The sequence below is a fragment of the Schistocerca americana genome, chromosome 6 (genome assembly GCF_021461395.2).
Source record: "Schistocerca americana isolate TAMUIC-IGC-003095 chromosome 6, iqSchAmer2.1, whole genome shotgun sequence".
Lineage (NCBI taxonomy): Eukaryota > Metazoa > Arthropoda > Insecta > Orthoptera > Acrididae > Schistocerca > Schistocerca americana.
Window position 1 is genome coordinate 350365813 of NC_060124.1, and position 72089 is coordinate 350437901.

Genomic DNA, 72089 nt, shown 5'->3' on the forward strand with positions numbered 1-72089 from the left:
CAACTGACCACAGTAGTCACGGAAGGTAGTGCAGAACCGCGATTCGTCGATGAAAACAATACGACGCCACTCAGGAGCAGTTCATGCTTCCTGGTCAATGCACCAATGCAATCACAGTCTTCTTGCTGTGGTGTTAACGGTAGACTAGGCATGATACGATAATTCCCTTGCCCAACTGTTCGCTGTCTCCGACTAATCATGTGGGACTACACAGAATGTTGGAATGTTGTAGGGAGTCCATTACTTGGCAGGTGCAGATGTGAAATGGTTGCGATGTACTTGGGGCACAACAGGGAGACACTCCCCTGTGGTGGTGAGACGTGTTCGACCGAACCTTGACGACGAGTATGCTTTCCCTCACGTTCCCAAACATTCCAGCATTGGGCCACAGTTACACTACTGGCCATTAAAATTGATACACCACGAAGATGACGTGCTTCAGACACGAAATTTAACCGACAGGAAGCAGATGCTGTGATATGCAGATGATTAGCTTTTCAGAGCATTCACACAAGGTGGGCGCCGGTGGCGACACCTACAACGTGCTGACATGAGGAACAAAAATGGTTCAAATGGCTCTGAGCACTATGGGACTTAACATCTGAGGTCATCAGTCCCCTACAACTTAGAACTACTTAAACCTAACTAACCTAAGGACATCACACACATGAATGCCCGAGGCAGGATTCGAACCTGCGCCCGTAGCGATCGCGCAGTTCCAGACTGAAGCGCCTAGAACCGCTCGGCCACAACGGCCGGCTGACATGAGGAACGTTTCCAATCGATTTCTCATACACAAACAGCAGGTGACCGGCGTTGCCCGGTGAAACGTTGTTGTGTTGCCTCTTGTAAGGAGGAGCAATGCGTACCATTACGTTTCCGACTTTGATAAAGGGCGGATTGTAGCCTATCGCGATTGCGGTTTATCGTATCGCGACATTGCTGCTCGCGTTGGTCGAGATCCAATGACTGTTAGCAGAATACGGAATCTGTGGCTTCAGGATGGTAATGCGGAATGCCGTGCTGGATCCCAAGGGCCTCGTATCACTAGCAGTCGAGATGACAGGCATCTTATCCACATGGCTGTAACGGATCGTGCAGCCACGTCTCGGTCCCTGAGTCAACAGATGGGGACGTCTGCAAGACAACAACCATCTGCACGAACAGTTCGACGGCGTTTGCAGCAGAATGGGCTATGAGCTCGGAGACCATGGCTGCGGTTAACCTTGACGCTGCATCACAGACAGGAGCGCCTGTGATTGTGTACTCAACGACGAATCCGGGTGCACGAATGGCAAAACGCCATTTTTTCGGATGAATCCAAGCTCTGTTTACAGCATCATGATGGTCGCATCCGTGTTTGGCGACATCGTGGTGAACGCACATTGGAAGCGTGTATTTGTCATCGCCATACTGGCGCATCACCCGGCTTGATGGTATAGGGTGCCATTGGTTACACGTCTCGGTCACCTCTTGTTCGCATTGACGGCACTTTGAACAGTGGACGTTACATTTCAGATGTGTTACGACCCATGACTCTACCCATCATCCAATCCCTGCGAAACCCTACATTTCAGCAGGATAATGCACGACCGCATGTTGCAGGTCCTGTATGGGCCTTTCTGGATACAGAAAATGTTCGACTGCTGCCCTGGCCAGCACGTTCTCCAGATCTCTCACCAATTGAAAACGGCTGGTCAATGGTGGCCGAGCAACTGGCTCGTCAAAATACGCCAGTCACTACTCTTGATGAGCTGTGGTATCGTGTTGAAGCTGCATGGGCAGCTGTACCTGTACACGCCTTCCAAGCTCTGTTTGACTCAATGCCCAGGCATATCAAGGCCGTTATTACGGCCAGAGGTGGTTGTTCTGGGTACTGATTTCTCAGGATCTATGCACCCAAATTGCGTGAAAATGTAATCACATTTCAGTTCTAGTATAATATATTTGTCCAATGAATACCCGTTTATGATCTGTATTTCCTCTTGGTGTAGCAGTTTTAATGGTCAGTAGTGTACTTCTGAATGGCAGACCAATTTGGATATTACAAAAGTTGACACACCGAGTAAGGAGGACATTTTCAATGTTTGTCAGTTACTAATATGCCAGTCTCACCCGAGTATATGCAATCTCCGTGGCCTTCACAGTGATCATTCAGCATCTGATGGTATTCATGCCCCTTATACAGGGTGTTCCAAAAAGGTACGGCCAAACTTTCAGGAAACATTCCTCACACGCAAAGAAAGAAAATGTGTTATGTGGACATGTGTCCGGAAACGCTTACTTTCCATGTTAGAGCTCATTTATTACTTCTCTTCAGATCACATTAATCATGGAATGGAAACACACAGCAACAGAACGTACCAGCGTGACTTCAAACACTTTGTTACAGGAAATGTTCAAAATGTCCTCCGTTAGCGAGGATACATGCATCTACCCTCCGTCGCATGGAATCGCTGATGCGCTGATGCAGCCCTGGAGAATGGCGTATTGTATCGCAGCCGTCCACAATACGAGCACGAAGAGTCTCTACATTTGGTACCGGGGTTACGTAGACAAGAGCTTTCAAATGCTTCCATAAATGAATGTCAAGAGGGTTGAAGTTAATGGAATTGGTTAATGGAATTGGTCCGCCACTACCAATCCATTGGTCACTGAATCTGTAGTTGAGAACCGTACGAACACTTCGACTGAAATGTGCAGGAGATCCATCGTGCATGAACCACATGTTGTGTCGTACTTGTAAAGGCACATGTTCTAGCAGCAGAGGTAGAGTATCCCGTATGAAATCATGATAACGTGCTCTATTGAGCGTAGGTGGATGAAACTAAAATGAGCTCTAACATGGAAATTAAGCGTTTTCGGACACATGTCCACATAACATCTTTTTTTATATGTGTGTGAGGAATGTTTCCTGAAAGTTTGGCCTTACCTTTCTGTAACACCCTGTATACCCTACCAGAACTGGTAGCAACACTAAATACGAACAGTACTTACGCACTATGGTGGCCGTTATGATTGTCACAGAGACATGCAACTTACATCATTTACATACCCTCCAGTGGTACTTGATGACTGACATCCGACATTCTGGGTGTTCGATTTTTTTTGGCTGATTACTGCAATCGAATGAAACTATATGGCTCCAGAGACCATTTCAAGTCTCATTTGGGTTTCCATGTCGCTTCAATGACGGACAAAATTGTCCCCCCAGTAGTCCAGACCTCAATCCATGTGACTTGTTTCCTTGGGGGTACCTAAAGGAAAAAAATTTCCTGAAACATCTACTTGATTTAATGGAGCTCAGAAGACTTATTCTTCAAGCTTGCAGTGAAATTACGCAAGACATGTGCCGTAGGGTAATCACTAACTTCACTGTTCGTTTGAAGGAAGTTAGGAAACGAAATGGTGGACATATTGAGCATGTGCTGAGTTAGAACAAATCTCCATGATGGCTCTTCATTGTAGTATATGTTCCTTTCAGATTGTATTGACAATAAAGTTTATACTCAAAAACACAACGGTAACACATTTCGTGCGCCAACCTGTATACAGGGTGTTACAAAAAGGTACGGCCAAACTTTCAGGAAACATTCTTCACACACAAATAAAGAAAAGATGTTATGTGGACATGTGTCCCGAATCGCTTAATTTCCATGTTAAAGCTCATTTTAGTTTCGTCAGTATGTACTGTACTTTTTCTATTCACCGCCATGATTTCATACGTGATACTCTACCTGTTATGGTAGGATTGGGGAGAAGAGAAGTTTGTGGCACAACTTGACCAGAAGAAGGGATCGGTTGGTAGGACATGTTCTGAGGCATCAAGGGATCACCAATTTAGCATTGGAGGGCAGCGTGGAGGGTAAAAATCGTAGAGGGAGACCAAGAGATCAATACACTAAGCAGATTCAGAAGGATGTAGGTTGCAGTAGGTACTGGGAGATGAAGAGGCTTGCACAGGATAGAGTAGCACGGAGAGGTGCATCAAACCAGTCTCAGGACTGAAGACCACAACAACAACTCTACCTGTGTTGCTAGAACATGTGCCTTTACAAGTACGACACAACATGTGGTTCATGCACGATGGAGCTCCTGCACATTTCAGTCGAAGTGTTCGTACGCTTCTCAACAACAGATTCGGTGACCAATGGATTGGTAGAGGCGGACCAATTCCATGGCCTCCGCGCTCTCCTGACCTCAACCCTCTTGACTTTCATTTATGGGGGCATTTGAAAGCTCTTGTCTACGCAACCCCGGTACCAAATGTAGAGACTCTTCGTGCTCGTGTTGTGGACGGCTGTGATACAATTCTCCAGGGCTGCATCAGCGCATCACGGATTCCATGCGACGCTAACGGAGGACATTTTGAACATTTCCTGTAACAAAGTGTTTGAAGTCACGCTGGTACGTTCTGTTGCTGTGTGTTTCCATTCCATGATTAATGTGATTTGAAGAGAAGTAATAAAATGAGCTCTAACATGGAAAGTAAGCGTTTCCGGACACATGTCCACATAACATATTTTCTTTCTTTGTGTGTGAGGAATGTTTCCTGAAAGTTTGGCCGCACCTTTTTGTAACACCCTGTATACACCATACTTCATTACAAAGTCGTAAATTACGCAACTCGACTGTTGACGAGCAGAGAAAGGACCGCTGCACGCTACCCCCCAATAGTAGCATGTAAGCTATTGTTTCAAATAATAGGTCAATCGTAATCCGCATGTGGCTTGAGGACTAATTCGAGATGTTAGTGCCGAATACCGGATGTTTCGTGGGAACTGGACAAGTGCCAAATACGCCCGATAGCCGAGTGTCGGGTCGCAGCAACCTAGTAAACCCGACCCTGCGGTGTGTATAATTAGGTCGGTATCGCCGGGAGCCAGACTCGCAGCACTAGCCGGCAGGCGTCGCTAATGAATACCCGGCGAATATTAGCGCCGCTGATTTATGACATCACGTGGCAGCTCCGCCAAATGAATTCGGTGGTGTAGGGCAGCGCAGGCGGCGCGCTAAATTCGGCTTATTGGCACGGAAGCGCCGCTCCGGCCTGATTGCGTCGGGGATTTGCGCGCGCCGGATGTGATTTAGCGCGCGCCTTGTGAAGGGCGACGAGTGCGGCGCTAATGCGCGGCCGCTCTGCTTCCTGTCCGCGAGCCGCGCGATAGACTCGCGGGCACGGCGGACGTCCGCTCGCCGTCTTCTATTCAGTAGGAGCACCCAGTCAGTCGTGTAGCGCGCTGCCTCGCCGCTACCTCGCATCACAGGATCTCTTGTTCGGTGGGACGTCGCAGTTTACCAACCTTTCGATTCTTTCTCCAAATATCGACAACTGTAATTAATCTTCTGGTAAACCTTCCGGGATGTAAGGTCGTGGTCCATGAAACTCTTCAGCTCCTAACGTTTCGTCCAGAGCTGCGCTGGACATCTTCAGAGGGGTGTTTCTCCTCCGGTGAGTCTCACCGGAGGAGAAACACCCCTCTGAAGATGTCCAGCGCAGCTCTGGACGAAACGTTAGGAGCTGAAGAGTTTCATGGACCACGACCTTACATCCCGGAAGGTTTACCAGAAGATATGTCATCCGGTCGTGAAAGCTTTCATACTATGAACTGTAATTAAGGTTTTGCGTGCCTCAATCCGTAAAAACAGAAGCCTCACATGATAACGTTGTCCGTCTATCTGTCTGTTCGACTGTTTAAAATCCATTTTTATAAAGAACGTGTAAGGCGTGTATATTTCTATTGTCTATTGTCAAACCACAATTTATGAAAGATGTTTATATTTTGTTAATAGGATTAAGTAGGAATAATTAATATTTGTCATGTTGGAAATAATTGTGGTAGCAGGGAATGTCTGCACCAAAGTGGCCGGCCGCAGTGGCCGAGCGGCTCTAGGCGCTGCAATCTGGAACTGCGAGACCGCTACGGTCGCAGGTTCGGATCCTGCCTCGGGCATGGATGTGTGTGTTGTCCTTAGGTTAGTTATGTTTAAGTAGTTCTAAGTTCTAGGGGACTGATGACCTCAGGAGTTAAGTCCCATAGTGCTCAGGGCCATTTGAACCGTTTTGCACCAAAGTATTGTTGGCAGGAGAGACCGCACATTGATATAATTTTAAAAAGGGCAGGAGAGACTGCGTATGGATACATTTTAAGAAAGCCGGCCGCGGTAGCCGAGCGGTTCTAGGCGCTTCAGCCCGGGACAGCGCGACTGCTACGGTCGCAGGTTCGAATCATGCCGCGGGCATGGGTGTGTGCGATGTCCTTAGGTTAGTTAGGTTTAAGTACTAAATTCTAGGGGACTGATGACCTCAGATGTTAAGTCCAATAGCGCTCAGAGCCATTTGAACCATTTTAAGGAAAGTGCGTGAAAGACCGCGCATTGATACATTTTGTAATGGTAGCAGGGACTGTCTGCACCAGAAAGCATTGTTGGCAGGAGAGACCGCACTTTAGCGTTCGTCGGAAGTCAGTAGTAAGCGAGAAGTGAAGCGAGTCGGTAGCAGATCTGAAGCGAGAGGTTGAGAGGAGCGGTGTGCCTGCCATCCACCAGCTATGATTTACAAGAGATTGTAAACTGATGTACAGACACATCAGCTAGCTATTATCATAAGAGGAACTAATATTACTGAATTATTTTTTTTGAGAAACTCAAGACTACTGCAGGTATGTTTTCACAATGCTAGTTGTAAGATTATTGTAAAAAGTAAGTCCTATTTGAACGTTTGTAAAATCATTTCATTCAGAATATAATTAATTTTTGCCAGCAATACTGAATTACTGATTATATTCCATCCCAAAAACCATCAACGTAAAACTTTGCAAAATTTTATTGTTGTCAAGAAAAAGTTTAACTATGCATTACGTAACGTCGGTCAAATTAATTAAAAAATAACGTCAGCTTTGCTATTAAAGAATAACGTCAGCTTTGGTAATAAATACAGCCACTTATTATGACAGCACACCAGCAGCTAATAAAGTATAGTAAAACAGAGTAAGTATATTCATGTCACAGTTCGATGTAGCAGTCAGATGGCGATCCAGTAACAATAAAAAAAGGTGAGGAACAGTTTTGGATTACAGTTAACGACTGAGGGCCACGACGACGACACATTCTATGCTTCGTCGAAATAATCAGAAAATCACTTTTAATAAGCAGCATTTCAATTTGTATGCGAAGATTGAGAAAGAGAATTAATTTCAAAGGGAAGATTTCATTTGTTATTACTAAGCAAGAGATAAAAATCCTAAGGGAAGGCTTCATAGGTTATTGTAAAAGGGAAGGTTGTGTAACAAAAGAGATATAGAGGAGACGGGAAGGTTTCAAACGTAAAGTATCAAGTTGAAATTTATAGAAAAAAAGAAAAAAGAAATTGAAGCTTGTAAGTCATTGCAGTCGAAAGGTACTACCATTAGTGGCACATAATTTCATAATCGCAAAATCATTCATCAAAGCCTAAAAGGTACTTTCTGTTGGCCTAGAATCACGAAATTTGGCAGGATGCAAGGTTTCCCGGTATAACCACGGGAAAATCCTAAACTTGTTCGTCTGTATTCGTATCACAAGAAGAAAATATTTCTTTTTCTCCTTGTTGTCCGAATGTTTTTCTGTGTCCGTCTGAGATCCCTTTTTCTTAGTAATGGAGAGATGTATCAAGTTGAAATTTATGTCACATACTTACGTCTATCGTTCCTCAGTGGTGTTAAAAATTAAGCTTCTAAGTCAGTGCAATCAGAACATACGGCAATTTACGTCACATGATGTGATACTTGCCGACTCACTCATTATAACCTATAGGGTATTTCCCCTTGACCCGACCCACCCCATGCTATTCCAATGCAGCATGCACATCCGGTCCTCCCTCCTTTTACCTTGGCATACAGACCCTCGAACGCCATGCACTCCGCCAAGCCTTACCGATCCACGTATCCTCCCCCACCCACATAATGTAATAACTTATAAAAGTCCCCACCCTACTCTTCCATTTTGAATACCCGAAGGTATATCCAATATTACCCATAAAATCGACACCACCCACCGGTTAGTTTCCCACCGACTCACTGATCCTTGTACTCTGCAACTGGTTTAATCAGTCAACATGTCGGCTTTTTACTTTTAACTAGTGCAGCTGTCTATTCATTTTTATGTACTCGAGTGCAATACTTATTTTTCGTTCATTTGTTTTATATTTTAACTAACCAACAAAAAAATGGTTCAAATGGCTCTGAGCACTATGGGACTTAACTGCTGAGGTCATCAGTTCCCTAGAACTTAGAACTACTTAAACCTAACTAACCTAAGGACAATACACACATCCATGCCCATGGCAGGATTCGAACCTGCGATGTTAGGGGTCGCGCGGTTCCAGACTGTAGCGCCTAGAACCGCTCGGCCACTCCGGCCGGCTAATTAACCAACAGGTCAGCCTGTTATGCAGGGCACTGCAGTCATGGACAGTGCGGCTGGTCCCGGCGGAGGTTCGAGTCCTCCCTCGGGCATGGGTATGTGTGTTTGTCCTTAGGATAATTTGGGTTAAGTACTGTGTAAGCTTAGGGACTGATGACCTTAGCAGTTAAGTCCCATAAGATTTCACACACATTTTGAACATTTTTTTGTTATGCAGGGTGTCCATAAAGTCCCTTTACATCTGCAAAATTTTATTACAACGGCAGTTGTTGAAATATTTTAACAACATTTCTTTTATTGTGATTAGTGTGTATAAAAGTTCTTTTGACAGTGTTTAGTAGACTTGTATATGGGCACATTTACTGGCACTAAGCACATCAAGACGGTACTCGATTTCTTGCCATGTTCGTTGAAGCATAGCGTCATCAATGGTGGCAATGGTCTTACGAATCCTTTGCTTCAAGTCAGCAATGTTCCGTATCTGTGTTTGATACACGATATCTTTTACATACCCCCATAAAAAAAGTCCAAGGGAGTGATATCTGGCGAACGCGTTGGCCAAGGAATTGGTCCATCCCTCCAAACCCATCTTCCTGGAAATGTTTCATGGAGGAATCAACCTGGAATCAAACTGCAGTCCGCAGTGTGGTGGTGCACCATCTTGCTGGAAAATGATAGTTGGATGTAAGTCAATCAATTGTGGCGCTACATATTCGATCAGAAGGTCGTGGTAAACATCTGCAGCACTTGTCGGCTCGTTGAAGAAAAATTGCCCAATTATTCGGTTACACATGATTACACACCAGACATTCACTTTTGCACTATCCCGGTGATGCTCCCTAGTCACATGGGGGTGTACAGATCTCCAGATTCTCACATTGTGTCTGTTTAATGTCCCAGAAACATGAGAAATTGCCTCGTCACTGAAACAAACTTGCCTGAGGAATGCTTCATCTTCCGAGAGGCGTTCCAGCATGTTGAATGCAACCTCTGTCCGTTTTGGCTTGTCATTTGGCTCAAGTGTCGATAACAGTTGCACTTTGTAAGCGTACAGCCGTAAGTTCTTGTGGAGAACCTCATGCACAGTTGAACGTGGTAGTTGCAACTGTCTGGCAGCAGTGCGGATGGATCTTGGTAGGTGAACGAGTGAAGACATTTAAAACGCAATCAATGTTTTCCTTGTATGTTCTTGGTTGCCCGCTCGTCCCTTTGTCCAACAATGTCCCTGTCTCCATAAATTTTTGTGCCATGCATTGACTGAAGGGCGCGATGGTGGATCTCTTCCATTCTTCGTTCTGAAGTTTCGTTGAGTCTCAGCATCCGAGTTTGTCTCAATAAACCAGGACACACGTTGTGCCTTCTCTTGAGGAGCTGCCATTTTATAGAAGTTCAGTTCCTTCCATCAAGAGAGTATCTGAAACACAAAATTTTAGTATATGTAAGAACTTTTAGTAAACAGTGATTACAGAAAAGAAATTCTGTTAAATTATTCCAACAACTGCCGTTGTAATGAAATTTTGAAGTTGTAAAGGGACTTTATCGACACCCTGTATTTTAACTTATTCAACTGATGAACTCTTTTTTTATTGTGCAAAACATTCATTTTTGTCAACCGCCATGTAAAAATTTTAAACTATGTTCTAAAATTTTCAGACTCACATGGCTGAACAACAAATTGTATCCACCGACAGCCAGCCCCGCCCCTCCACCCACCACATCCATATGGGCGAGGGAAAAGAAATAAGGATAAAGAAAACAGGTGGTTATCTGTAGAGAACCAATAACAAAAGGATGGATCGGTCAGGGAAGCTCAGTGACTTCGAACGGGAACTAGTTGTATGACATCATCTGAATAACAAATACTGTACGAACATGTCCACTCTTCGAAAGCTTTCCCAGTCGACTGTTCATGATGTGGCTGTGAAGTGTGAATGCGAAGAAACAACCGTAGCTAACTGATGGACAGGGACTGTTCATCATTGTGGAAGCGTGTGTTCAGGTAACATTTTCTCAGGTATATGCACTGCCGGAAAAAAAGGACAACTGGAAAAACGACGTCCGATGAGGTCGTCCACCAACAGATAGTGCAGTTGCTTAGCTATCAAAGTGCCATCTGTTTTTACCATTTAACTTTGGCTGCTCACATCCAAAAGGCTCAGTATGGTGCAAGTGTATGAAGCAAGTGAAGCAAGCAGATAACTATGCCACAGAGACGCACTGTACTTCCTACAGCCAACTGAGCGAGGCTGAAAGGGATCAACTTGTGGCCTTCCGAATGGCGGGATGGTTCTTTCGCAGACTAGCACTTTAACGCTAGTGGAGAGGTTGGTGTGAGCCACCGTACTATGCTAGTGGGGGCTATGCTTTTGGTAGGGCGATCCATGCTGGACTGATCAGTTGGTGACACTCCATACGTAGTAGCTCTAAGGGGCTCCCTTCTTGGAAGTATGTGGGTGGTAATCACATGGGCCCTTAGCGGAGTCTCAGAGTACTTCCACTTCCTTGTGTTAGGCTTCTTGTGATTTCTTTCCTATCAGCCTTCCTTGGCTAACTCTTGTTTTTTCGACCCCAGCGGTATTACATTTCGAGGACAGAGGATGTCGTTCATTTTCCTTTTCACTACTTACTTGTACAGGAGGTGGGGCTCTTCGAGCTGTAGTGAAGACATCCCTCCTAGGGGAAGGAGATTCCGAAGGAAAAACCTCTGGTCGTCCATGATGGGGGCTGCTGGGTGAGGTTATCATCATGATTGTGGGAGAAAAATTCTGAGGCAGCTCACAAAAATAATAGAAAGCCTCAGAATAGGACGGGTAAAATAATCAAGACCATGCCTCAGAAAATGACAAAGAATCGTAAAATAATTTAATTAAGAGTTGACACATGGAATGTAGCACAGTGAACTAATAAACTGAAGAGCATGAAATAAACGTATGTGTAGTGATTGATGTCAAAAGAAAAGAGAAAGGTTCAATCACAAGAGGATGTTACACATTGCTATACTGTGCTGTTGGTAAACATCTACAACTACATGCAGGAGTGGGGATCATAATTAGCAAGAAATTTAGTAATAACGTTACTGATGTTATCGATGTCAACGGAAGGATGATCAAGATGACAATAGAGATAGATGAATATATACTTCACATACTTTCTGTATACACACCTGATGCGGGAAGTCCGAAACAAGAAAGACAAATGTTATATAATAATCTTCAAGCTGTAATTAACACTGTTCCCATACAGAACTATATTATTCATGTAAGATCTCAGTGGGTGTGTTGGCGTTTCGATTATTCCAGGTATTAAACAAAGATGAAATAAAATAGAAGTAAATGAATGTCGAGAAGACATAATTCATTTTTGTGCATTGAACGCCCTCCATATTCATAGTTCGTACTTCGACTATAAGCCGCAGGATAAATACACCTGGAGTAAAACAAGAGATTAGTGCTCGATTATTGATTACATCACAGAAAACGGAACCGTTCATACAAGTTAAATAATAATTGTGAGAACGTTAACATCAGCCAATGTCGAATCGTATCATGGGCTGTTGATGTGTAAATTGAACCTGAAACTCAAGACAGAAAAAAAAACTGCAGCTAACAGAAGAAAGATTTAAAACTGAAGTCATGAGAGTGCTAAGGTGCTGTATTAAACTAGATTACAGGAGAAAATACTTAACAATCGTGTCTAGACGAACAAGATATAGAAGCCAGATGGACTACTCACAGACCGAATACACAAGAGGCAGGAGGAGAAGCTTTAGGCACGAATGTGGTGAGTGCTATATGATTTAGTGCTCCACACAAAGCACCGTGGTTTAAGCAAGATGTTACAGAATTATCTACTTAGAAGAAGAAAGCGATCCTTAAATATGAAGCCAGTCAAACTAAAGACGATTACATGGAGTATAAGATCATTCGTAATAAGGTAAAATCGGATATTCGGAATACAAAAGATGTTTATTGGGAGGGATATACAAGAGCTATGGAACGAGGCCTTTACGGGTCACAAAAAAAAGTACAGTAGATGCTCCAAATGAAAAAGGATATTAATGAACACATTTAGATACACAATGCTAGCAAAATTCAGTGGATAAATTGTTTTAAATTACAGTATAAGTATACAGCAAAGATGGAAATTGAAATTAGCACAGGAATAGTTTTCTCATTGAAGGAAGTATGAACTGCAATCAAAAGTCATAAAAATAGAAAATCTCCAGGGCTACATGACACGCATAATAAATTAATAAAATACAGGGGCAGGCATTATATCAATATCTTCGTATTTTGATAGTATGATGAAGGAATGCAGGATACCAAGAGCATGGAAAGAAAGTAGTACCATTCGAACGTATAAAGTAGGAGATGAACAACTATTAGATAGTTGCTGGGGAATTACCCTGCTTGATATCTTAAAACTGTTAACATCAATAATTAGAGACAGAATGCAGAATTATATAGAAACAGCAGAAGAACAGCATGGATTCGGGAAAATAGGACCACAATAGATGCTATTTTCTATTTAAGACCTGTGCTTAAGCCTAACTGTGCTTCGTTGACTTGTCAAAAACCTTTGATAGGATTAGAAAAAAGGATATAATTCAAACGTTAACTGACGAGAGAGTACCAATGGATTTAGTGAAAATCATAGAAGATATATGTACAGGTAATAAAACGAGAATTAAAACACACGAAGGATTCACAGATGAAATTATGCTAGATAAAAGAACTACACAAGGAAACTCATTAAGCCCGCTTCTGTTCAACTTAATGATGGACCATATCACTGATGACGTAAGAAAGAAACTGGGTTTTAAAATGGGAAATAAAGTGGTACATATTATATGTTTTGCTAATGGTGCTATACTGATAGCAAATAAAGAGGAAAAATTACAAAGGTTACTTCACCAATTTAATAAATCAGGTAAGCAATGTAACACAGATATCTCACCTACAGAAAGTAACAGTATGGCAATATCAAAGCGCCTGTACATTATTAATTAGAAGTAGATCGTACATGAACATGTAATGAGATTTAATTTTCTAGGGACTATTATCATCAGCTGTAAAGTTAACAATGAAAGTGAAAAAACAAGTGACAATGGCAGCAGATGTAGCCGGATGTGTGCAAAATACTGTATGGAGAAACAAACTTATGACAGCAGAGGGGAAGTTATAAATGTATAAAACAATGGTGCGTCCTTTATTGACTTATGCAGCAGAAGCTAGAACAGAAAAGAAAATGACAAAAAAATTAACGGCAGTGGAATGAAGATGCTAAGGCAGATCCAACCAGTTACTATGTGGGACAATGAACAAATGTGGCGTTAAGGGAACAGTGTGGAGTACAAAATATAAATAAATGAATGAAGACAAGAAAAAGAAATTGGAAAGATCATGTAAAAGCATGGATCCTTCAAGACTATCTAAACTTTCTGAATATGGACAACTGCAAGGGAAATGACTACCTGGTCAATAACCCAAGAGATGAAACAGCAGAAGGTCCAGTACATCCCCAGAATGAGGCGAACAAACACGGAGAACCATGGTCGCCAGAAGAAGACGAAGAAGCCATACAAGTTCGACGTGCTGTGTCATTTGTGCATCTATGCCGGTATCATTGGTCACGTGAACATTCTCAGACCGGCAGACTTGGTTCTGGACACCCACGCAGAACAGACACCCGTCTAGATCGTCGTTTTGTAAGGGCAGAAGTGACAGATTTCTCAGCCACTACAGCACACATAAGAGGGCTTGTGAGCCCAGATATGTCAACACGAACTGTTACGAGCCAGTTATTAGTCGTGGGACTAAGAGCACGCACACCTCTAGCCCGTCTTCCATTCATGCCACAGCATCGATGTGCACGGCTCGACTGGTGCCGTCAAAGGATCACTTGGAAGACTGAATGACGCGCAATGGTCCCCAGTGGTGAAAGCAGATTCTGCTGGGACTTAAGTGCTGATCGTGTCCGTGTACGACGTAGACTCCGTGAGCGCTGTCGAGTAGAGTGCCCAGGCCTCAAGGTCTGGAGCACGAGAAGCTACAACTCTCGTTCACTCTTGACCTTTCTGGAGGGGATGCTAACCAGTGCACAGCAGTGTAGAACGTTGTCAGACCTATTCTTTTGCTGTTCTTACAACAGGAAGGTGATGTGTTGTTCCAGCAGAATAATCCTCGCCCACACACTGCCTTGAAACTCAGCGCGCTCTCCATCTCCCCCTTTGTCAGCAAGATTGGCTGCAATCGAGGACGAATGGGATGTATTGTGACGAGAAATGATTTGTGCCACTCGTGAACCCACAACTTTCACAGAACAGCGCAAACACGTTGAGCAGTCGTGGAATAACGTAACCCAGGGCAGTATTCGCCATCTGTACGATCGACTGGATGCCAGAGACATCTCGTGCATTGGCGTCCGTGCAGGCTACACCATGCACCAATATGGGTGTTTCAGCGTGGGTTGATACCTAGTACCTCAGGATCGCTTGTGCTTATGATACATAAATGTAATCATTTCATGTACTCGACATGCACTGTAGTAACAAAGAACTTTAGTGAGTAGGAAACACGAAATGTACTAATTTTTTCCCCGGCAGTGTATTTTCACTCGAATTTCTTTCGTGAGCAGTGTGTTTTTGACCCCTATGAAATGCAGATAATTTCTTGCAGCACACTACTGGAATATAAGTTAAGTAAAATGTTTTAAATTAAGGAAGGTAAACATGAAACAGCAGTAAAAATGAGTTTCATTTTGTTTTTCAAGACGCAAACAATGGAGAGAGCGACAGAGGCGATATGGGATGGACGCGAGCTACCATATGTTAAGATTAAGGAGTACTGCATAGAGAGGCAATGAGCTGTAGACGAGAGTAACATCTATGAGCGAGTGAGAAAACCTGAACAGCGCCAACGAGGTTTTAAAGTCAGTGTCATAAATGTAACTATTAATTTGTTTTCTGCCATTTGCAATGTATTAATTTCTTATTCTTAAGAATGCTCTCTTTTTCTTGGATGAGAAATTAAATGTGCTGTGTTCTGTGAGATCATGGAGACGAAAAAGGTCTTGTAGAAAAACTTCAGAAGGGAAGAGCATTGGGCACTGAAAACCGTACGAGAAAATGCAAATAACATATGTATCCTTATTAACCGCAATGATAAAACGGAAAATAAATAAACTTTACTCAGAGTTCATTAATCAGATTCCAGACGGTTTCCCTTCCTGTAAAACCTAAATTACAGCCTTTTACTTTTAAACGAAAATCAGTTAAAGAGAGTTTGGCTGGTGACTCAAGTAAGCTACAGTGAAACGGAATCCCATTGCGCACACGTGGGAGCGACTGCGACTTTATTTTCAGATAGAAGCGCAGTATGTGACTTTCCAGTAGGTAATCTCAAAAAGTCATTACACAAGAGTAATTCATGTTGAAGCAGTTGGCGTAACGTTTTTCTTGTATGGTTACAACAGCGAGAGAATGTATTAGATGTACGTGTCTGATTAGAAAATGGCTCAAATGGCTCTGAGCACTATGGGACTTAACTTCTGAGGTCATCAGTCGCCTAGAACTTAGAACTAATTAAACCTAACTAACCTACGGACATCACACACATCCATGCCCGAGGCAGGATTCGAACCTGCGACCGCAGCGGTCGTGCGGGTCCAGACTGAAGCGCCTAGAACCGCTCGGCCACTCCGGCCGGCTGTCTGATTAGACCTGTTCAGTTTCGCTTTCGTTTAGAGATAGTAACTTTAGCCTCCCAGCGAATAACGTGGGAAGTGCAACAACATTTTATCAATTGGGAAATATGTATTAATCTGATATCAATGGATTGTAGCCTATCGTACTACAAAGCTGCCACTGCAAAAATGAAAACGAAATACCATTCATCCAATGAAATTCGAGTCCTAACTTTCCCTCACATTACGTTACAATAGCAAACACTCTTTATTTACCTTGCATACAGATCTTGGTGCAGTAACCTGGCGATAGAATTTAAACATACAATACTCGAAATACTTGATTCGCCTCATGGACCAAGTCCGAAGCGCGCGGTCATTCTGTGCTCTAGCAACGGGTTGTAAAAAATAGCGTGAAATATGCGGAAGGAAATACTCCTGAGTTCCACAGTGTTGCAAGAAGTCCAACTAGCTCAATGAGTTTACATAGAGAGTTAAAAAGAATGGGGTACAACGGTCGATCAGCGCATCATAATCCCTTTATTTCTGTGGTGTTTACTAAGCGACGCTTGTGGCGGAGTAAAGAGCGACGACGTTGGGGACAGCTGATAGCTGTAAACGAATGACTGCGGGGTAGTGAATTACTCCATACCCTGTGGCAACCAGGTGGAAGTGTATGAATTTCCCAGATGTCTGGAGAACATTACCTGACATCACGTATGACGCCAAAAGTGACGAATGGAAGATGGGCTCTGAGCACTATGGGACTCAACTTCTGAGGTCATTAGTCCCCTAGAACTTAGAACTAGTTAAACCTAACTAACCTAAGGACATCACACACACCCATGCCCGAGGCAGGATTCGAACCTGCGACCGTAGCGGCCTCGCGGCTCCAGACTGCAGCGCCTATAACCGCACGACCACTTCGGCCGGCACTTATGGAAGAGATGTGTTTACGGTACGGCACTGTTTGTCGTTGTTACGGTTTGGTCCCCTTATTGGACTTAAGAAAATGCTAAATGCAGAAGGATTTGAACAATTTTACAGCAGTATGTGCTGCATACAGTAGAGGAATCATGATTACTGCATTTGTTTCTGCATCACAATGCACTTTGTTATACAGTAGCTGCTGACCGTTGTGGCCAAACGGTTCTAGGCCCTTCAGTCTGAAACCACGCTGCTGCTATGGTCGCAGGTTCGAATCCTGTCTCGGGCATGGATGTGTGTGTTGTCCTTAGGTTAGTTAGGTTGTAAGGTGGCACAATAAATGCGCAGATTCGCACCTTACATGAGATCTTTACAAATCGCAATGAGAAGGTGAAGATGACACCTACCGTAAATCGACAGTTATGACAACATTTGCTATCAATATGTAATGCAAAAAGGGATGATGGTCAATCGACGGTAATTAACACACCATTCCTATACAATGCATGTATTTGAGAGGAAGGTAGAACAGGGAATGCGAGTCGAGTCGCTTTTGAGTTTGAAAAGCCAGCTCCACGACATCATAACATATATGTAGGAGCAATTTTGTAAAGAAACATCCAATTAAACTTTAGGATTAATTTAAAGAAACTTCCAATTTTGTGTATAAACGTATTTCACTTTTTGATGTTGGCAAGATGCGTTATCCACTGCGCTGTTTTCATGTTGGCGAGTTGAAAACTGTGTGAAAAGCTGTAATGTGGTGAGAAATATTGCAACATTAAACTTGTCATTTCACCTCACACAGTTGTTCTCAATTCAAGAATAAGCTAAAACTAAACCCCTACCCTTACAAGGTTTAAGTAGTTCTAAGTCTAGGGGACTGATGACCTCAAACGTTAAGTCCCATAGTGCTTAGAGCCATTTGAAGCATTTTTTAGACAGCAGCTTCTGCAGGGCAATAGGTTATGGACAAAAACGTTCTTTAAGTTGGTTGACCTATCCCGAGCCTCGAAGCGAACCCACTGTGCAGTGTCCCAATTTAGAGTGCTGAATTATTCGTAAATTTTGCGCTTGGTGCTCTGTTAGTTGCTTGCCAGAGATAATATTCATGTGAAGTATTCTAGAGTTCCGTGCAGTGTTCGTCACTGCTTGGTAGACTCATTGGAGAAAACTCTGAAAAGACAGAAAAGTACTGAAAAAGGTACTTTTTTTCGTGATAATGTCTGTTATAAACGCGTATTTTCCTTTCGGACGTATACAGTTGCTTTATTTACTCTTAGTAACTGCTACAGACCTATTGTAAAGCCGAGTTCTGTGTCCTTCGTACGTAATAAAAAAGGGAACTAAAGTAATTCCTGGTGTCTGTGTACGTGGTTACATTAACTACTTACGTCTTGATTTTATAAAAGAAGAAAAGTGTTTGAGAAACCTCACGGTAGATTTTATAATGTGCTGCGCATTCTATGCTACCTGGTGAGATAAACTTTCGGTGTAACTTGTAAAATTATTACTCTCTTCTGTAAAATCGAAACTGCACTTCCTTGAAGAAGTCTCACTTCACAGATTAGCTTCATTAATAATCACAGGCTGAAGTAATATTATTCATCGTAAGCATGGCCCATTGTAAAAGTGGCGTCTGTTGGAGGATGTGATGTGTTAGACGTATGAGTGGAACCATTGGTTCGTGTACCTGTATAAGTGAGGCTGATTGGAGAAGAAACCAAAATGTGGGGGATTTAATTTGTAATGTTAGTGCACTGAAGCAATACGATCGTCGTGCTGGGATCAGCAGCACATGTACATTAACGTTTATACTTTCTTATACTAAATTTCACTTACCGCAGCCGGCCGTTGTGGCCGAGCAGTTCTAGGCGCTTCAGTCTGGAACCGCGCGACCGCTACGGTCGCAGGTTCGAATCCTGCCTCGGGCATGGATGTGTGTGATGTCCTTAGGTTAGTTAGGTATAAGTAGTTCGACGTTCTAGGGGACTGATGACCTCAGAAGTTAAGTCCCATAGTGCTCAGAGCCATTTTTTGAACCTTACCGCAATGGGAACACTAGCTCCCATCAGGTCACCGATGTTAAGCACTGTCAGGCTTGGCTAGCACTTGTATGGGTCTGCCGAGCGCTGTTGGCAAGCGTAGTGCACTCAGCCCTTGTGGGGACAATTGAGGAGCTCCTTGATTCAGAAGTAGCGGCTTCCATGTAATCCAGCCGATATTACACATGCCATAGCCCTCCCGTCTGCTATTACTGCATAAGCCCTGAGTGTCGGCTGCCACACCGTGTATTCTGACATTGATTGGTGTCAGCATCGAAGTCTTCTCTTATACCGAATTCTACATAATACCAGATAAGATGGATTTCTTGCATTTTTCCCTTATCCTATTCCTCGACTGCAGAGTTGCAGCTCAGCGTGGCCAGGTTTAGTTTTCCTGCTGTGATGTTGACAGTCAGTTCACGTCGTCCATCCCCATCCTCTCAACATTCATTTCATTCCAGTTTTGTTTCACTTTATAATTCCCTGATGTGTTTTGCCACTGTCTGCTGCCGTCATGGTTGACGTACCTTGAATCGAACTCATTCTCAAGTCTTCTTTGCTTTCTATTAACACGGATTGTTATTATTTCTTTGTTGTTGTTAACACTATTATTATTTCCCGATATTAATATCAAAATGCAACGCCACATGAACCATTTTGTTATCCGCTATATCCTGTTCCTTTTCCTAAGGAGATCTATGAAAATAAATATATTTTTTAATTCCTGGACGCCATATAGCCATAGTTGAACATACGTTTGTTGGTAGAGATAACTGTATATAGTGTAACTAGTTAAAGAAAGCTTAGTTATAAAAAAGATGAGCAGAGGAAGACGATGTGCGTTTACCAATAAGGAGATATGCATGAATAAATGTCAAATGGACATATGCCCAATTTAAGGGAGGAAGTACTGATAATCGTACTATTAGGACAGTCTGCAGATGTTATATTGTAAAAAACTCGCCTAACTTTACGAATATTGGGATTACAGCGATAAACTGTGTAAAAATAAGAAAATATGTGAAAAAAAAAATCGATGGAAGTAACTTTGCCAAGATCAAGTTTTAGTGAGGTAGATTAGTGATAGGCTATGTTTTGGCACTTTGAAGTTACTCCAGTTTCTTGGGTTCACAAAGTTATTGTATGTGTGTGCTAGGAATGAACATCAACTTATATATAGGGTGAGCATGTGGGTGCTATTTTGTCATTCTGCGCAACGGATTAATCTGAGATGTAACCTTTACCCTGTGGCTCCTGCAAGATGCAATTTCCACCACCACACTACAACAGAAGTCAGTCAAACGCTCCTAACGTTCTAAAGAGAAACGCCTGTAAAACTTTCAGCAATAAATATCTTCTGGAGTCGTCTGCTGTAAGGAAATGACACAAAACTTCACAAAATTTCTTATGTAAATAGTGGGATATTTGGATACATGAGTAGTGCTAGTTAGTGTAAGAAAACATGAAACTAACGAAAGTAATTATTTATTTTGCTAAAATTCTGAGAAATCGCAGTGGCACCTTTCGTAATGAACTGAACAAGTTATTTCCGGGTTCTTTTCGGAATGTGAAGTTACTGCTCAAGGATAGGATTCGCTAATGAAATTTCTATACAAAGTTTAAGATTGTTATTGACTTGGCAGAATGGCTGAGAGCCGCACCTACTCAACGTAAATAATTATCCGTTAGTATGTTGCTGGGTATGGTGAGGCTGTCGCGTGTGAAAGGCAGTGAAGTGTACTGTTGTGGAGGAGAGGGCTCGCAAGAGCTGTAGCGCACAATACCGTAGGCTGCGATGACTGCTGTCTGCGCCGCTTGTTGCTGACAAATAAAATAACTCTCTTACTATCTGGATTGACCTGCACCAATCAAACTCTCCCTATGCCTTGATGAAGTCAAGGATTCCTATTCGCCCCTAGTCTAACTATTGGTGTGGTACACCGGTCAGGTAACCAGTCCACTCAAAAATTCGCTCGCAGGCTTTTCACTGTAACTCTGTCCGTTCACACCGCACAATAAGTGTGGCGGCCAACACAGTTAACAACGCTTAATCGCAAGGACTGAGTATAGAGTCGCACTCTGATTCGCTTTCGACAGAGGTGCTCTCCCAGTGAAGTACTGAGGAGAGACTTGTTCCTCCCTCTTTGAGTACACATGCGAGCGTGCACACTCTCGTTACATGTTCTCGCTCCAAGAGTGACAACGGAATGGCCCCTCTGCACGCCAGACATGAAGGGGTATATCTTTCGAACTCTTCCATTACTCCTTCAGCTCAAGGCGTCAGGAATATCGTCTGCCAATCAGCATTGCTCTTCTAAAACGGGAGAATGACGTTTCATTTAAGGCGATCAATCCGGAAACCTGTGGCAGTGGCGTTTGGCGTTTGCTGTCTCCCTGTGAAAATCTCTGCCGGCCGGTGTGGCCGTGCGGTTCTAAGCGCGTCAGTTTGGAACCGCGTGACCGCTACGGTCGCAGGTTCGAATCCTGCCTCGGGCATGGATGTGTGTGATGTCCTTAGGTTAGTTAGGTTTAAGTAGTTCTAAGTTCTAGGGGACTGATGACCATAGAAGTTAAGTCCCATAGTGCTCAGAGCCATTTGAACCATTTGTGAAAATCACTGAAACTGCGTGCTATATTTGTAAAGAAGATGTAGGCTGGGCGCTCCCACACAATGCAGCGGAATTTGCTTTTAAGCCGAACACGGGGTCACCCTTTCACTTGGGCAAACGCTGTCTGCTCTATGAGCGGTCGCGCGCAGAGATAGATAGGTTGAGTCGTCCTCTGAAGGGACCGGCCCCCCAGCGTGTGGTTTGCGTCTCCCGAACTAAAAGCCCCTGTGACCGTCATGTCTTGAATGTGTGTGTGTACGCCAGCCTCGAGTATTTCAATTTCGGAGCGCATTTGCGATTTACTAGTTATTTGCATATCATTTACATGAATTCATGCAACATTGACTTTATCTTACCGAGTTTGGGTTCGAATGAAGCGTCTTGATGTGCAGAATATGATTGTGAGGGCGGAATATGTAAGCACTGAAGGTCAGGAGACCACGACGTCTTACAATAGCAGATATGATAAGGTTTCAGGTAGTTAGTGGTCAATGATAAGTAGAAGTAAGATGTATGTAACTTGTTAAGTGAACATCTCACTACCTACTACACCTGAAAGACTAATGGAACAGAAGGACTGTGAAGAATTCTAATATGAATAAGATAGCTTAGATCATACCCCAAAATTAATATATAGTATATTGGACATAGTTCAAATTAAGTTTTTTACCTAAATGGTTAGGAGTTCTCTTGGTCAGTAAAGATTGCTTGAATAAAAGGGGACTTGAAATGAAAAGGATATAGATGAAAGTAAATTGTCAACGCTTGTGTAAATGATTTAACTAACAAATTATGCAGAGGTGTGCGGAAGGTTTAACAAACATTTAATGGAAATCTTCATGTTTTGGGGTTGTAAATAAAGGACTTTTTGTACTAGACGATCGCTGCTCTTCGATTGCGATAGTGTCGAGAGGGTGGTCTTAATAAGTCATACTACGCTAATGCGACACGAATCAGTTAGATTAATACGCACTGAACGCTAATATCAATCTCTAATTACTAATCTGTGAAATTATTGGGAAAGGAGCTAAATATTCAGAGAGAAACATTATGAAAGCAGTAAAGAAATGAACAAGCGACAGAACATATAGTGAATGAGAAGTTTTACCACACAGGATATGGACTCCTGACATGATCTTGAGCGGAACAATCGGCTCCTGATGTGAACGTCGCAGTAATGTGTGTGTCAGTGGAAGACAGTAAACTCCGTGAAAGAGCTGTGCCCTGACAAAAGGAAGCTTTGTGTTGTCGGAGTTGCGACAAATTAGCTCGCTCACAGGTGATATTAAGTGTGGAAGTACCATGTAAATGAAATATTTAATTTGGAGAGGCGTTTTACAGCTCTTGTGGTCTGCCTATAACAAGGCACTGCGGAAAAGGAGTTCATAGTCAGAACTCCAATGGTAAGGGAGGAAGTAGAAAGTGAAACAAATTTTTTGATGTCCCACATAGGTGGTGCAATTTCAAAAGTTTAATTCGTAGTATATTCACCTGTTTCTTCCCTCACGAAGGGCAAAGATTTTCACGTTTAGTAACTGTTATTAATTTGATTGATGGTGAGGTAAGTGAAAGCTGTACCTTCGTTTTTGCTGAACCTGAGAGATTTACCATCCAACCATACTCTTGGCTGTGGCGATAATCACCCATCTCCTCCTTCCGACGATCCAGCTGTATACTGATCCAGATTACTTCAGTATAACACAGTTCCAATGGAAATGAACCCAGAATTTCAAAACTGCCAGTGTATGGTCCAAACACCTGGGGTATAAACCAATTTGAATAAATTATTAACAATAGCTGTAAATATCACTCTCCACTCAACCTATGAAAACGATAATGCAGAACTACAGAATAGAAAGTGTAAGACTTTTGTAAATATTTCGAGGAACATGCACATTAGCAAAAATTGTTCGTCAGAAATGGGCTTCCTATGAACTGAATCAGGATTTACTAATATTTGAACTCAAAAAACGTAATTTTCTAATTTAAATTTGTGGATTAAATATCTTATGAGATTCATAGCCTCTTTTCCGAAAACCTTGCTTCAAGTGAGGGGCAAAAGTAACATATTCTCGACAAAGAAAAACTTCCTGTCCAATAAGCAGTTGCAGCCATGAAAGCTACAACGCTAAAATCATTGTAAAGCATGTAGCACTAAAAGCCTCCAACCTTATTCATAAAGAAGTGTGACACCACTGGGAATATACGCAGTGTCCCAATTTAAATCGGTTAATTTTTCGTAAATTCTGTATTTTTCGGCCAGATACTGCTATCCAGAGGTAATATGTATATGAAATAATTTAGAGTTCGGTGCCGTATTCCTTGCTGCTCGCTAGCTTCATTGCGGAAAACTTTAGTACGACAGAAAAGCAGTGAGAATTGCACAGTGTTTTCGGGTTGATGGTTATGGTAAACACATATTTATCTCACAGACGTATGCTATTACTTTATTTATGTTCGGAAGTTGCTACAAATCTATTGTAAAACCAAGCACTGTGAAACTTGTTCTGGATAAGGAATAAATAAATAGAACTAAAGAAATTCCTGGTGTCTGATTGCAATAACTACTCTAGTCTTTCTTTTATAATAGAAGAAATGTGTTTGAGAATGTCCTTTGTAGTTTTATAATGTGCTGCGTATTCGATGCTATCTGATGAAATGAAATTCCGGAATAACTTGTAATATTACTAGTCTCTCCTCTAATATACAGGGTGTCCCAGCTATCTTGTCCACCCAAAATATCTCTGGAACAATAACAGCTATTGGGAAATGACTTTCACCGGTATCAATGTAGGGCTGAGGCCCATGAATGTACATATTTGTAAACATTCTAAAACGAAAGCATATGTGTTTTTTAACACAAACTTACGTCTTTTTAAATGGACCTCCTATATTTTTTCTTCAGCAATCCATAGCAGTACAAAGCACGTACACAATGGCGTTGATTGGATCGCAATATTCCCATTACATCCCGAGATATTGAGACGCGAAGTTGACGCTTGAAACACCCGACATGCACTGCTAGCGCACGTCCTGAGGCTCAGGCGTGAACCCCATGCTGCCCGTAATCGCGATACGATTGACATGTGTAATCACACCTCCATACTTATCAAGAGGTCCGAAACAACGGTAAAACTTTTAGTCCACTTGCTCGTTTCACTAAAACCATCAACATGAATTTTACTATTACGAGTGAATGATTATCTGTCACTTGCGCTAGATCTACAGTAAAGTAAAGTTTTAGCGTTGAACGGCATTGCCTTTTTAGTAAAGGATTAACGACTAGCGAAGTTATCTTTGTGACTAACGTTGCGGTACACAGATATGTTACAGAACTGTATCACCCCTAGCCTATGGGATAAATATCTGCCGGAATGTACGACGTTAATGCAGGATTGCAGCAGACCGTATTATTCGTTTCGGATCTCTTGATAAGTATGGAGGTGTGATTACGCATGTCAATCACATCGCGATTACGGGCAGCATGGGGTTCACGCCTGAGCCTCAGGACGTGCGCTAGCAGCGCATGTCGGGTGTTTCAAGCGTCAACTTCGCGACTTAATATCTCGGGATGTAATGGGAATATTGCGATGCAATCAACGCCATTGTGTAAGTGCTTTGTCATGCTATGGATTGCTGAAGAAAAAATATAGGAGGTCTATTTAGAAAAACATAAGTTTGTGTTAAAAAAACACATATGCTTTCGTTTTAGAATGTTTCCAAATATGTACATTCATGGGCCCCAGCCCTACATTGATACCGGTGAAAGTCGTTTTCCAGTAGCTGTTATTGTTCCAGAGATATTTTGGGTGGACAAAATAGCTGGGACACCCTGTAGAACCTTCACTTTGGTGAAGTAGTCCCACTTGCCAGATTAACTTAATTAGTTATCTGGGATACAATAATATTTATTCATATTGTTCTCACCATGTAATAAAGGCTGCATAGTCAATCACAACCTGAAACACCTTGGGACGGGTTAGAACGTCACCTTCGCTCCAGATCGTTGCGTCCAACATCAGTACCGTCTATGGTTTCGGTTTTTGTCGAAGAATAAGCTACACACACGTTCAGAAACGTAACTGAAAGGGAGACAAACCGCATGTTAATATCCACTAATAAGTATTCGGATACTGTTGATTAGATGGTATACGTCGGACTCTACACCTTGATTATTCTATTATTTCCCTGCCTCGCTTTCATACACAAAAAATGGTTCAAATGGCTCTGAGCACTATGGGACTCAACTGCTGAGGTCATTAGTCCCCTAGAACTTAGAACTAGTTAAACCTAACTAACCTAAGGACATCACAAACATCCATGCCCGGGCAGGATTCGAACCTGCGACCGTAGCGGTCTTGCGGTTCCAGACTGCAGCGCCTTTAACCGCACGGCCACTTCGGCCGGCCTTTCATACACAAATATAGTGCAGTCTGTCCATATGGTTTTCCGAGTAGAAGTCCAAAAATTTAGGCATAATATCGTATTAGATGAAAGGTGACGCACAAAGCCCGGTTTTGTAATCGCTGTAGCTTGTTCTCAGCATTTACCCATACTCCATATACTAAACCACTCTGCAAACTAAAGTCATATACAAGACGCATTCAGGTTGTGGTGGCAGAGAAAGGGGCACAGAGCCCGCGATAGACGAGTGGTTTTTCTGCGTGATTGTTTGATGTCGCCACGTTAGTATTCTGTCTAGTGGGTCCCCGAGGTTGCTTGCAGTTGCTGACCACGTGATAGCACCACGACCTTTGACCTCTAGTGGCTGAGGTCAGCTAGTATTTTCCTTAGGACAGAAACCATAATTCAGCTCTTGGTGGCGTTGAGCTGCAGTCTCCATTTTGTTGCCCAGTTTTCAGGCTGTTCGTGGCAGTTGGGAGTCGTCGCCCGGGAGCATGGGCGTTCAAGCTGTGTCTTCAGCGTAGATGGACGCATTCGGTCCGAAGGACATCTGCTGTGAAGCCGGTGTGAAGTACTGACCCGAGAACTATACGAGGTGCGACAATAAAGTAATGAGACTGATGTGAAAAAAATGTTGATTACCGTTTTAGTCAAGTTTAGTGTTGTCTCCTTCAAAGTAGTTTCCTTCTGATTGCACACACTGTTTCCAGCGTTTCTGCCATTGATGGTAACAGTTCTGGAACTCATCTTCTGTAGTATCCTCCTAGATCATCGTCACAGCTCTTTGGACATCTTGTGTTGTTTCAAAATGGTGTGCCTTGACCGCCGTTATGACTCTTGGAAAAAGAAAAAAGTCGCGCGGAGCGATATCTGGTGCATAAGGTGGTTGTGGCAGTACTGAAATTTGTTTTGAGGTTAAAAATTGCTGTACTATCAGAGCAGTATGGGATGGCGCGTTATCGTGATGCAGAATTCAATTATCAGCAATGTTGCCACGGACACGAAGAACTCTTTTACGAAGTATTTCTAAAATTTCTTTGTAGTAATACTTTTTAACTGTTTGTCCAGGAGGCATCCACTCTTTATGAACAATTCCCTTGGAGAAGCAAACAAGCATGCATTTCAATTTTGATTTTGATATGCGAGCTTTTTTTTCGTCTGGGTGATCCCTTTGAGCACCATTGCGAACTCTGGCGCTTTGTCTCTGGATCGTACTGAAAAAACCAACTTTTATCACCAGTGATAACACAGCTCAACAATTCTGGATTGATTTCCGCTTGCTCTATCAGATCGGCTGCCACATTTTTCCGCGTTTCTCCCCGTTGTGGTGCTGGGTGGAGACAGATCTTGTAATCGTGGGGGCCAGAGACCTTTCGTAATTACTCTGCCTCCAAAGATTTCATTTAAAAGTCTTATGGACCGTTGTTGCCGTATGAGCAGTAGCGTTGTCTTCCTGAAGAAATGAATTATTGATCTCATTTTCATTCAGCAGGGCAATAAATAGATAAATTATCTGGGAACAATACGCATGTGAAGTGACGGTAGTATCGAAAAAGATCGACTTATAATTCGCGCTCACGTTATGACAATCCACAGTCCGATTGTCTCTTTGTGCAATGGCGTTTCAAGTAAGGCATGTGGATTTCCTGACGTCCAGATTCGTGAATTTTGGGAACTGATGTAGCCAGATAGCTGAAACCAAGCCTTATCAGTGAAAAAGGTTCGATCGGAATACCAACCCCATGTCAGTGAGCAAATCACTGAAACCATTCACAGTAGACTATTTCTTTCGCGTGGCCCATACAATGTACTTACGGCACAACAGTAATTTTATATAGTACATCCCCAGTTCTTTGGCTACGACCTTACGTGCTGCTGTATGAGAGACTCCTGTGTCTTGCAATAATCTTTTCACGAATTTTGTTGAACTCCGTGGTATGATGTCCGAAATGTGAAGCCGGCCGAAGTGGCCGTGCGGTTAAAGGCGCTGCAGTCTGGAACCGCAAGACCGCTACGGTCGCAGGTTCGAATCCTGCCTCGGGCATGGATGTTTGTGATGTCCTTAGGTTAGTTAGGTTTAACTAGTTCTAAGTTCTAGGGGACTAATGACCTCAGCAGTTGAGTCCCATAGTGCTCAGAGCCATTTGAACCATTTGAACCGAAATGTGAATCATTCTTTCCGTTAAAATTGCGGGCCTACCAGTTCCTGGTGCATGATGAACAGAATCTGTTCATCTTAAATTTCGTACAGTGTTACGATGTAGACACTTCGAAGGAGGAAAACGCTATCTAAATTAACGTCTCATACGCTCCGTAAAGTTTCCTTCTGCACGGAAAACCTCTTCTGCCAAATACTCTCTCCCTGTAATAGTAAGCAATGTCACTACACTCAACTTACACAAGAACTAGACAGTAACACATCTAACGACTGCAACGCAAACGCAACCCAATTATCCCCACCCAACCACTACAGGACCACGGAACACATTCAGGTGAGACTTGAAACTGCTGCCAACGTAGCCAAAGCGCAAACTGAGACGCGTATAGCACGTGTGACGTGACATGACATTACAGCGCGACACACGTGCCGCGCTGGTCCTGCGCATATTCACTGCGTTTACATGCGACACATCTTCCGAAAGACGAAATCCGAATTTCAGAAGCCATTTTTCGCTGTCGTGTTTATATGTTAAGGTCTCAAGCGGATTTGCTAGCCCAGTTAAATATGGCGACTGGAAAATAGCTGTTTCGGTTTCTGATTTAGTCAGCACAGTCACTAATTCTCTTTAATTAGACAAGGTATAAAGAGCTTCAGTATAATATTTCTAGTTATCCTTCACTGAACAAAAAGGCACTCCATCCATATAAGCCGAAAATGTTTAAACGTAAGACGAAACCTGACAGCCCTAGTATGTTTCAAAACCGGATGCATTTACATGGGAGTGGAAATCTTGGGGAATTGGAAAACCGGCGACTGGTACACGTACTTTGCACGCGCCAGTTGGCGACGCTCTGCGCTGACAGAATAGAAGCGCGCGCACCCTACATCTTTCTCAAACAATTTTACAGAAAGTATTTAGTAAAAATATTTGACCTTTTCGTTATTTGTAGCGTTATAAGTCAGCTTTGTGGGGAAGCGCCCATCATGTCGCTACTGGTCATACTTATTGTCATATCTCCAATTAAGTAAGACACTGCACAGAATTCGAAAAGTTTGCAACGAAAAACGGGGGTCGCTATGATTTAGCGCTTGGTGCGTATTACACCATATGTTGCTGCGTATAAAATTTAGCTAACATTTCGAATTTTTCTTTAGACTTGACAAGAGGTCTCAATCTGCTTCCGTCTAAAAAAGAAATCGTATGTAGCGTGTTCACTTCCGATCGCACGCCCGCGAAAATGAAATATTCATAACATCTCTCATAAACCGCTCGAGATATGGAAACGAGATTTTGGCGAATGATATCGCAGAAGGAGGAGAGCATTTGCCTGATTGTTAATACTCAGAATTTTCTTATCTATGGCGATACATCAGAAGCTGTAGTTTTTATTTAATTTTTTAATTCCAGTGACCGTAATTTTATAAGTGTCATCTTTAGCTAGTCAAATGAGAATTTCCTGGGATGAAAGTAAACAAAATTTCTTCTCTTATATTACTAAAAACTCACACGATAAGGTTTTCTGTACGCTATTGTTTTCTTTGTTTGCCAGTTGCTTGTTTAATGAGACACTCTGTTTCAGAATTTTGTCGCAATAGCTGCTGCAAGGGACGTTTGTGCAACTTATACTGTGTTTTGGCAAAAGAAGCACAATTAAACTAGGCAACAGAAGAAATGTAGCTATTACTCATAACTGGTGATGCTCGCTCGAATGAGAAAACGTTAACAATGCACTCGGAAATACATAGCCAATTCTGCTACAATTTTGGTTGAACCCCCGTAACCCATCGTATTTTTGACACTGAACGATTGGAATGGAAAATTGCTAAAGGGTTTCATTCATGCAGAGTGACACGCACATACCAGACACCGGTTATTTATTTACAGATAGTCAAACAGACAATGTGTGATTCAGGAATAGAATAATTGTTATTGAGAGAAGTAAACAATTGAGCTATCGCCCAAAACGATGGTCAGTCTCCTGTCAGCAGCTGAGAACAAATACCGCAACAGCTATGTGGAAGCTAGTCAGGTGTGCCTTGTGTGGGGAAGACTTCGTGTTGTTCGAGGAACTACACCGACTACATTCTCCATTTTGTAGCTTGTTGTGTAATTGGTTTATCGATGATGTGTGTGCAACCATTAAAACGTTTTTTCTCTAGACTATGCCCCAGTTAAAGCATTGTCGAATGATAGCACACAAGGAGGAGACCATTTTGCCAAATTGTTAACATACTGAATTTTTTTACCTATGGCGATACATCGGAAGTTGTTATTTTCATTTTATTCTTTCCCACTCCAGTGACTGTAATTCTTAAGAGTCATCGATATCTAGTGAAATGAGGGTTTCTCGACTGTTTCTGCTTCACAGTGAAAATGTGATGTCTGCATGCATGTACTGTAAAATCCCTTACTACTTTCGTATACAAGTAATCGCAGAGGAATTCATTCACTTCAGATCTCGGACGCTTTTTAACAGGAGCACAAAGGGGATAAATCTATGGAAATTCCCACTTTTCGAATTTTTGTAATGGTACAGAAATGTCAGCATAGGCATCACGTAGACGACCTCGTTTCACTGTATAATATTTAAGGTTTCTGTAAAATCGTTTCATAAAGATTACAGGCCGCGCTTCTATTCCGTCAGCGCAGAGCGTCCCTAACCGGTGCCAGCAAAGAAATCTATGCAACTTCATATATGCAGGACAGCGCGGCATATGCGGAACGTGCGCGTCGCGCTGTAATATGGTATCTCTTCACATGTGGTATACGCGTCGCAATTTGCACTTAGCTTTACGCGCCCCGCAAGACACGACACGCGAGGCTCACCACGGTATTTCCCGGGTAACACTTCCTAAGCATGCCTGCGTGGGACGCTGCAGAAGAGTTGGTATAACTTTGGGAAAAATCCTGTAGGTTTCCCATCTGACAGTTGGGGAGGGCGAACTACAGCGCTAGTAGCTGTAGCCACGAAACTTGGCACTGGTGTTTCTCTTCACATTCACCCTTCAATGTGACACATTTTTTACCAAGGATTAATGAACTGGTGGAGACATCTGTAGTAGCAATCTGCATTTTCCTGTTCACGAAAGGTACCGGCTGGTAATTTACCCCGTTATTTCTCTGGAAATGAATTCATCGTTAAAGGAAAGAGGATGAAATGCTAGGTGACATGTCGGGAGGATACGGGAGTGGTATGGAAGAGGTGGGGGGAAGGGCAACATGTTTAACTGCGTCCTGTGCCGAATGAGTTGGGGCATTACGGTGGAGTTAAAACACAGCATTGCACAGCTTTCCAAAATCTTGTCAGGACATATCGGTAGTACGCTTCCTGTGATGGTTTACTCCTGGCCAGCATAATCTGTTATCACCACACTGTGGCAGTCCAAAAAAATCAATATCATCTTGCCCAATGATGGAGTGGTTTTTGTCTTTCGTGGCAGTGGGGAATCCACATGCTTGTCTAGAACAGTTGTATCTTGGTCATAGTGGTATAGCCAGTACTTGTCCTCTCTGATAAGGTGCTTAAAGATGTCATCTGGTCTGGACAAACACAGCAGCAACATTTTCGCAGTGGACTTTTCAAATAGAAGTTACCTATCACTGAACCCATCGTGTGGTGACTGTCTCACGTAAAAGCGTCGCGCAAAATGTTCAAAACTGATTAACGAATGATTTTTCTCATTTTACACTATCGCCTATATCTGCATCCATACTCCGCAACCCACCGTACTAGTCATTAGCTTTCCACTCGCAAGCAGAGCGATGGAGAAACGACTGTCTATATGTCTCCGTATGAGCCCTAACTTCTTGACTGTGTTAAGCCGCTCTTCGAGCACCGGGGTCGCAGATCCTCTTGTGATTGTCAGTGCTTCATAACAAGATGGACCGCAACTTCGTTCGCCGTGTCACACGGCTTTACCCACACTGGAAGCATCTGCACCATCTAACCACTGGTGACATCTGACGTATTGCAGCTGTAATTCTCCACAACTTCAAACGGATTGTTGCAGCGTAGTTCCCCTGCACGATAGCATTATCAATGAGCTCCATCAACTTCTGTTTGGCTTCTAACAATCAGTTATGTATTCGTAAACAAACGAAGAATCTTTGCTGCTTTTTTTTCTTTTTGCCACCATTTTTCTGACTGGTTTGATGCGTTCCTCCACGAGTTCCTCTCCTGCGCTAACCTCTTCATCTTAGAGTAGTAATCCCAATCTATATCCTCAATTATTTACTGGATATATTCTAATTTCTGTATCCTCTACAATGTTTACCATCTACAGCTCTCTCTTACCATGGAAATTATTCTCTTTTGCCTTGACAGATGTCGTATCATTCCATGTAGGCTTTCACGGCCGGCGTCTTTATCAGTAAACTCTTCCGGGCTAAGTTGCCGTGGTCGATCTGCAGAACTTCTTCTCCCTGACGTTTCGTTCTCAACTACGGAGAACATCTTCCGAGGTGAGTCGACGACTGGCTGCTAGGAGCTGGGGCCGCCGCTTATACAGAGATCGTAGGGGGCGCCACCACACGTCACGTGACGTCGATGTGCAGCTGTCTCTGGCTATCGTCTGTTCTCTCGATTGCAGGCAATCGATTGTCACGTGATTGATGCAACGTCGACCGCCATATCTTATCCAATTTTAATCCTTCTTCTTTACGATTAAAATTGTATTGATGTTTGTGGATTTCAATAGCCTCCCTATACATATGTGTATAATAGTGCGACGTCCTCGCTAGCACGCTTGTTTCACCAAATTTTATGTCGTGATCTCCATCCTTACAAACATGTTCCGCTACTGCCGATTTGTCGATATGTCCCAAGCGACAGTTTCTTTTGTGCTCCGTCAACCGTGTATTGATGCTTCTTTTTGTAGTTCCTATGTAAACCCTGCCGCAACTACACGGAATTTTATATACCCCTGGGGTGGCTAGGGGGTGACGAGCATCTTTTGTTGATCTTAGGCATTCACAAATTTTCTTAGTAGATCTAAAAATGGTCTCTACCTGAAACTTGGCTAGTACTTTTCCAATGCGATCCGTGATATTATGGATGAACGGAAGAAATACTTTTCCAGCTGATGGTTGTTGCTGTCTCCTATTTTTAGGCATTTTTCTATTTGGGTGAAGTGCTCGATTAATCTCGTTTTTCGTATAACCATTTTTCGCAATGGCCATTCGTAAATGATTTAATTCTTCTTGTAAGTAGCCTGGTTCACAAATATTATTGGCCCTATCCACTAGTGTTTTTATGACCCCCGTCTTTTGCCTAGGGTGGTGGTTTGAGTTCTTATGGAGGTAGCGATCAGTATGTGTACCTTTCCTGTAGACCTTATGGCCTAAGGTCCCATCCGCCCGTTTGATAACTGATACATCCAAGAAGTTAAGTTGTCCATTCTTCTCCTTCTCCATAGTAAATTTAATCTTTGGGTTGATGCTATTTAAGTGTACCAGAAAATCATTCAAGTCCTCTTCCTCATGATTCCATATTACAAAGGTATCATCCACATACCGATACCACTTCGAGGGGCTTTTTTTGGCCGACTGCAATGCTTGATGTTCAAAATATTCCATAAATAAATTCGCAATTGCGGGACTTAGGGGGCTTCCCATGGCTACCCCATCGATCTGTTCATAAAATTCACCATTGTACTGAAAATAGGTTGAGGATAGACAGTGTTGGAACAAGGCTACTACATCAGTAGGGAACATATCGGCTATATGAGAGAGAGCTTCATCAACTGGAACCATCGTGAACAAAGACACTATATCAAAACTGACAAGTATGTCATTAGGACCGACAGTAATTTCTCTCAATTTCTCAATGAAGTGTAGAGAGTTTTTAATATGACTCTCAGTTTTGCCTATGTGAGGTTGTAACAAAGAGACAAGGTGTCTGGCTAGTTCTTGGGTAGGAGCTCCAATTGCGCTGACTATTGGTCTCAAAGGAACATCAGGTTTATGTATCTTTGGTAATCCATATAATCTCGGAGGATAAGCCTCCGTTTCACAAAGATACTTTTTAACTTCTGTAGGAATTGAAGACTGTTTTATCAGACGATTGGTGGCATTCAGCACATTCGTTGTGGGATCCTTTTTCAACTTCTTGTATGTGCTGGGTTCCAGGAGATCACTGATCTTCTTGTGATAATCCTCAGAATTCATTAAAACAGTAACATTTCCCTTGTCAGCGGCAACTATAATAACATTCTTGTCTGCATTGATCTCCCGCAATGCCTTCCTTTCCCCTTGAGACAGATTGCTGCTGGGTGGCTTAGCTTTGCGTAATATCCTGGAGGTTTCCATTCTAGCCCGGCCGTGAAAGCCTACATGGAATGATTCGACGCCTCTACTGGGAGGAAATGTCAACTAGGGTACGACGACTGGAGAACCTACGCAAGAAGAAAGGTCAACAACTTTGCTCACTCACTTTTCTGCTACGCTGTCGTGATACCGGTATAGTTCCCAAGTTTTTAAAAGTGAGAAGAATGTTTCATTCGGCACAAGCTAACCGTATTTATTCTCGTATGGAACTGGCATTACTAAGTGAGCGGATACATCAGACACGACGAGGACTGGCGGTATGTGATGGCCAACTGCTAAATCTTCATTTACTTATTAGCAATACTATGCAGTTTTGTCATTGGAACAAAGTGGACAGTTTAACATTTAGATCTATGGAGATTAGTGCAGAAGTGTCTTCCAATAGGCAGAAGGACAAGTTTGATCGTCTACAAGAGGGTCGACAGGAAACACCGATTCCAAACAATTCCCGCCGGCCGAAGTGGTCGTGCGGTTAAAGGCGCTGCAGTCTGGAACCGCAAGACCGCTACGGTCGCAGGTTCGAGTCCTGCCTCGGGCATGGATGTTTGTGATGTCCTTAGGTTAGTTAGGTTTAACTAGTTCTAAGTTCTAGGGGACTAATGACCTCAGCAGTTGAGTCCTATAGTGCTCCGAGCCATTCGATTCAAACAATTCCCAAACGGTTATTAAATTAACCGAGCCCGGAAGAGTTTACTGATAAAGATGTCGTATCATCCAGTCGTTTCTTGTCAATGTTTTCCATACGTTCCTTTCTTTGCCTGTTATCCGGAAAACCTCATCTTTTCTTACCTTATCAGTCCAGCTGTAGCACCAAATCGCAAACACTTCGACGCATTTCTATTCCGACTTTCCCACAGTCCACGATTCACTACAATACAACACTGTGCCTCAAACATACATTCTCCGGAAATTCTTTCTCAGACCCTTTATTTGATATTAGTACACTCCCTTTTGTCATGAGTGTTCTCTTCGCCAGTGCTAGTCTGCTTTTTATGATCACGTTGCCCTATATATCGTTGTGTTACTTGGGTTCCAAGACACCTTCGTCTACTTCGTAGTCACTACTTTTAATGTTAAATTTATTGATAATCTCAGTTTTAGTTCTCCTCATTACTTTCGTCTTTCTTCGAGTTACTGTCAATCCATAGCGTGTACTCATTAGACTGTTCATTCTGTTCGACTGTTCCCACAACTCTTCCTCACTTTCAATGAGGATATCAACATCAGCAGCGAATCTTACCGCTGAATTTGAATTCCACTTTTGAACCTATGTTTTAATTCTTTCTTCGATTCTTCATTGTTCAGATTGAATAAGAGGTGCGAAAGACTGTATCCCTGTGTTAAGCTTTCATGAATCTGAGCAGTTTGTTCCCGGTTTTCCATTCTTACTGTTTGTTGTTAGGTTTTGTACATATTATAAATTATCCGTACTTCTCCATAGCTTACTTCTATTATTTGAGATTTTTCAACGTGTTTCATAGTTCTGCATTGTCGAACGCTTTTTATAGGTTGGCAGATCCTTGGAAGATGTCTTGAGTTTTCCTAAATTTTGCTTCCACTATCAAGCACAGAGTCAGAAGTGTTTCTCTGGTGCCTTCAGCTTTCCTGATAATCTAACAGTTCCCATTTTTGATTTCCGTCCTTGTGTATCAACTTCTTGACAACAAATTGGATGCTTGAGAAATTAAACTAGTTGTATGATAGATCTCGCACTTTTCTGCCAGTGGTATTTTCGGGAGTGTGTGAATTACATTTTTCCGAAAGTCTGACAGGACCACTCGTCCGCTCGTGTTCTCCGTGCGTAGAAACAGCTTCTCGGAAAGGTTGGGCACAAGTCTGTTTTTAAATAATTATGACGAATGGATAACAACGATCGTGTTCGCTGATGACATTGCTGTCCACAGCTAAGTCTCTTCACATGACATTCCCAAAGATAAAATTGTCTCCTAGCCTTACAGCTGGCTCTCTGTTAGTGGAAAGTTAACCTTTTAACAGCACATACATAATCTCGCTGACTGCAACTGAGAATTGTTTGAATCTGCACCACTGCTGCAGTCGACCAAGGACCCTTCTTGCTCACTCCCCTTAGGCTGACTGGAGTTAGTTCAAACTACTAATTACTTGTCATCTGCATATGCTGCCCTCAGTTAATTAATCCTCATCCACAATCGTGAAAAGGGTTAAATGCCAATGTCCCAAATATCGAACCACAAATCAACCTTTGTGGTCAACTCTTGCTTAAACGGTTGATTATCTTACGACTGTCCGCATTTCATTTTTCTATTCTCTCATTGCAGTAACCTCAGGACGTATGATGAGTCGGCAATTAGAAGGCCTCAGAGGCACACAAGTATTGACTGCCACCACAGATTGTCGAAGGCGTCTCTAAAAACGTAGCTATCGCAACGGCATATCTGCGTTCCGGTCAACTATCTTAGTGGAGCGCTTGATTGATAGCATTCCCAATGGAAAATGTATTCTTAAAATCATACTGGAATTAGTTAAGGCACCTGCACTCGATCATCGAGGAGACGCTCCTGTGTCTTAGCGCATTCGTGAGACCAAGTAGCCTATGCGATTTAGAATCCATTGCGTTCCTACTGATTAAAGTGTCTCTTGAAGTCGGAATCCTTCCAGTTTTAAGCAGTCGTGCAAGAACACATAATTTCTTTGAGATTGCTTTATACAGAACTTCGGGGCCATTCTTAGACTTAGATTTGTCAACGCATTCACAACCTTCCGTTAAAGTACAAGAATATTCCAGATTTACTCTTAGTCTAAGATGTGGGTCGTATGAGCACAGTACATCGTGAGAGGAGCTTGCACAACAGATAATCTCCTGTTTGTCTGCATCTCTCAATAACCATCGGTGTTTTAATCCTTCCCGAACGGAGTTTGTACAGTACGCTGCAAAGATATAGTTTAACTAGGAAAGACATGTATTTTCCCAAGTGTTCCTGGCATCCCTTCAAAACCTTCGTTATAATGTAATGCTGGGACCAGTGTGGCCTAAATGCAGTACACAAAAGGATAGATTAGCATAATTCGATGAGTGGCCTCCAGATACTAACCGGCGACAGGATGAGTTAAGTGAAGTGGGGTACTTTTACATCGGTAATGGTGATGAAGCAGTGTGTTTTTATGTGGTGGTAGTTGCAAGCATTGGCATCAAAAGAATAATACGTGGACAGCACACACTCTGTGGTTATCCGCCGGCCGAAGTGGCCGTGCGGTTAAAGGCGCTGCAGTCTGGAACCGCAAGACCGCTACGGTCGCAGGTTCGAATCCTGCCTCGGGCATGGATGTTTGTGATGTCCTTAGGTTAGTTAGGTTTAACTAGTTCTAAGTTCTAGGGGACTAATGACCTCAGCAGTTGAGTCCCATAGTGCTCAGAGCCATTTGAACCATTTTTGTGGTTATCCAAATGTATGTTTCTGATTCATGTAACCCGGCCGGTGTGGCCGAGCGGTTCTAGGCGCTTCAGTCTGGGACCGCGCGACCGCTACGGTCGCAGGTTCGAATCCTGCCTCGGGAATGGATGTGTGTGATGTCCTTAGGTTCAGTGGTTTAAGTAGTTCTAAGTTCTAGGGGACTGATGACCTCAGATGTTAAGTCCCATATTGCTCAGAGCCATTTGAACCATTTGATTCATGTAAAGGCCACTGACTTTGTGGATACTGTCAGTGGAACGCAAAATGTGATAATTACAGCAAAATATGTGTTAAATATTAAACTTGAGGGAGTTATTCTTAACAAAACAGTACCATCTGAACAGCATGTGGTTGAGGGTACTCGTGTGTGTAAAATTTGCTTCCAGGTAGTACAACGTTCCATCCATGTGGACACATTACTAGCTGTGTTAAATGTGTTCTCTCCATTTCCTCGTGTGTTGCGTGTTGGTATCCTATATCTTCTACAATTAGAGTATTCGTTCAGCGTAAATGAGACAGAATCAGCAAAAGGTGTATTTTTTTACCTTTGCAACATGTTAAACTCTACAATTCACAAAGTATGTGTCTGTTGTAACGCACAATAATATCTTTTTTATAAGCAAATTCATGTACGTAGCTGTGTATGCAGTTCATAACCCTACCCACGAACTTTATGATGTGCTATATGTATCTGCTAAATAGTATTATCAGTGAGTGTCTAAAGCACATATTGCAACGTTGAGACAATAAGATACAGATCTCATCTGGAAATTCGCATTAGCAAACAGTATTTATATCGCCACCGGTATATGCCTCTATTGTAAGCTACAGCCACCCACGAGAACTTTGTGAAATATTGTATGTATAATGACATGGTTTGAATGCGCTATGTGAGCCCTATTGGCTTGTTGTTGATCATTAACACCGTTGAAGCTCTATCTTCCTGCTATAGTCAAATCTTTTACAGCACATGAGAACTGGATAACAGATGACATTTACTATCGCTCGTTTATAGAGGTCGCACTCATTGTACGCGAGCACCCAATCCGTTAATGTATCTTCTACACTTTTGTTCAGTGACTCCGTCAGTTCTGCTAGCATTGCTGGAAGCCTCTTGGGCTGTGACGGTTTAGACAGTACTATGTTGCGACCTGACAGAAGCGAGTGCTGAGTAGAAGTGCTACAACTCTGTGCCTGCTGGCTGCATGTGGTGTCGATTAACGAATAACTGACAAATCAGTCGCTTTGCGGCGTTTAACAACGTTTCTGCTGTTTGTCTATTGGCTACAGGTAGAACTATATTCTATCTGCATACGGCTATAATAAGCTACCCTGACTGCGACAGAAGTGCTATATTGAAACACAGGAAGCGTTGTTCTCCACAATACCGTTGGCGATACAGTCTGTCCATCGAGATTGGGCTCTCTGCCACACACAAATCGTGTAATTTGCTGTTAAGGGGGTAGGACATCAAACGGTCCGACCTGGAGCAGGGGAGGCATCACAGGACATTTTAATTTCTACTGTATATACTTTTATAAATAAATTCATAAAATCTTTGTCAGCATGACCAGGAAGAATTCAGGATTCACACTCGTAGCGTATGAAACTGTAGAATTTACCAAATCTATTAAAACTGTGGTAAAAAATGAGATAATTAACTACAAAATTTCAGTTTTTTCTAAACATGAAGCTTGTAATGTAACAGCTCATTCATTTTTTCATAAATTAAAGAAATTCTAGAGTTTCTTACACCTGTAAGTATGGTTTGCATGCTGTGCAAAATTCACCGAAGAATCTCTCTTACTTACGAAGAAAAGTGTACCTATAGCAACAAATGCAGCCAATAGTAAGTGAAAAGATAATGAAATTTCACATGCAAAAAAATTGTTATGTTTCTGAACTTCCACAGCTATGTGTGTGAATAATGAATCGTTTATGGTCAGACAGTGGTATACCTTTATGGTTTAGACAGTGGAAATTAAAATGTCCTGTGGTGCCTCTCCTGCTCCAAGTCGGCCCGTTTGACGTCCTTCCCCCCTTAAATTATCCTATAACATTATTATTTGTCACCTTTTTTGAGGAATATACTACGACCCCATTAATTTGTGCACAGTGCACGTGTGAGTCACGTATTATTCTACCTTTCGAAACTACACTTTCAGTATACATGAATGCCACCAGCCTGCTTTAGTAGTACCATAAAGTTTTTCGTAGGTGGAGCTTGAACATGGTATTACCTGGATGGAGCCGGTACAGAATGGACCGTATGTTTGTTTCCTGTCCTTCAGCAGTTGTTGGTAATGCCTCATCGCTGTTGCTGCTATGATCACATTATTTCGTCTTCGAAATTGTATTTGGACGTCGATATCTTATTCTCTTGCAAACCTGCATTGTCATGCTGTTACACGTCAATGTTGAAGTACCAAACCTCGCAATATTTAGAGTCATTTTGTTTAAGCTTTCCTTATTGGTGGTCCGAACATGAACAAGTTGGTTGAGGACTTGATATTCAGTTTATATTTCAGCTGGGGCAGCATCATGGGTTGGTAGAACCTTTAACGTCAATTTAGTGGTTGTGATCCACTAATGTTTTGGGGCACGACGACTTCCACATCTACATCTTCATATCTGTACGTTATAAGGAATAAGATAAATTTAATATGTGCTGCCTCACTTGTTCAGCATTTTTGACAATGGAGGGTGGTAATACAATGTCTAGCGTTAGGCGTTGGGCATATTATGACGATTCGTTGTGACTACAAGACGTAGGAAGTCGAATTCTATTAGCGATTTAACTTATATAACGATAAACACGCATTTTAATGAGAAACATGGAAAGTATAATTGCGGCAATATTTAATTTGTGCTTGCAAAGTGTGAGATGTCTCACAATGTATGTTATGCCTTTTTATGAGAGACTGAATCTGACACTGACTGTCGAAGTGTCACATTTCTCACTGCACCGACTTTAGTCTTGTGTTTCTAAGCAGTACACGTTCTTCTGCAGTCAAAGTAATATTTGGAAACAGAAATACCTTATTCCTTCTCTCTTTCCACCCCTAATAAGCCAATTGTGTTGTGCATGAGTTTGTGGTAGTATGGTTGCTTACAGGTTTTTTGTTTTGTGAGCCATAGTTTCCAGAAATGCAATCCCACAGACTGAATACACACTTTACGTATTCAGAGAGAGCTGCAATGTGAAAATCGCACTCTTACCGCTGTTGACTTATTTTTAGAATATTGTGAGCGTCATTGTAGGGAAAATACAGTCTGTAAAGCTTTTAGGGAGCCTTCTGCCTGCAGCTGCCCCAATAGACCCGTGTCATTTGTAACAATAGCAATAATTGGCAGACAGTTGCATAGCTTATTTTAATCGCGAAGAACACGATGCATTTTCTTTGTTCCTTCTAAGATAGTGCTTAAGAACATGTTAAATGTGGCAGTGTATACTTTGAGGGTGTCTTGTGATCTACATCGAAATTACGACAAATCAGCTACATTCAGCCTGTCTGCCTCTTTAGCCTAACACTTTTTTTCTCCAATTTAAAGCCTGGTTAATTTTTACGACTTCGAGTTTCATAATTAACTTTGAAAGAAAGCTGTTTTATTTGACATGGCAATTTCCAGATAGTACTGGCGATGAATGTGAATTTGATAAACGTACACAACCTCCACAGTATCGATATAACCACATTCTTTGTAAGTCTGTTCCTGAGACCACAGATCTTGGTCAGAGAGGTTAGTTTTACTTTTTCAGAGTAGCAGTCAGCTATTTTGAGTCTTTGTTCTCATTTATAAGACGTTAAGTTTAGCTCCTCATTTTTCAGTCTTTACCTTTATGAATGTGTTTTGTATACTCGCATTGCGCATCGTGAGTTGTGTGCTGGAGAAGCATTCTTATGAAAAGTGATAAGATATCGTCTTGCATTGCACATCGCAAGTGTGGTACAGGAAATTTGATTCTTGACAGATTCATCATTATCTTAATAGTTACGGGCTGCAGGACACATGAGCGTTCTGTGTGCACAGATGTTTTAATTACCATCAAGATTCATATACATTGTAGGTCACAGTGATAGAGTGTTTTGGTGAAAATATCGGCGTCAGTTCTGAGGCTTAATACCAGAAAAAAATTTGAGAAAATTTCTACTTTGTGAATTTTCAAGCAGTTTTATCACACAGACAGATGCGTTAATTTTTATCTTAATTTGCTCTGTAATTACAATAATAATTCTGGTGTAGAGACTGTTTACTAGATTAAGATAGAGATTAGCTATGTTCATGGCTAACATTGTAATGGATTTCATTCTCTGACAAGCGTATTGTTTGATGTAGTGGCTAGCCTTGATTTCTTCTTGTGTTTAAATAACACATTAAAAGATAACTGCAAATAAATAATAATAAAAACGGTAACAGAAGCCATAAGGTACTGTTCGTAACACTATGAGATAGTGAAACTAGAAGCTCAAAGTTCACACTTCACGTTTAACATTCACAAAAGCACTCCTACTGAATTGTTGTTTCCCATTTTGTTGCGCTTCTGCATAAACGTGCTCTGCCTACCACTGTTCAGATCGCGTTCTGTTTCAAAATTGTTTCTTCCATTTAGTGATATACATTGAAATGACGTAAGTCATGGGATACCTCCTAATATCCAGCCGTACCTCCTTCTGACCGGCGTAATACAGCTTCTAGACGTGACGTGGACTCAAGAAGCCATTTGAAATCCCTTGTAGAATATTACGCTATGCTGCCTTTATAGCAGTCCATAATTGTGGAAGTTCTGCCGTTGCAGGACTTTGTGCATAAGCTGAACTCTCGATTATGTCCCTCCCATACATATTCGATGGGACTCATGTGCATTGTCATCCATAAAAATTCCAGCTTTATTTGGGAACATGAAGTCCATAAATGGGTGCAAATGGTCTCAGTTAGTTCAGCTGGACCAGAGGACGCAGTCCAATCCAATGTAACCATAGCCGACACTATTATGGAGCCACCACCAGCTTTCACAGTGCCTTGTTGACAATTTGAGTCAGTGACTTCGTGAGGTCTGCGTCTTACTCGAATCCTACCATCAGCTCTTACCAACTGAAGTAGGGGTTCATCTGACCAAGCCACGGTTTTACAGTAGTGTAGGGTCTAACCGATACGGTCACGACCCTAGGAGAGGCGCTGCAGACGATGTCGTGCTGTTGGTAAAGGCACTTGCGTCGGTCGCTAGCTGCCATAGCTCATTAACGCCACGCTACCCTAACGGATAAGTCCCACATTGATTTCTGGGTTGCTTGTCTGTTCGCATAGATAACTCTATGGAAATGCTGCAGCTCTTGTTCGTTAAGTGAAAGCCATCAGCCACTGTGTTGTCCAGGGGACAGGTAATGCCTGAAACTTTGTATTCTCGGCACACTCTTTGGAGCTGTGGATCTCGGAATACTGAATTGCCTAACGATTTCCAAAATAGAATGTCTTATGCATCTAGCTCCAACTACCATTCCGTGTTAGAAGTATATTAATTCCCATCTTGGGACCACAATAACGTCGGAAATCTTTTCACATGATTCAAATCAGTGCAAATAATAGCTCCGCCAATGCACTCCCCTTTTGTACGCGATACTACGGCCATCTGTATTTGTGCATATCGCAATTCGATGAATTTTGTTACTTTATCGTATTTCAGGGCATAAACAGCTTTGATAAGGCATGTTCTGGTTCACAAGGTAAGGGGCAACTTACAGCCCGAAGATATTCCCTATTTATGTAAAATACTCTGACCGTCTCTATTTTTAATTAAATTTTGCTGTCGAGTATTTGTGTTTCCCCCTAATTATTTGATACTGCATTATACAGCTTTTGATTAGTTATGTGTATATCTTTTTTGAGTTGAGTGAAATAAAATCATATTTGCTGGAAAAGAACTTCAAAAGAAGTTTTATACCATAAATCACCTCTAATTACTGTGCACTGTACTAGCTATACAATGAAAGTCGCCTATAACTGCTCAATAAACATAAACAATCATTTTTCAAGTTTTTCTTTTTTTCTTCAGCCCAGGAACAAATGTTATGTACCATTTCGCACTGAAACTGCCGTAAACAGTTGTACCAATGAACCGTTCAAACGCTACAACCAAGATGTGCTATCTTAAGTTGCATACGATACCTTTAATTACATCCCCATGTAGCCAATAACGTGGTACACAGTTTTGCGAGAGATCTTGAAATATTAACGGATTTAGCAAAATGAACTGCTATCACATCTCGACACGAGAAGGTTTGTATCTACGAGATCACAGTGCTAGTAGGAGTCTGGTAGACGTTACTGTTCCTTTTTATTTTTTTGATTTATCGTTTGTCTATAAAGGAGTAGCGCAGAAAACTCGAAAGAGCATCGAAAATAATGTTGATTTAGCGTTGTTCTAGATGAGTATGTATACGGAAGGGTGAAACCTAACCCCAGACTGAACGAGACACCTTATAAGAGTCATCTAAATCAATATACGGACCCATGCCGCCGTCTGTAGTCTGTAGGTTCCTGAGAATGAGGCGAAACTTCAGTGCCATCAGGACAGCGTAACAGGATATTATATCAAGAAGAGCTTATAGATCTTATAATTACATTTTTAGCTGAGGCATTTAAGTCTCTTCTTTATCTACCATGGTGCAGGACTTTCCCATTACGACCAACGCTGGGGTGTTATTCTAATGCCGGAAAGCCCTGGCAATAGTGACAATGTAAGGGAAAATAAGCTGAAGAAGTCAACTTAGTTAGTTCGTGCAGCTATGATAACCATAGTGCTGTGGTAGTGTAATGATTAGCATTTCTGCCTAGCAAGCAAGAAGACACGGGTTTGAATCCCGGCTGCAGTACAAATTTTGATTCATTTCTATCGTAGATCAAGAAGAGTTCGCTTTTGGGAAAGGAATTTTTTACATTTTTTATTCTACCGTAGGTACGAGTTAATTTCTTTCAAAAACAAGGACATTTCATTTTATTTTGCTTTCTTTCGGAACTGAACGAGAGATCGGATTCATTTCTCTGAGACCTTTTTACGAGCCCTAAATGAACCTCGTCCATTGTATCTCTCTGCTCTTTCTGTAGTAAGTCGGTAAACTAATCATCTGATTATTTTCTGGAAACATATTGGAATGTTTCCTGTTCTACAGACTTTTGACATTAAAACAACCTTCTACCTTTAAGGAATTTTATTAATGTATTATTGCACACACGTGGACCTCACTAAAGAGTAAAATTAATTAGTTATTGCGGTGGTGACAGAATGATGAAGATTAATGTAACCTTGTACAATAAATAAGTTTTGTGCTGTTAGATTGCGTCGTTCTTTAAACTTTCTCTTGAGATTGATTTCATTTTGTATGCTGGCGGTCAGTAACGACTATAGACATGACCACCACATGCGGTAGTTGTAATATTCGTTATGCAACCGAACGGGGATCACTTACAAGCAAAGCTAATACATGCTGTTCATATTTACGGTTTTTAAGGATTTCTATGCAGGTAAGACCCAAACAAGTTGTAACACGCTGATGGAAAAAAAGTCGCAACACCAAGAAGGAGTTGTCTGTCATAAACTAAACTTGGTCGGCACGTTTCTACATCTGACATATGATGTATCTTAAAATTTCTCGCCAGTCGCATAAGAGTGGCGATAGTAGTGATACTATGAGGATAGAAAGCAGGTTTGCTTTAAATACGAGCTGTAACGATCGTCAGCGTTAGTTACCTTTGAGACTGGACGTGGCGAGTTGTTTTTAGCCAAGAACGCCTTTAAGACGATAAAGACACCATGATAAACGCCCCACTGAGTTTGAACGAGGTCTATAACAGGGCTACGAGAAGCTGGATGTTGCTTCTGCAATACTGAAGAATGACTTGGCGGTAATGAAGCCACTGTACATGATTGCTAGCAGCGGTGGTTACGAGAATGTACGATCTCAAAAGGACCGGACTTCTGGTGGCAACGTGTCACTGCCGGGATGAAAGAGCATCGTGTTCGGTGTATGGCTCTGGCGCATTGTACTGCATCTGCAGCAGATATTTGACCAGCAGCTGCCACAACAGTGACACATCGAACTGCTACCAAACGGTTACCTCAAGGACAGCTCCGAGCCAGGGGCCCTGCAACGTGCATGCCACTGACCCCAAACCACCACCATTTGAGACTTCAGCGTTATCAGGTTAGAGCGCATTCGAGGGCAGGGTGGAGATTGTTGTGTTGTCTTATGCAAGCTGGTTCTGCCTCGATGCCAGTAATGGCCGATTATTGGCAAGGAGGCCAATTGAGTACCTCCAAGCAATATATCTGAGTGCTAGACATACTGGACCTACACCTGGAGTTACGGTCTGGGGTGCGATTTCGTATGACAGCAGGAGCACTCTCGTGGTTATTGCACTCACCCTGACTACAAATTTGTACGTCAGTCTGATGATTCGACCTGGTATTCTGTCATTCGTGAACAGCATTTCAGGGTGTGTTTTCTAATAGGACGACGTTCGCCCACATACCGCTATTGAAGTCCAATAGGTTCTACAGAGTTTTAACAAGTTCCTTTGGCCTGCTCGATCGCCAGATCTGTCCCCAATCGAGCACATATGGGACATCACCGGACAACAACTCCAGCGTCATCGCCCGCAGCTCGTGGTCTAGTGGCTATCGTTGCTACCTCTGGGTCACGGGGCCCCGGGTTCGATTACCGGTTAGGTTGGGGATTTTCTCTGCCCGGGAACTGGTTGTTTGTGTTGTCATCATCATTTTATCCTCATCATCATCATTCGTGACAGTGGATAGATTCGACCGTGTAAAAAACTGGACTGTGAAAACATTGAGACTTTATATGTACGCTGATGAACGCGCAGTTTAGCCCCCCACAAACCAAATATCATCAACCAACATCATACACAACCAGTACCATCTGTCTTTGTATTTACCGACCAAGTGGAACATACCTGGAAGTCCATCCCAGAAACTGACAACTGGTACCTGTACAACACATGCGTAAACGTTTGCATGCTCGCATTGAAGTTTATGGCGTTACACAGTTATTAATGAACCAGAATTTTACATTTGCAATGGTTTATCTCGTACTTACGTCAATATGTGATCTTGTAATGCTAATCAATGATGTCTGTTACCTAGACAAATGTACTCCAGAAATTTCACTGTTCTACACTAAATACGTTTTGGTGCTGCGATTTTTTTCCTTCAGTGCAGTTTAAACATACCAGCAACACGAAAGCTCTACATTTAAGATAGTTGAAAATGGAAAAAAGGTATTTCCAGAATATTGTCTCAGTTAACTTCATTAGGCAGTCGAGATTAGTTTTCGTTGAATATTAAAAAGATAACGAATTTTTCGTGCTTCTTTGCATATAAAAACTAAGTAACCCTTCTGTTAAGGGTAAAGATGGAATGCTGTTGTGTTTTAAATTTTGTTGCTGTTGTCTGTCTAGATTAACTAGGGGTGTTGAGACCCACTTCTTCAGTGCCGCTGCATCCGACAGCCGGCTTAATGAAGTTCCGTCCCCGGGAGTGAGTCGAGCAAGAAATTCTCTCCGCCCTCATTTGCAAGCAGCCGTCACGACCGAAACTCCCCTATGGCTGTTCTCGGTCATTAACGTCAAATTAGTTATCAGCATTATTACATATCACGTATATTTCGAAAAAAAATGAGCAACATTTACTGATTAAGTTTCTAACTTTATCAATAATTATGTCTTACCTGATGGATTACACAGACTGTCAGACGTAAGGAAGGTATCAGGAGCAAATGAACAGGGACGAAGGAAGTTTTCTTCACTAAAAAAGCTCTGCTTTTATCAGATATTCATACTGAATGGGAGAAAAGTGTCTGTAAGATACTTTACAACGATGAGAACATTCTCACAGCTGTTCTCAAATGACTCCATGATCAAGGAGCGGATTTCTAGCGTCGGGGAATTGAACGATTGATAGAATGTTCCGACCGTTGTTTCCAAACACTTGGTGACCATATATGTCCCTGTGTCACTATGAGCTGTACTACAGGATTCAGGAAAAGTTACTTGGTCTCCCATAGTAACGTGCAACTTGCTGTTTGTAGTCCCCACGTACGAGTACAACTTGTTGGAATGAGCAACAGAGGGGAGATGGGACACACGAAAAAAAAGACTAGAATAATCAAAACTGCAGAGGCTAATGGATTTAATAACTGTGTTATCTCACAAATATTACCACAAGATAGAGAAAGATGGTGGACAACGGTCAAATCATTCAAAAGACCTAAGATATTTTTAAAAAAATTCATAGAATTTTTGCAGTCACATAAATTTTCACTACGTAAAACTGCGCTTTTCATTCAGACATTAATTCATCGTGTTCAGCGATTCCTTCATGGAGAGCTTTCACGGGTGCGGAACGAATAAAGGCGAACATTAACAAAGAAAAACAGCTGTTAGGAACTTTTCCTTCTCCTTGCACTACGGCCTCCGTAGAGTCACGGGTAGCTCCTCCATTGATTGCATTATCCTCTTCTCCTCCGGAACCTCTTCAGCCTTTTTCCTCTTATTTCCCGCTCTTCTTCCGAGATCTTCAGTAGCCTCTTCTTTTGACTTCTCTGTCCTTTTCCTTGTCCTTCTCTGTCGTCGGTGTCTGGCTGTGTACTTGCGTCTCCATCTTTCTATTTCTCCCGCATTGACCCCCAATTGATACCAGTACCTACGGAGTTCAACAACCCACTTGGCTTCTATGTTTCGTCTTACTCTACCTGTTGATTGTAATACTGTTCTGTCATTTTTTTTTCCATGTTCACCCTGATATTATGTCCACAAGCATTGCCCTTTACAGTATGATTTCTTCTGATAGTGTTCTCATGTTCCAGTATAATGATACACTAGGTCTTAGCATACAGTTGTCACCACCGCTTTTAAGACCTACTGTTTTCCTAAGTATTTGTCCTTCTCCTTTATCAATTACTTTCCACACCATTACTTTCCAGTGTTGTCGTTTCAGCTTCATATAGGACGGTATTCCGCATTTTTACCTTGTAGTGACTGATCTTAGCTGATAGAACGTACATGAAGAATTAACTACCGTTAAAGTGTACAGGGTGTTTCATTTATCTGGACCACATCAAACAACATTTAGTCCAGAAGCATAATAAAAAGATGTCAAGCAAATGTTGTTAAGCTACCAGGGGACGTCCACCAGCATGACTGACTTTTCGCAGCTTCGTTCGAACTGTACAATATATGTTTTATTCGGTAATCCACTTCTTTTCTCTAAGACCTGTTCAGAAACATATCACAGCGTTCCATTAATGAAAACAAGAATTTATTGAAAACGTAACTCAGAATTTTTTTGACTCTCCCACAATAGCACACAATGCAGGTACTGTCCGACCACGATATTATTGCACTTGGCCTCCGGTGGCCGTTCTCTAAAACACGTGGTGATGTTACGGTACACAAGTACAGTGGTGACTAAAGAAATCTCATCGCACTCTGAATTATATCAAGTGATTTAATGTGTCCCCCATGAATTACCGTGATAAAAAATCATGACAAACCGACAACAACGCCTACACTGACAAGTGAAATAATATTGTGGTAGACTGATTCACAGGGTAAAGTAACTCGTCCACTTGCTGGAGTTGACAGTAAACAACCGGAAATACAACGAAAATGCAAACCTTTTATTCAGCCGTTTGTCTTCAGCTGAGGGTTTTTGTGAGCACAATGTACAATTTTTGACATAAATCCTGGCCGACTCGTTCATTTTAGGCGCCATAAAAGTTTCTGCCACTCGGAGTTCTAGGTCCAGCCACCTGCATGAATGGCAGTGCGGAATGTATCTGTAGGAAGTGTTGTCTTCCTCTCGAGCTGTTGTACTGCTGTGTCTGCTAGTGTTGCAGTGGATAGTTTCACCACCGCGGGTGTAGCAGCCGGTCACTCATTACAGCTAGTGTTTACAACTTATGTGCTACTCGAGCCGTCTTGGGTAATTTCCTATTACACAGCTCTCTTACACGGGAAATGATGGACTTTTCACTTTCCTAAGTATGTGAAAAAGTATAAACAACCGTGGAAACCTACTCTGGTAAGAATACCATGAAACTAGAACTCGCCCAGGACTGCGAGCGGCCAGCAGCTTTCGATATTAAGAATTGGGTAGCTACCTACATGAAAATAACAAGATTTTAAGTAGAAAGTGCGTAACTTAATAGTAACGAGTCGATCTACCATTTAAGATTTTGCTCTAGGTTAGCGTACGAGCGAGTAATCCGTACGTGTACTGTTAACTCTGAATTAATATTAGCAACAGGCTCTGTACATAAGTGTACCATTAGTACAGTCGAAGACGACTTGGAAATAACAAAAGTCAAACTGGAGACCCATTGAAATGTTCGTGCAGTTCGTAATGAGGTCTAGACAGATTTTTTTCCTTTCCCCGTCCCCATTAGAATAAGATGTATAAGAATGGAAATTAAAGAACGGATCTCATCCATGATATTAGGGACTATCACGCTTACATTACGTGCACTAGGTATGTTTCATATGTAATGAAACAGACCACGTTAAAGACGACCAGACGAAAATTCCGCCTTGATCTCAACCTAACTAAAAGTTTACCTCTATTTTGTGACCTTATAACAGAAATAAGCACTATGCCAGTACCAAATTGTGCCGTAACAGCTGAAACTAATTCAGTTGGTGCTAATGATCCCGAAACTGTAAACAATAAGCGTGAACACAATAGTAATGTTCAAAATGTCTTACGCGATCTCGCATATTAGCCTTTAGGGGTAGGTGGGAAGAGCCGAAACGATTTAGAAACGGGGAATACTGATCCACTATCTACAGACGAATGGAAAAACTGGTAGAAGCGGACCTCGGGGAAGATCAGTTTGGATTCCGTAGAAATGTTGGAACACGTGAGGCAATACTAACCTTACGACTTATCTTAGAAGAAAGATTAAGAAAAGGCAAACATACGTTTCTAGCATTTGCAGACTTAGAGAAAGCTTTTTACAATGTTAACTGGAATACTCTCTTTCAAATTCTGGAGGTGGCAGGGGTAAAATACAGGGAGCGAAAGGCTATTTACAATTTGTACAGAAACCAGATGGCAGTTATAAGAGTCGAGGGGCATGAAAGGGAAGCAGTGGTTGGGAAAGGAGTGAGACAGGGTTGTAGCCTCTACCCGATGTTATTCAATCTGTATATTGAGCAAGCAGTAAAGGAAACAAAAGAAAAATTCGGAGTAGGTATTAAAATTCATGGAGAAGACGTAAAAACTTTGAGGTTCGCCGATGACATTGTAATTCTGTCAGAAACAGCAAAGGACTTGGAAGAGCAGTTGAACGGAATGGACAGTGTCTTGAAAGGACGATATAAGATGAACATCAACAAAAGCAAAATGAGGATAATGGAATGTAGTCGAATTAAGTCGGGTGATGCTGAGGGAATTAGATTAGGAAATGAGACACTTAAAGTAGTAAAGGAGTTTTGCTATTTAGGGAGTAAAATAACTGATGATGGTCGAAGTAGAGAGGATATAAAATGTAGACTGGCAATGGCAAGGAAATCGTTTCTGAAGAAGAGAAATTTGTTAACATCGAGTATAGATTTAAGTGTCAGGAAGTCGTTTCTGAAAGTATTTGTATGGAGTGTAGCCATGTATGGAAGTGAAACATGGACGATAACTAGTTTGGACAAGAAGAGAATAGAAGCTTTCGAAATTTGGTGCTACAGAAGAATGCTGAAGATAAGATGGTACTGAATAGGATTGGGGAGAAGAGAAGTTTGTGGCACAACTTGACTAGAAGAAGGGATCAGTTGGTAGGACATGTTTTGAGGCATCAATGGATCACAAATTTAGCATTGGAGGGCACCGTGGAGGGTAAAAATCGTAGAGGGAGACCAAGAGATGAATACACTAAGCAGATTCAGAAGGATGTAGGTTGCAGTAGGTACTGGGAGATGAAGAAGCTTGCACAGGATAGAGTAGCATGGAGAGCTGCATCAAACCAGTCTCAGGACTGAAGACCACAACAGCATCTAACACTTAAGTCCAGGCCAGTAGTATAGCTCCAGATGATAGCACAACTGATACTAGTGAAGGTAACAAACTGTAAAGAACACTACTTTAAAACAGACAATGCAGTGGCGGTCAGACAGTTTGCCCAAACAACTCGGAAATGCCCGCTATGGAAGTTGTTCAGGATATCGTGACAGGCGGTGTTCTGTAGCCGTGTCTTGAAACACGGTCGATGGTAATTCCAGGGGAGGTTCTGCCCATTCAGTCTCTGAAACAATAGAATAATAGAGGGACACAATTGAGCCTGCTGGCAAGGAAAAGCCAAGTTTCGACTGAAATGTCTAAGACAAAAAGTTTTGCGACTACTTACGAAGATGGGCAACATGATGTACACAAAGAATCCTGAAAACCTTCCAGTAGTGGCCTAGCGAAAGCGAGATTGAAGATGTATGAATGTCTGACCAGGAGGCAATCTCCCGTGCAGGATAAGAAAGGAAGTAAAGAAACTGAACTGGATTTGTGGTCACAGAGAACCAAGCGGGAATATGGCAAAAGGAAGGTGAAACCTAATCTCAGGCAAAATTTCAGCCCTATTACAAGATCAGGAAAAAAAAGTGTAGTCTTCAGAACAGAAGATGTAATTCACAATAAAAAAAACACTGACCTATCAAATTATAAAATTTGTGATACGAGAAGAATATCAACTATGCTAAAATTGTCGTGTCTCCAACGATCGTTATACGCTGCCGAAATCGATAATACGTTACTGCAGGAAGTTTAAACTAACAATGTAGATGAAAAACTGTTGTTAATATTACTGCACCTGCATTTTATATTCTGTTGGGAATTGCATTGTACCCTTCAAATTAGTGTACCTCCCTTGGAACTTATTTTCGGCCATGTGCCCGTATAACCAACTCGCTCATCCTCCCACAAATCGGTTTTTTAGTTCGTTCCCATTATCGAAAATCTGCTTGTATATTATGATAACGGCGATCTTGAACTTAATTCCAATTCAATGGCCAGTAGTTACCAGCGGCCAGAATGACCGCTTGCTCTTTGACTTTCAGAAAGCATTAGATTCACTTTCGCACTATTGTCTATAGCAGTGTTGGGCAACGGTTGTTCATGAGGGGGCACTTAGTGAAAGCGGAGATTAGCGGAGGGTCGCACGTCTTAAAATGTTTGTGTTCGCTGGTTAAACTTTATATTTCAAAAAAGTTCCATTCTTCAGTATACACACGAAGTTCTTCACTAACTTTATGTTCTTTCGGAGGTTAATAGTTTCACTAAAGCTGTATATTTATATATTTACCGTTCCATAGATAACATGGAAATACAACAGATCAAGCAAAAAGCGCTGTGCATCGTACAGTTTGTGCAAATCATGTATATACTCGGCGTGGTGGCAGATGAGAGCGAGCATAAATAGGAACTGTCGCCCCATGAGCCATCGCGTGAAGTGTTAACTTAGTTTGCGCGAATAGTACCGACATTGAGCTTGTGTATTATTGACGTGGCTGTACTAGTGGAAATCTGTCGCGCATGGGAAGAAAGTCTCCGTTCAAGGGAGATTATTCTAACCGTATTCATGGGCCGCACGTTGTCCGCGGACAGCTATCTTCCTACGCCTGGTCTATAGAAACAAACTCCAGCTTACGAAACATTGGTCCTACCCATAGATTTAGTACAGGAATTCGTTAGCAGGACGAAGATAGCACGTTCTTCTTAACTTGGCGAAATTGTCGTATGTAAAAGTAACTTCGAAGTACCCCAAGGTGTGTATTATATGACCTTCACCATTGTAAATAATTTGGTGGATATCATCGGACGTTTTGTGAAGGTTCTTGTAGATTTTTTTTTGATTTTTTTTTTGTGTGAGGAAGTTAGAAAGCCAGAAAGCTGCAGCGAAATGCAGGAAACATTTGCAGAGGACCAATACTTGCTGCAAAAACTTCTAACGAACTGCGTGTATTCTAGTATTCGTTCGGATAGATATTCTCTATAACATGCAGTTATTGTAAATCTGCAATGAATTTATTTCATTTCGATCGTATTTATGAAAATGAGCCAAAATGTTCACGCCGTATTTGTAGTAAACAAACATGAATCATTTAAGGAGCGGAAAAATCTGCCTGAACATTGACAGTTTCGTGTCATAAACCCGCACGAATCATAACGTCGTATATAAACAGCTGAAAGAGCTAACAAGTTCATCCACGACTTTAGAAAGCTGCGATATGATTAGCTTCAGAAAATCAACACAGGTTTCCGTAACTGTCTAGCTGTTACACTCAGATTGATCACGCTGCCTGAATCTTCCAGCAATGAGAATTAGCCTGGTGTGGTCTCATTGGCTAGAGCCTAGACTTTTAATGGCGGGTGCAACACTTCGCACATGTTTAATAAAGTGCAATACATAGTTAAGTAAATGTCACTAATTAAATTATTAAAACACTCATGTAAGAGCTCATCACTGAAAAGATGCAGAAAAACGAGTATCACATAAATATGAGCAAAAAATTGGAAATCGCGTATAACTACTAATAACACAAAACGTGGGACATTTGCCTATCCGCATCAGGGCGAAACATGAAACAGCAAACTATATTAATATAGCTACAAGATGAAAATATAGTTCTGAAGTAAGAAACTAAGTTTAAATTATTTAAAATGATACGAGAATTTTTAGATTTCATAAAACGTGGAACCAACAATGAGTGTGTGGACATTCAGTTCAGTTACATTGAAACTTCTTTATTTAAAAGAGTGTTTCTGTTCTTAAATTGCAGAATGGCTGAGAACATGAAGCTTCTACGTTATTTTATTCTGAAATAGCTGAGTAAAACTGAACGTACTGAGCCTACTTTCTCTTTACTTGTTCTTCTCATGTCAACACTGACCAACAATATTCTAGCGCAAAGCAATTTGACTGCTAAAAAAATTACAACCTGACTCAAATAATTAATTCAAAAGAATGGCCCTGACTAAAAAGAAATCCTAACAATAACCTATACATTTCATTAAGCACTTACCTCACAAAAATCTTCACTACGCGAATTACTGCAATACAGGGAGCGTCAATACTGCCAGCTAAATAAAAGATTCTACCTACTAAAGCCACTAACTATTAACAGGCATGTGGTTAGCAAAGGAAAGATTTTGTTGCAAATTAAATAATGTATTTTCTTTTTTACCTTTATAATGTGACACCCAGTTCAGACACTAGTACAAAGGCATATAATCGTGAATAATATTCAATCTCCAAGTCGAACATGTACAGATGGTTAGCCTACGCTAACACTTCAGACCTCTACCCTCCATCAATGCTAACTTCTCACATCTAACATCCATCACTGCTGGCTGTTCACCTCCAACTGCCCAACAGTACTTCCGTCACTGCTGGCGACTAACTTCCTACTGCCCAACACCACTGGCGATTAACTTCCGACAATGAGTCCAGCCTGCCACAGAGTCTTTTACAAAGAAAGCGCAGTCAGAGATCCAATATAAAGCGCTACACAGCGCTGCCAACACAGAAGCAGCCCACTTACATAGCCCCCCTGCTCCCTACAAAAAATTTTACTAATTATTCACCTCCAACTGCTCAACAGTGCTTCCATCACTGCTGGCGACTAACTTCCAACTGCACATCACTACTGGCGATTAACTTCCAACAACGAGTCCAACCAGCCACAGAGTCTCTTACAAAGAAAGCGCAGTCAGAGATCCAATGCAAAGCCTTACACAGTGCTGCCAACACAGAAGCAGCCAACTTACAACTTGTATTATGAACTCCTGATTCTATAAATCGTACAAAGATCAAGTACATTTACAAAAGAAAATAAAACTCTTCATAAAACTTGAGTTTCCTAGAAGTTCGAAGACAGGCCCTGGGTGTTTCACGTTGAACGATGTCTTGTAACACAGTCTGTGGGTAGATGGTTTCGACGGTGCAGTACGCCCATAAATATCCAAGTACTGTCGTTACATTGCTAGTAGTGTGAGTGTAATTTGTTTGGCGAACGTATTAGTTGTATGTCTGCTTTCTGTGAGTACATGCTGTCTGGAAGCAACCACTACAGTCACCGCTCAGACTTGCACTTACAAAACACAGTTACAACACATGTATCTGTTAGTCTACACACTCTCACACTGTTTTGTGCATGCAGAATCACATTCACCTAAGGAATATTGTACGTAAGTCACCAGTTAATTTATTCGTGTGTCTCGCTGCAGCGAATTAAATCTAGCACCAATCTCTCCTCTCCTCACTCACTCTGCGCACTGTGCTGACTGTCCACCTGTCGACTCTCGATATTTACCGTGCTCTCTGAGTCGCATGGCGGTTTTACATACATGTTACATTTATTGTAAGGGTGGGAAAGATTTACATTAAAAGGAAACGCCCTACGCTACAGAAAAAGAATGTGTCAGCATTAACAAATATATGATCTTTTACAGAGTGAAGTCTTACTACGAAATAACACATAAACAGACAAAGATACAGGGCCTTTCAGATAAGGCGTCTTTCTTTGTAACTTACAAAATATGTGAAAGGAATATTTATGTAAACAGATAAACGTAAGATTCGTTACTATTTCTACGAAATTATGAAAGTAATTTATTTAGTTATTTTCCAGAGGATTACGGTAACGAATCATAATTTTTTAATTAACTTTTTTTCTCTAATTTAGCTGGTGTATTTAAACTAACTGTGTAAAAAACAGTTTAAATCAAATTTCTGTCGACATTAGTTGCGAGCTACCAGCGTTCGAAGTTCAGGTGGACGCAAAGTACTGTACATAACTGGCTGTGTTTGCATTGATGTTCTGGTGGAGGAACGTTCCTTTAAATAAGATGTTCATGGCGCTTCTTGAACGATTGCGGACAACATGTATAGTTTCTAGTTTCACAGAGCGACTAGTTTTCTAGATGTGTTGTTGAAAGTTATATAGGGTGTTAACAGCTTTTTCTTTAGTGTACTCTGTAAATGCAGACCAGTGTAACTCAAAATTTATAATTACCTCTCGAAAAAGTAGACATAATATATTTAAATTTACGAGATACTTTATTTGACAATTATTGTGGAATATACGGCCATTAAAATTTATATGTTAAATTACAATCGGTGAAAGAATGATTTTAAAAGTGATTTTAACTTCACTATCTGAGTACATGAAGAATATCAAGAATTAACTATCTGACAAACAGCAGCAATCGTGGTCATGAAACGAGAATCAATTTAAATTCAAATTTACCATGTGTAAACAAACAAACACACCACGGAGTATTTTCCGCAAAAGAATAAATTTTACGATGAATTGACAAAGGAGATAAAGAGACAGCTAAAACACAGATGGTTAAAAAGACAGTTAAACGATATTTCTTAAATAACTAAAACTACCAAAGTCAATGTGTATTTAAATAACATATAGTAAGGAATGGTAAAAAATGAACCATATTGAGAAATAAACAACTGCTATTGTACAGAAAACTATCATGGTTTAATGAATCATCATCATCACCACCATTTAAGACTGATTATGCCTTTCAGCGTTCAGTCTGGAGCATAGTCCCCCTTATAAAATTCCTCCATGATCCCCTATTCAGTGCTAATATTGGTGCCTCTTCTGATGTTAAGCCTATTACTTCAAAATCATTCTTAACCGAATCCAGGTACCTTCTCCTTGGTCTGTCCCGACTCCTCCTACCCTCTACTGCTAAACCTATGAGTCTCTTGGGTAACCTTGCTTCTCCCATGCATGTAACATGACCCCACCATCTAAGCCTATTCGCCCTGACTGCTACATCTATAGAGTTCATTCCCAGTTTTTCTTTGATTTCCTCATTGTGGGCACCCTCCTGCCATTGTTCCCATCTACTAGTACCAGCAATCATCCTAGCTACTTTCATATCCGTAACCTCAACTTTATTGATAAGGTAACCTGAATCCACCCAGCTTTCGCTCCCATACAACAAAGTTGGTCGAAAGATTGAACGGTGCACAGATAACTTAGTCTTGGTACTGACTTCCTTCTTGCAGAAGAGAGTAGATCGTAGCTGAGCACTCACTGCATTAGCTGTGCTACACCTCGCTTCCAGTTCTTTCACTATGTTGCCATCCTGTGAGAATATGCATCCTAAGTACTTGAAACCGTCCACCTGTTCTAACTTTGTTCCTCCTATTTGGCACTCAATCCGTTTATATCTCTTTCCCACTGACATTACTTTCGTTTTGGAGATGCTAATCTTCACACCATAGTCCTTACATTTCTGATCTAGCTCTGAAATATTACTTTGCAAACTTTCAATCGAATCTGCCATCACAACTAAGTCATCTGCATATGCGAGACTGCTTATTTTGTGTTCACATATCTTAAAATCACCCAGCCAGTCTATTGTTCTCAACATATGATCCATAAATAATATGAACAGCAGTGGAGACGGGTTGCAGCCTTGTGTCACCCCTGAAACTACTCTGAACCATGAACTCAATTTACCGTCAACTATAACTGCTGCCTGACTATCCATGTAAACACCTTTAATTGCTTGTAAAAGTTTGCCTCCTATTCCATAATCTCCTAGAACAGACAATAACTTCCTCCTAGGAATCCGGTCATATGCCTTTTCTAGATCTACAAAGCATAGATACAATTCCCTGTTCCACTCATAACACTTCTCCATTATTTGCCGTAAGCTAAAGATCTGATGCTGACAACCTCTAAGAGGCCTAAACCCACCCTGATTTTCAACCAAATGGTCCTCAACTAATACTCGCACTTTCCTTTTAACAATACCTGAGAAGATTTTACCCACAACGCCGATTAAAGAGATACCTCTGTAGTTGTTACAATCTTTTCTGTTTCCATGTTTAAAGATTGGTGTGATTACTGCTTTCGTCCAGTCTGATGGAACCTGACCCGACTCCCAGGCCATTTCAATTATCCTGTGTAGCCATTTAAGACCTGACATTCCACTGTATTTGATGAGTTCCGACTTAATTTCATCCACCCCAGCTGCTTTATTGCACTGCAATCTATTGACCAATTGTCTCCAATTCCTCAAATGTGATCCTATTTCTATCATCATTCCTATCCCATTGTACATCGAAATCTGAAACATTACTAATCGTATTTTCACCTACATTGAGCAACTCTTCAAAATATTCCCTCCATCTGCCCAAGGAATCCACAGGATTCACCAGCAGTTTTCCTGACCTGTCCAAAATACTTGTCATTTCCTTCTTACCTCCCTTTCGAAGACTGCTAATTACACTCCAGAATGGTTTTCCAGCAACTTGACCCAAAGTCTCCAACCTGTTTCCAAAGTCCTCCCAACATTTCTTCTTGGATGCTCCAATTATCTGTTTGGCTTTGTTTCTTTCTTCATCATAACTTTCTCTGTCTACCTGAGTTCTAGTCTGTAGCCATTTTTGATACGCCTTCTTTTTCCTTTTACAGGCTGCCTTGACTGTGTCATTCCACCAATCTGTTTGCTTCATCCTACCTTTACACACTACTGTTCCAAGACATTCTTTAGCCACTTCTAGTACTGTGTCTCTGTACCTTGTCCATTCCTTTTCCAATGACTGTAATTGACTACATTCAACTAACTGGTACCTTTCTGAGATCACTGTTATGTACTTGTGCCTGATTTCCTTATCCTGAAGTTTCTCCTCTCTTATCCACCTACATATGGACCTGACCTCCTGCACTTTCGGCCTCACAATACCAATTTCACTGCAGATTAAATAATGATCAGTGTCATCAAAGAATCCCCTGAATACACGTGTGTCCCTCACAGCCTTCCTGAATTCCTGATCAGTTATTATATAGTCAATGACAGATCTGGTTCCCCTGCCTTCCCAAGTATACCGGTGAATGTTCTTATGTTTAAAAAAGGAGTTTGTGATTACTAAGCCCATACTGGCACAGAAATCCAAGAGTTGTTTCCCGTTCCTGATGGCCTCCACATCCTCTCCAAATTTACCCATAACCTTTTCATACCCTTCTGTTCGATTTCCAATCCTGGCATTAAAATCAGCCATGAACAGAGCACTGTCCTTGTCCTTTACTCTAACAACTACATCACTGAGTGCATCATAAAAACTATCCATCTTATCTTGATCTGTCCCTTCATAATGGGAATATACTGACACAATCCTATTTTTCTTGCTAGACACTGTCAAATCTATCCACATCCGTCGTTCGTTTACATACCTTATTGCAACTACGCTGGGTTCCATTTCTTTCCAGATGTAAAGCCCTACACCCCATTGTGCTATTCCTGCTTTGACTCCTGACAGGTAGACCTCGTATTCTCCCACTTCCTCTTCTTTCTCGCCCCTTACGCGAATGTCACTGACAGCTAAAACGTCCAGCCCCATCTTACTTGCAGCCCCTGCCAGCTCCGGCCGGCACATTGATACAGGCCTACATCAGATAATATTACTGTGTGCATGAATTAGTTAATGTTTAAAAATTATTTGATATGTCTGATATCATTTTATGAACGATCTTTGGACTGTAAATATGTAATTACATCATGAGAGTAGGGCAATTTATGAAGGAAGAGTGGAATCAAGATTATCTTTCATATTAGGTGGACTGAAATTGTGTGTTTGCTAAAAATTAGCAAAAAAGTGTATTAAGGTTGTAAGTAGGCTGTTTAGGTTTTTATATTGGTAACGACATGTAGTGCTCTATACGAAAATCACTGACTGTGCTGTGTGGAGTCTGAGGCTGGTTGGCATTGTTGCAATAGTCGCTATTGTAGTGTTGGGCAGTTGGCTGTTAACAGCACTTAGCGTTGCGCAGTTGCAGGTGAGCGGCCAGCAGTGGTGGACGTGGGGCGAGACATGGCGGAATTTTGAGAGTGGACGATCTGGACGTGTGTCCATCAGAAAGAGTAAATTTGTAATATTGGATATCATGGACTGATATATATATATATATATATATATATATATATATATATATATATATATATATATATATGTATTATGACTTTTGAACACCATTAAGGTAAATACATTGTTTGTTCTCTATCAAAATCTTTCTTTTGCTAACTAGGCCTATCAGTAGTTAGTGCCTTCAGTAGTTTGAATCTTTTATTTAGCTGGCAGTAGTGGCGCTCGCTGTATTGCAGTAGTTCGAGCAACGAAGATTTTTGTGAGTGATTTGTGAATCGTATAGGTTAATTTAGTCAGGGCCATTCTCTTGTAGGGATTATTGAAAGTCAGATTGCGTTGCGCTAAAAAATATTGTGTGTCAGTTTAAGCACAGTCATGTATAATTTTTCTAAGGGGACGTTTCATATGTAAGAATATTTCCCATCAATTCATAAGCATTTCAGCAAGTAGCACAAAGCACGTGCTCCACAGTATAATCATATGTTTCCAAGTAATAGGGTGTCATATTTGCGATGCTTTCTACAAAGAAATGTCAATAGCGAGGTTAATGGCCTCTTTTTTCTCCACCTGTGCCTCTGAAAGGCACACACAAATGACTGATATGCTTATGAGTTGATGGGAAATATTCTTACATCTGCACACCTGATTGTGACAGTTGTCTTTCTACGAGACTTGAGAGAATTTCTACTGACTTATGAAATGCCACATGGCTATTGAATGATGTTTTTAAGCTTTGCTTTACATAGTTGCTTATTTCATTTGCTATCTGGTTTCCAGATGTGTTGCAGCATTGGTTTTATAAAATAAAATAAAATGTATTTGCTAATGTGAACACTTTCTGTCAACAGATATGTTAAATAATGATATTATGATACACATTCTTCGAATAAGGAGCACTTGGAAAGGAAAGGACAACAAGAAGGGAATAATAACAGTAACTGCATATATAATTTTCTCTTCAAGTACTTGGTAATTTTTTGTAGAATAAGTTTTTGTGGTGCACCACTTTAATTACATAGACATTAAGATGTGAATATACATTTTCCTTATCTGCATTGTTGTCTTTAGTGTACTATAATTTCTGCTTGTGGGTTTGTCACATTTAGATTTAAGTTATTGCATTTGCTGCTGCTGTTTGCCAGGCAAAGTGCTACTGAATTTCACTTTGTATTACTCTGTTAAACCTGTTTTAGTACTGATTTATTTTTCTTATTTGCCGCACATTGCCTTACATTAGTTGTAATGTTACATTTGCTCTGCTAATTTAGATACATTGCTGCTTGCTTTGCCAATTTCTATTTTTTTGTCATTGCTGTTTGTGTTAATTGTTTTGTGCTGCTGCATTGTCTCGTCCCTTAATTTAGCATCTGAGCTCAGTAGATTTAAGTTAGCTTAAGATGGGGTAGCTATATAAGAGAACGAGTTGTGATGAATTGGAAGAGATGCATTGAGAAACTATAAGAAAATGGTTTGGCCAAAAAAGTATTTTGAAAGAGGATATGAACAAAAAAGTAGGCTTTATGGACAAAAGTTTTAGGTAGGATTTTCTTGGAAACAAATGATGAGGTAAGATAATTGAAAATAAATAATGAGGTAAGAAATATGTGAACATATAAATACAGAAAGCATGCTTGGATAGGAATTTTTTGGTGGAAACAAATGTTGAAATAAGACGAAAGATATATGGAATGAAGTTTTGGGTTGGACTGCAATACCAAATGTTACACTGAAAACAAACCCTGTCCTTTCCTCCTGTGTTGTTCTGCTATGTCTTTGTGTACTCTTGTGTATATGTGTTTTTCCTGTCTTTATGTGTTTAGCTAATACAATTTATGTTGTAGAATTTTTGTAGTACTAACCTACAGTCACTATGATGAGGAATACTGTTATCCTCAAATATAATTTGCATTAATAATACGTTATTTTCTTTGTAAAGATGTTTATAGACATTATTAATTCTGTTCTGTTTCAATGCTCATGCGTGAAATTAATGTTTCGAAAACTATTCTCATTATTTTATGTATTCACTTATGTCATAATTCCTGTAGCACTGATGGTTCAAAAAAATTGTTCAAATGGCTCTGAGCACTATGTGACTTAACTTCTGAGGTCATCAGTCCCCTAGAACTTAGAATTAATTAAACCTAACTAACCTAAGGACATCACACACATCCATGCCCGAGGCAGGATTCGAACCTGCGACCGTAGCGGTCGCTCAGTTCAAGACTGTAGCGCCTAGAACCGCACGACCATTCTGGCCGGCTACACTGATGTATATGTTTATTTCTGTTCTTTTGTAAAGCCTGTATTACTATAAATGTTATCTGTACTGTTATGTTCTTTAATGATGTATTTTGTACCTTTGTAATTCTATTCCTAAGTTGTAAATTTATAACTGCATAGACACCTGTTCTTCAAATTAAGTATCATTTCACTGCACACGTTTCTGTTGGTCATAATATATGCACAGTATGTGAGAAGTTGGGACTGTTAGTGCTTGCACGTGTGTTGATAATTCATCAAGGGACTGGTTAACAGCATTGCTGGTTCTAAGGACAATTCCAAAAACTTTGTGAGTGCACAAGTGGTGGTTTATGGACTTGCTATATTGTCCGCAAGACTCTTCGATGGTGATTGTGCACCTGCACAGTCGCAACGGATGGCTGCTAGCCATCTCTACAAGGACTACAGTGGGTCTACACCTTTGATGAATCACCAATACCATTATTTCTACAAGGACTGCAGTGGTTCTGCACCTCTGGTGGCCCACCAATACCGTAATCTCTAACAAGACTACAGTGGTCTGCTCTGTAATGACCTACCTACCAATATTCTTCAAAACTTCGACTGACTCTGCTGTGGGTTTGCTCTGTTGTGACCCATTACCTGTCTGCATGTCAAGAGTCAGCACTGTCTTTCCGTAGGAAGGACAACGCTACTTCTTCAAGACTATATGGAAATCCACTACTTCTGTGTACATTTTCTTTTACTGCTCAGACTTTGAGAAAGAAAAACAAAAACACAGCAATTTTACTGTGATGAGGATCGGGACTGTCTTTATGGACTGCGAGAAAATTTTAGCTTTTGACCAACATTGTATCAATAAGTGTGTGCATTTGATATCTTTGTTATTGCAATTATGAAAAATTTTAACAAATACGTATTGGCCAGTGCCCAAAACAATTTGTAAAATTTTTTGTGGCGGAATTTTGAGAGTGGACGATCTGGACGTGTGTCCATCAGAAAGAGTAAATTTGTAATATTGGATATCCTGGACTTATATATATATATATTTTATGACTTTTGAACACTATTAAGGTGAATACATTGTTTGTTCTCTCTCAAAATCTTTCATTTGCTAACTATGCCTATCAGTAGTTAGTGCCTTCAGTAGTTTGAATCTTTTATTTAGCTGGCAGTAGTGGCGCTCGCTGTATTGCAGTAGTTAGAGGAACCAAGATTTTTGTGAGGTAAGTGATTTATGAAACGTATAGGTTAATTTAGTCAGGGCTATTCTCTTGTAGGGATTCTTGAAAGTCAGATTGCGTTGCGCTAAAAAATATTGTGTGTCAGTTTAAGCACAGTCATGTATAATTTTTCTAAGGGGACGTTTCAAGGTGGAGGTCAGATACGTGTTGTTAATTGGTGAAATTTAGATACTACTCCGTGCCGCCACTTTTAGTAACAATCGTGAGCAAAATTTAGTTTATTAAGAAAAAGGTTTGTGAGGGCGTATCTTATCTAACTTCTTTATGTTAATTTTATTCAATAAAAGAAGGCGCTACGGCAGCTGTACATCAGACGTTGAGATCAAGTGTGTCTAGAAAATCATCATTACTCCGGCTAGACATTCCTATAATCACTGCTCCAAATTTATTTCTACTTTAAAAAAAACTGTTTGATTAAAGCCACTATGTCGACAAAGAGCCGTAAAATAATCTGGTGTAAGTATGCTGTGATTCATGTATTTCTGGAACGGAAAACAGCAAATACCACAGGGCTGCTTGTGATTAACAAATGAAGTTTTTCTTTCATTTTTTAAATTTATCCTTATACATTACTATATTACAACGACGTCTGACATATGTAGGATGTTTCAGACAATGTGTTTCTCTCGGTATATTGGAAAATAATAACTGAATCAAATATTGATTTAGATATGTAAATACAAGAAACCTTACTATAGAGGTGGACTTATGAACCTAGTTATTTAATTATTCTTCGGTCAATTAAAGCGACGAGTTAACAGTTTCTTATACACAACTTTATTTTTTTATCATGTAGGTTATTTACTTAGACCGACTTAGTATGAACCGATTTAAATCTAATATCTAGGGATTCAAAGATTAGGGGTGGATGCAATATGCTGTACGTATTTGGCTGTGTTAAGATGGATGTTCTGAAACAGACAAATGTCAGCATCTCTGAAAATTTTTAACACACGTTACAGGTGTTCAGTATGAGCACCGTTTGTGGCATCACTAATTTCAATACGAGCTTGCATTCCATTGGAGTTGCTTGAGGCGATGTTGGAAGGTACAATGATAGCAGCCCGCTTTTGAAGCCTGTTCGTTGGATTGCCCATCTACAGGTGAAAGATGTGTCTAAAAGTTCTGACACATTAGTCTGCTAGTGGTGGCTCTGCAACTATGACACAGTGAGAGTTTTATATTTAAACTGATGTTGATATCTGTCACTTTTCTCTATCTCTTGTATTGCTCACGCTGGGAATTTCTGAAACCTCTGTGGGCTTATGATACATCCTGTATATTTGTCACCTGCGGATCCGCCGTCCTGCACAGAATTGGCAAGTGATGTTCTACATTCTGGCCCATCTGTCTGGTGTTACAATCTGAAATGGTGCATATCTAACATAATACTAAACGCTTTGTTACTAATGCCAGGGGCTATTTCCCAGTTCGAAATATTCATGGCCTGAGGAACGCTGTTCCATTCAAATATCGCGTCATGTACGCCTCTAAGGGAGACTTATAACAAATCGGCTAGCACTAATTGAAATACTTGTGGGAGTAATATTGTCACACGCATATTAAACTCTATAGACATTTAACTTAAACACGTCACTTGATATTTAGGCACTCATTAAAAAGATTTCTGAAAAAAAAGTATTTTTACGAAGTACAAAAGTTGGGGAAACTAGTTCATAACCAGCTAGTGTTAATCGGCTTCGAATAACAGTCTTTGATTTACTGAGGTTAGTAGTTTTTAGGCCTCAGATTTTATTACGACACCATACCTATACAGGAAATATTTTATGCTGCAGAGATTCCAGTTTAACCCACTTCTGCGAAGAAATTCTTGCTTGTATCTCCATTTGAAGTACACTCTAGCCTTCATATCCTTTAATGCACTTATTATTTCAATTCATATTCGAGTTTTAAATCATAATTATAAAGGCAAACTAAAACAAATGGCTGCGGTGGTCAATATTTATTTTATTTCTTGACGCATTTCAGGATCTTCGAATGCAGATAACTGAATTTCTCTTTTTTATCATAATCATTAGCAGTTACTTAATTGCAGACCGTAATGCATGAAATAAGATAAATATTATGTTTTAGACTGACACTCGCATTTCATCTATGCAGTCGAGCAACCAGTTGATCCCTCACTGATCTACAGCCCATATTTCCATATTTGGGTGTTTCCATATCGAAGATTGACATATGCCTCGAAAAAAATTTTTCAGGAGAGGCAATTTATTGTTTCATGTATATGTTGTAAATATTATTCAGAACTTTTTACACCTAAATTAGCTTTATACGTGCAGAATCACTTTTAAAAGTCTTTTATCAATGTTATTTCACATTAAATGTTTCAGTTTTATTGCTGAAAATCGATATGTCCATGTTTGTTTGGGGATTTGTTGTTTGTCCGATTTTGACTGGAAAATAGCAAAATGAGTTCGTTTTTGGAACAAATATGTTTAGAGTATTTTATTCAGAAATGAACATTATCAAACAATTTGATCATTACTGCCAAATTACATTTACAAGAGCTAATAAGAAGGTGTTATGCTACAAATAGAATGCCCACTCTTATGAATGCAGATGAAGTATAACTACATTTGTTATTAGGTTTTAATGAACATGCATAAACAATAATTAATAAAATAAAAGATAGTTCCTAGTGCGGTGTAAAAATATTCATGAGGTGGCTATTTGTAAGCAATCCTGAAAACTACTGAAAAATTGAAATATATAGGTTTACTTTTTAACAATTAATTCATAGTTAATTGTCATGGACAACGGCACGAGAACTCAATGGTTTGAACAGAATGTTCACACAGAAACAAGCTAAGAAAATCTACTAGGTCAATACACGCCAAAGAAACGCATAATAGTGGCTGCCATGATAGTTTTAGCGGGTCACGTGATGAAATCCAGATATCAGTAAGGTTTATAATATAGTGTACGCGTTTGGTTGAAAGTATACTGTCATATGGCCACCTTTTGTTTGAACTACTTCTGTTTAACATTCATTTACTTATATTTATGACCGTATTTAACGCAAATAATTAGCTCCAGTCGATTCAGCATATAATTTAATACATGAATAAACTCAAGGAACGATTTCCATCATCCGATCATGTATCCATCTTTGATGTCGATGGACTTGTTTAATGTCTGTCTGAGAGTTACACGTTGTCAACACTTGCTCCTAGCAAAGGTATCTGTGCTAATTCACAAATACACTCCTGGAAATTGAAATAAGAACACCGTGAATTCATTGTCCCAGGAAGGGGAAACTTTATTGACACATTCCTGGGGTCAGATACATCACATGATCACACTGACAGAACCACAGGCACATAGACACAGGCAACAGAGCATGCAAAATGTCGGCACTAGTACAGTGTATATCCACCTTTCGCAGCAATGCAGGCTGCTATTCTCCCATGGAGACGATCGTAGAGATGCTGGATGTAGTCCTGTGGAACGGCTTGCCATGCCATTTCCACCTGGCGCCTCAGTTGGACCAGCGTTCGTGCTGGACGTGCAGACCGCGTAAGACGACGCTTCATCCAGTCCCAAACATGCTCAATGGGGGACAGATCCGGAGATCTTGCTGGCCAGGGTAGTTGACTTACACCTTCTAGAGCACGTTGGGTGGCACGGGATACATGCGGACGTGCATTGTCCTGTTGGAACAGCAAGTTCCCTTGCCGGTCTAGGAATGGTAGAACGATGGGTTCGATGACGGTTTGGATGTACCGTGCACTATTCAGTGTCCCCTCGACGATCACCAGTGGTGTACGGCCAGTGTAGGAGAACACATTGAAACCGGTGTGTCAGACCCACCATACTTGCTCCGGACACTGCGAGAGGGGTGTACAAGCAATGATCACACGCGCGGCACAGCGGACACACCAGGAACCGCGGTGTTGGCCGTCGAATGGCGCTAGCTGCGCAGCATTTGTGCACCGCCGCCGTCAGTGTCAGCCAGTTTGCCGTGGCATACGGAGCTCCATCGCAGTCTTTAACACTGGTAGCATGCCGCGACAGCGTGGACGTGAACCGTATGTGCAGTTGACGGACTTTGAGCGAGGGCGTATAGTGGGCATGCGGGAGGCCGGGTGGACGTACCGCCGAATTGCTCAACACGTGGGGCGTGAGGTCTCCACAGTACCTCGATGTTGTCGCCAGTGGTCGGCGGAAGGTGCACGTGCCCGTCGACCTGGGACCGGACCGCAGCGACGCACGGATGCACGCCAAGACCGTAAGATCCTACGCAGTGCTGTAGGGGACCGCACCGCCACTTCCCAGCAAATTAGGGACACTGTAGCTCCTGGGGTATCGGCGAGGACCATTCGCAACCGTCTCCATGAAGCTGGGCTACGGTCCCGCACACCGTTAGGCCGTCTTCCGCTCACGCCCCAACATCGTGCAGCCCGCCTCCAGTGGTGTCGCGACAGGCGTGAATGGAGGGACGAATGGAGACGTGTCGTCTTCAGCGATGAGAGTCGCTTCTGCCTTGGTGCCAATGATGGTCGTATGCGTGTTTGGCGCCGTGCAGGTGAGCGCCACAATCAGGACTGCATATGACCGAGGCACACAGGGCCAACACCCGGCATCATGGTGTGGGGAGCGATCTCCTACACTGGCCGTACACCACTGGTGATCGTCGAGGGGACACTGAATAGTGCACGGTACATCCAAACCGTCATCGAACTCATCGTTCTACCATTCCTAGATCGGCAAGGGAACTTGCTGTTCCCACAGGACAATGCACGTCCGCATGTATCCCGTGCCACCCAACGTGCTCTAGAAGGTGTAAGTCAACTACCCTGGCCAGCAAGATCTCCGGATCTGTCCCCCATTGAGCATGTTTGGGACTGGATGAAGCGTCGTCTCACGCGGTCTGCACGTCCAGCACGAACGCTGGTCCAACTGAGGCGCCAGGTGGAAATGGCATGGCAAGCCGTTCCACAGGACTACAGCCAGCATCTCTACGATCGTCTCCATGGGAGAATAGCAGCCTGCATTGCTGCGAAAGGTGGATATACACTGTACTAGTGCCGACATTGTGCATGCTCTGTTGCCTGTGTCTATGTGCCTGTGGTTCTGTCAGTGTGATCATGTGATGTATCTGACCCCAGGAATGTGTCAATAAAGTTTCCCCTTCCTGGGACAATGAATTCACGGTGTTCTTATTTCAATTTCCAGGAGTGTATATTAACGTAAACCGAACATGTAAATAGCACTCACTTGATAGAGATGTTGGCAAGAACCTACTGCAAGGAATCTAGTGTGCTTGTCTACTACGAGAAGGGGGAGTAAAGAGAACAGGTGAAATGTATAACTTCGATAAGCAAGTGTGTAATGGGATGCAGTATCACGATATCACCTAAGAAGGCGAAATGGTCCTATAGATGCCATCACCGAGAAACCTCAGTGTCAATATTTGGCGGCGGAAACATCAAATGCACCCGCACAGGCCAAAGATGAATATATTACCGACAGTATGGCGCCAGGCGGCGTGCTGATGACGGCTGCTAGTTGTCTGCTGCTGCATAGAGATGGGCTCTGCCTTGCAGACCGATCGAAGCGCGAGCGCGAAAAAGAACTGTTGGTTAGGGTGGCCGGACAAGTGAAAACTGAGAATGAAGGATAGGGAGGCAAAGTACACGACCGACTGGTGCAGCGGCCAGGAACCAACTCCCTTCAATTCTCTTTCGCCCCGCGCCCAGACAGTGACCACTCCGCTTGTGCCAGAACTCGTCCAATTGTCGCCGATAAGCAAAGCTTTCGCCAATTATGGACTTACAATAAATTCGTCTAGTCTCCCAGTATCGTACTCCGCCAACCTAGGCGCCAATGTCATTCCTTCCCGCCAATTCCCGACAGTGACTGCAAACGTGTGCTGACGTTAACAGTCGAGCCTCTGACAGGACTTCCTGCGGGAAGATTTCTGGCGACGGACGCCAACGGAATATGATGACTGGCGTGTTGCATGTGGCGCCGCTCTGTCAGCTATACCTTGGAGCTCGGCGATCATTTCACCTAAACGCCCCGGGCAAGAGCACAGCCGTGGCACCGACTTGGTGCGTTCCTACACAAAACATGAGGCTTCGCGAGAAAACTGCCCAAAGCCATTTCAAAAACGGCGAGCGTCCAGAGAAAGGCGCCAGATATGGGTCGGGACTTGCTATGCAATTCCCAGTGACCAGATGTCTTCCCCACTTTCTGGTATCGTCAGTGGTTAGTATCGTCACAATCCAAAAGTTGCCACTCATTTCCTGCGTGAAATGAACAGAATTACCATATGCGTGCATCCTACTCACAATCATGTACATGTCGGTACACAGAATCTGATAATATACCTTGCATGGCAATGTAATACGATATCAAAATGAAATTAATTTGCATGTGCGCAAATTCAGATTATAGAAACGCAAGATAGTCTTGTTTGATGCTCCTTAATAAGTGTATGAAGAGGCCAGAGGACCTGCTGCCTTGCAATTAAGATAGACTGTTAGAATGTTTGTTGAACATCCAATTTTAATGCGGAAGCGATCGAGACTAGCGTGCACTGGAACAATGTGCTTACTGATACAACAGCTATTGTTTTGGCAAAAATGCATCTAATGGGCATTATTTCCCGCCTACACTGTTCCCCAAATTTGGGCCCTTCTATCCTAACATCAAGAAAGGATGAAGCTAATAATCATTTACTGAAGACGTGTGTAAGAGCTGATAAGTATCAACACAGGCCGTGTTTGATACGAAGTTAAGTAGTTAGTACTTATATGTCCTTTCATTTTGGTCATCTGGAGAATGCACTTATTTTTTATTTGCTATCTCTAGATTTGTTGCTTATAATTACACAACAGGTCTTGTTCACAAGAATTTTTAAACTTCTTACACGTTGCAATATATAACAAAGTTGTGTTTCATTACTGTGTAGTAGTGATAATTATTGTAATACTAATTATTTTAACACTAATAATAATGATAATAATAGTAAATATATCAACCGCTTTGTCGCAGTGATGACACCGGTTCCCGTCAGATCACCGAAGTTAAGTGCTCTCGTGCTAGGCTACCACTTGAATGGGTGACGATCAGGTCTGCCGATCTCCGTTGGCAATCGGGGTGCACTCAGCCCTTGTGCAGCAAACTAAGTAGCTACTTGAGTGGGAAGTAGCGGCTCCGGTCTCGTCAACTGACATACGGCCGGGAGAGCGGTGTGCTGACCACATGCCCCTCCACATCCGCATCCAGTGACGCCTATGGATTGAGAATGACACGGCGGCCGGTCTATACCGCTGGGTCTTTCATGACATAGTTGGGTGCAGTTAAGTTTTAGTTTAGGTTTAATTTACCGATTGAACAAACTAATAGACGCTATGTTGGCAATACAGAGTAGATGGAGAGCGTGTTAATAGAAAATGTCCAGCTGAGGCGTTGCAAATTGTGTTCTGAAGAAAGAAAGGAAAGGAAGACGTTAGCTGCGAATAGGCTTTGAAACACTTCGATGAGGAAAGTTTAAAATCTGTTCCGGACCAGGGCTCGAACCCGAATTTTTCCATTTCTTCCGAAAGGTCGCCTTGATCACCACAGCCATCCGGACATGGTCCCGGACCGACCCATATTCCCAGCTTATCGACACACTACCGTCACTGCTC